The sequence below is a fragment of the Tiliqua scincoides genome, chromosome 3, assembly GCF_035046505.1.
Source record: "Tiliqua scincoides isolate rTilSci1 chromosome 3, rTilSci1.hap2, whole genome shotgun sequence".
NCBI classification, from domain to species: domain Eukaryota; kingdom Metazoa; phylum Chordata; class Lepidosauria; order Squamata; family Scincidae; genus Tiliqua; species Tiliqua scincoides.
The window spans coordinates 160,801,981-160,873,665 of NC_089823.1; the positions used below are offsets into that span (position 1 = coordinate 160,801,981).

A 71,685-nucleotide genomic window follows, 5' to 3' on the forward strand; every position below is an offset into this window, starting at 1 on the left:
CAATTCATGTGTCAGTAGGAAATATTAGGCTACAAGCAAAGCATTTGGGGCTTTTTTCATCCTTAGACTGTCCTTTTATTCAAATGCAAGCTTCTGCAAACCTCTGGAGTTAAGTGAGTACCCAAAAACCTTCATCCTCTTTGTGAGGGTTCCCATTTTGATTAAATTCCTATGCTGCATTATACTCTCTCTCTCTCTCTCTCTCTCTCTCTCTCTCTCTCTCTCTCTCTCTCTCTCTCTCTCTGTGCGCGCGCGTGTAATTTAAAATCAACTGGATATAAAAAAGTGTAAAAACTGGATATATTGGCAGAACATTCCATAGAACAATTGTGTGCATGTTGCTTGCTTAACTGGACAGGAGGCTGGAAGAGAGAGAGAGAGAGACATAGAGCAATAGGGGCACACATGACCACAGATAAACGGATGAAGCCATGCTATGCCACGACAAGAAGAACTTATTGCAAAACAGTTAAGATTAAACAACAAACTGTTAAAATTGCAGGTGTGGGTTTTGACCAAGCCTGAAAAACAGGATATTTCAGACATCTGGATTGTTGGGGCAATATGATCCTTGCCTCCTTGCCCAAATATGGTTCTTGTTTGATAAGTGGGCTGACAATCAAACGCAAATAATCAGATTTGGGTTTTGGGTAGGGAAAAAGCAGTGAGCGGAAAAGTATCCAATGTATTGTAAATGATTCAGAACAACCAGGTAAATAAGAGACAGACTCCATCTGGATGGAGATCAGCAGGACAGCACCAGAGGCAGTGAATCAGCTGCCAAAGCCCTGGCCTCTAAAGACCTGCTACTAATTAAACAGGTCATCTAATTAAGTATACGTGTGTGTGAATGTGAATAAGGAATGACTAATGTACAGTATGACTAATGTAACATCTGTAACTATCCTGTTATTAGCAGATAGAGCACTTCTAACTGAATTCTGTTTTGGTCTCTGCACTTCTCTCCTAAAGAAAACCACTCCAAAACAGTGACTTTATCACGCACTGAGCTAAGCCGCCAAATTTGTGATAATGCTCAGATTTCAGAATATCATAGGTGCATAACTACATCAATACTATACATTTTGTCCTAACACTAGGAACAGGCAATAATTTTTTTTTTATAATTCCATTCATTTATATTATTAAAAATCATCATTGGTTTAGAACCCAATCCTATCCGCCACCACGCTATAACCTGCATCCATACATCCAGATCTCTGCATCCTATGGTTGGGGGGCAATCAGGAAGTCCACCAGAAGTAAGTAAACTCGTTTACTTATCTCTGGGAAGGCTTCTAGCCTCATATTGGCTCCTCTGACCCAAACCAGCTATTTGCTGGCATATGTCCAAGGAGAGGAAGTGGACAGAGCAGACTAGAAAATTTGGGATAAAATCATGTATGTTTGTATGTTTGCACATACATGTATGTTTGCAAATGAGATGCACCCCCTCCAGCCTGTCCCTGCCCCTGCCCTCCTGCCTCTCTGCTGTCTCTGAATGCTCTGAACCTTCCTCTCCCTGCTGCCAACTTACTGATGCAAGCACAGCCTCCAGAACCCACTGGCACATACGCTGTACCTCTGGCCATTTGCGCTAGCAACCCAGAAGCACAAGGCAGCGTCCTGGTTCTCATGCTGTCACAAAGGGTACTGTGCTGTACTACTACAGCACAAATTCCATCAGGACAAGGCCTAGATAAGATTTGGGCTCTGTGTTATTGAATTATTATAATGCCTTAGGGCCCAATCCTATCCCACTTTCCAGCACCAATGCAGCTGCAGTGTAGCCCCGTGGTAAGGGAACAAATGTTCGCTTACCTTGAGGAGGACTCTGTGACTGCCCCCCATGGTAGCATGCAGCGCATACCTCATTGGCACAATTTCATCATTGCTGGAAGTTTGCATTGCTAGAATCATTGATAAGTAAGACAAATGGATAGAGCCGACCAGACCATTGGTTCTCAGTTTTGGACCAAACTAGGCCTTGATGACAGCTATCACAAAGGTCACTGTGATCCTCCAGGAAGCAGAAACCACAGAGAACAAACAGAATCGCGAATCTGGGGCACAGATGGCAGTGTGAAAAGGGGAAGCATAGGACCAAGGAACAGCGTGGGTGTGGAGTAGGTGGACAGTTCCTGAATTTGAGGCACAAATCACTGAGATATAAGAAGGGATTCTGGTTCTGACTCCTTGCTCTTCTCCACCAGTACGCAGCTGCACATTTCTCCTGCATCCTGGTGTTGTACGGAGACTGGTGGAAAGCGAGAGGCCACCTCAAAAGCTAGGCTGGTCCCAGTCCAGAGAAGTACCTTTTGAGAACAATGCTTAGGTAAGGAATGTGTGTTTGATTGTATTTGTTCTAAGACTGTAACTTTTTGCCTTCGTTGAATTGATTTTACTCTTTGTTTGGCACATGTTAAAAAGACATTAAGCATTGTACCTAACTTTGCCTATTGTACACTGTGCTACCTCAATCTGTATTCCACCCAGGCTACTGCAGGGGAGCGGAATTCAAAATGCATCTGAAACTGATCAGGCAGAGAACAGAATTTTCTGTTTTGCTGCGCAATGTTTTGCTATAGAGAAAAAGATGAAAAGGGGAAGGAGAGTTGTGGGGGATGATCTGATGGGAGAGACACACTCATACACTCCAGCTTCAGTGGAAGAGGAAGATATTCTAAATGTGGGAAAGGAGTTTGCTGTTACTAAAAATGGAGAGACCGGAAGTTATCTGGAAAGAGTCAATTTTGGAAGTTAGGGAAGCCTAGCTTTTACTAAAACTGTTAGAGTAGAATTGATAAACAGACATTTCTGCTTCGCTAGAGCAAGAAAGACACTGACAGAGAGATGCAATTTAGCCCCAAGAAAAGAGAAGAAAATAAATAATGCTTTTCAGCCTAATACCCCAATGGAATGGTTGGCTAACGCCCCACTGGAATAGACTAAAAGGGGATGCTTTTTAGGTGGCACCCCAAGTATGAAGTGAAAAAATGGAGTTTGTGACCTCAGACAACTAATAGGAATCTTTCAAATGGAGTGAGGAAGCCAATGAGAACTCACTTTTAACTTCAAAGATCCCCCAAATCTATGTAACTGTTAATTTGCTTAGTCTCAGGAAAGGGAAATAGAGTGCCTGTTCGCTCTTGACAGGATTATTTGCTGCTGTACTTGCAAAATTCAAATTAGTTCCTGAAAGCATTTTGTCTCAAGATGGTAGGAGAGTTCTCTGGTCAGAGGACTCTAGTTAGTGTCCAAGTGGTCACAGAGACAAAGTGGTCACCTTTAGCTAACAGGTGTTCTTTTCTCCTGCTTGTCCTACTGAAAAGTTTACACACAGGTTATATGGGTTTTATAATGGTTTAGAAACCCTTCTAACACACAGTACAAATTTAATGCACAGAATGAGCCACCTCAAGGGCACCAATAGTCACAATACTACGCTGGGCCTTCAATTTCTATAACACTACCTCAGTGGCGTCACTAGGGTTCGCGTCACCCAGTGCAGGATGCCAGCACATCACCCCGCCATGCAATGGGCGGGGCAACACTCCAGGTGGTGTGCATGGTGATGTACCATCACTCCACCCCCACTGGTTTTTTGGCCGTACCTTTTGATGGAACAAAGATAGAACACATTTTGCGTGAAATGACACATTGATTAATGTATAACATGCTGGTATTATTCCTCCAAACTGTGATTTTAGTGATTTTGGTCACTAGTGGTGTTACACCAGCCCCCAGGGTGTCAACTTACTAACACCTTATTGCAGCAGTTCTCAAATGTTTAGCACTGGGACCCACTTTTTAGAATAAAAATCTGTCCAAGACCCACCAGAAGTGATGTCATGGTGGAGATGACATCATCAGGCAAATTAAAATAAATAAGTATAAATAATTAAAGTAAAACAAGTAATTAAATAAGCAGAAGCCAGCCCTGTTCCACCAAGTGAAATTCCTCTGTAGCCTGCCTGCAGTGACACCCTGCCTCCAAAACCAGTAAGGTTTTCAGCCCTACCCAGTGCCCAGTTCAATTTAAGAACTTCTGTTTAAACAAGATCACTGTCAGGATCCACCTGGCTTTGCAAGTCTCAGAAAGGTTCACCTTTTCAATTGAAGCCTCTGTTTTGATCCTTTTTAGTGGGGGGGGGGGCTGCCTTCTGGAGCATTTGCTGAGCTCCAGTTCCATCAGATCAAGACTATTCTGGTGGCTTCCCATTCTCCTTTGGCTGACCTGATCACCTACTCGCAGGTACATGCGCAATACAGCTCAGTTTCACTTTCAATAGGGCTTCATGCATTTTTTGTTCTCTGGTTTTTTGGCCATAACTTTTGATACAAAGGAGATATTTCACTCTGGTTTTTTTCCATTGTGTTCTGCTGGAAATTCCACATCCAACAGTATATAACATGATGGGTTTACTCCTAACCACTGCGATTTTAGCATGTCACCTGCCCAGTGCGCATCACCCAGTGTGGCCCGCACCACCTGCATTCCCTAGCGACGCCACTGCACTACCTTGTGAAAGGCCTCCTACTGCTCCACCAGCCTCTACAGGATGAGAAAAGTTCCAGGAGTTCCATTTGGTGTTTGTGTCCTGCCTGAAGTGATGCTCTAGCACAGTGGTTCCCAAGCTGGGGTATTTGTACCCCCAGGGGTACTTGCAAGGACCTTTGTGGGTACTTGAAAAAGAATTGAATAATGGCAGAACAAATCTTGGGCTAGCATAGCAGGAAGGAAGGCAGCTAGCTGGCTGCAAAAGCCCCACCAACTGCTAGCTTTTGGTCATCAAATTGTGCATTATCAGATATGGATCAGTAATTGAAAATATATAAATTTGAAAGAACAGCAACTATATTAATTACAAACACTTTGCTAATAGGAGGGCTACAATTATTATTATTATTATTATTATTATTATTAACAGTATTTATATACCGCTTTTCAACTAAAAGTTCACAAAGTGGTTTACAGAGAAAAATCAAATAACTAAATGGCTCCCTGTCCCAAAAGGGCTCACAATCTAAAAAGATGCAAAAGAATACCAGCAGACAGCCACTAGAACAGACACTGCTGGGGTGAGGTGGCCAGTTACTCTCCCCCTGCTAAAAAAAGAGGAGCACCCACTTGAAAAAGTGCCTCTTACCCAATTAGCAAGGGTTTAAATTTATGGAAATGAGCTGCCAAGGGGTGCACAAGTGAAAAAAAACAACACTGGGAACCACTGCTCTAGCACACTTACCTCTGCTTGCTTCTACCTCAGAAGACCAACTGGAGCTTCCCTCCAAAGGAAAATAGCAACTGTCAGGTCGGGACGGAGGATTTGGATTGTGCCCACCTTGGGACAAAGGGATAAAGCTCTTCTCCATTCTGTGGGGCCAATCTGGGGGCCAATCTGGGTCCCAATCTGGGTCCCAATCTGGGGGGCCCTCTCCCCCATGGCTGCTATTTAGGTGACAAAGCAACTACATGATTGACAAGCACATGCTTGGCGTGATGTGACATTTGGCTTTGAGCCATTGAGGCTACAATCCTATGCATGCTTACTGGGAGCAAGCCCCATTGAGATTTTCTCCTGAGGAAATATGTATAGAATCACACTATTAGAGGACCTTCATGGTATAACTAAAACAGAGACCACTAAAACAATACATTTCCATATGGCTTATGAGAATGAGTAAATGGCATGTGCAAATGTAAGCAAATGACATTATTATTAATTATCCATATACTTTGTTACTCAGGAACAATTTGTGGCCATTGTTCATTGCAACATGTCTGATCCACGGATTTGCTTATTCAAAAATACTATCAAAACGAGCTACAGATCCAGAAGCATTTATGAATATTGTAAGTTGCCTCTTGGAATTCATTTAGCATTGATGGGATGTATGTCATTGTCACTGTCACAATACTTGAACTCCCCGGTCAAATGTTGCTAATCCATTTTACAGTCAGCCCTCTTCTAAATTCATGACACTTCCTGGGACATCCATACCAAGCACCAGTCTATTTGATGAGGACATGGAGAACCTCTGCAAGGATCTGCATGTGGTAGTAAAGAGGTTTTGAAAGACTGACTGAATAGATATTTCCCTTTCCATTGCCTTCTGCTATCCCTGCTCACTTCCTGAGAACATTATCAAGGATGCTGTGACCAGGATGACCAGATGTCATAACCATGAAAAAGGAAAAGGCACCCTAAATTGTAGGATATTCAAGAAAAATGGGGAGGAGGTCTGGTCTAGAGGGTAGAGCCTCCGTTTGCCTGAAGATAACATCCAAAGGTCGCTAGTTCGAGGCCACAGGCACAGTGAACGGTGAGACCTTGAAGCAGCTGACAAGCCTAGCCGAGTTATGCTGAGTTATTCCACCTGCTCTTTGGCCACTGTCAGCCTGTGTGGGAGGAAAATGGAGGCCAGAATGTGATCATAAAAGATCCATCTGAAATGTTGTGGTTCTTGAAAGACAGAACCTTCTTCAATTGTAAAAACCCCTATTGGGATTTAGTATTGCCTGCCTATGTAAACCATCTTGAATTAAAGTCTGAGGAGAAATCTGATGACCAAGAAAGGCGGTATAGAAATACTTTAAAAAAAATAAAAATAAAAAAATGTAGGACATGACAAAATAAAAGCTAAAAACACTTGTATATTGATTTCATGAGGTTAATTTCAACACTATATTACTTATTAAATTTAAAACTACAGTGCATATAATTTAGTACATATAATTTATTAATTACAAGAAAGCTATGTGCTGGCTGCAGGGTCCTGCTCACAGGAAAACAAGGACATTTAAGTTCTTTTCCAGGACACAAGGCTAAAAAAGACGTGTCTTGGAAAAAGAAGTCATCTGGTCAGTGCTTATCCTGCCCTGCTCCTGGGGCAAAGGTTTGTGATGCCCCACCACAAGATCCCCCCCCCCCCACAAAACCACCTCCAGTGTGACAGAGCCTTGTGCAACTTTCAGACCGGCTGGGGAAGCATTCTGAGGCTTCCCCGCGGTCTTAAACTGTACTTCTGGAAAACTGGAAGTGCAGTTTCTGACCATGTTGGAAGTCTCAGTGAGGCTTCTCTTGTGGTCCTAGCATCACACGGGGTCAGTGCCAAGGCATTTGCCCCATTCACCCAGCGATAGGTCCACTACTGCATCTGGTCACCATGGCTGTGACTTAAACTTAGCCTGCCAAAGGAAGGACTGTTGCCTGTGACCTCCCTTTCCAAATGTGCACGGACTCTCCTCATTCCATCTTGGTTTCTTAGCAGACATGCCAGAAGGTCAGCTACAGCTTCTCCCTAGATGGGGTGAGGCATGGCTCTTTCTAATCATGATGATGCTAAGGGCCATTGATTCAAATGGGAAGGCTGCAGCACTGCAGGGTGTCATCGCTTCCTATGTTCACTGTTCCTCCCTATTCAATTCCTAACATTGTTGCATACGCCTTTTACATCTCTTCTGAAGTCCAGATGAGATGTAGTTGTAGTATCCTGCAAGATAAAACATTTGCTTTTTTCATGCAGAGTGAGCTTATTTCCTCCAAAGGCTACCCCTCTGAGGAATATAAAGTGGTGACTGAAGATGGCTATATTCTTGGCATTAACAGAATCCCACATGGCTTCAAGAGTAATGGGAGCTCAGGTATGATTTATGAATATGATGCAAAGTCAGAAAAAGGCAGATACAATATAAAAAGTGGGAGAGACTAAACAGATGCATTTCATCCAAAGCTTGATTCAGAAATGTCTGTTCAACTGTGAAGATAGGCCCAGGGTGTTCTGAATATGCTTGGAGCCCTTGTTATGTGTTACGTCTAATTGTCCCTTTAACGTCAACATGCAGATTTTGAACTAAAGCTGAAAAACTGAAGCATATTTAAAAATGCCAGTGCAGCAAACTGCTTCTAAAATTACATCTGAACATAGATTAACAACGATTATAATTTAACCAAGATTATAACTTTGACCTTGCTCGTTGTAGTGCTGGGGGAATCATATTCTTGGCTACTGGTGAACTGACCCCTCACTATCTGCACTGGAAAAAATAGTACATAAATCCAAAATTCAGTAACAAACTGAAGAGCACTGATATCAATTTAGCTTTCCAGACAGAAAATCAAATGGCTTAATCCAGCCAATCCAAACTGCACCTTGCTGGTTTAGGGCACAATCCAAACTGCGCCTGAGGTGGCACCAGTCCAAGGAGACCCACTGGGGCTGCAGTGGCTTACCCAGGGATAAGGAGAAGAGTTTTCCCTTACCTCTGGCTGAGCCACTTTGGGCCCCTATCTTGCATTGGATACAGCACAGGCCTCCTGGCCTGCCTGTTCCAGCACAAGATAGGATTGCCCTGCACATCTCCATGAAATTCAGTGCAAGAATTACAAATGTTCAAATCTCTCTCATTGAAATCAACGACACTAATAAATGCTTACCTGAATTGCCCTGAATTTTAGATTTTATTTCAGTTCCATAGGGACTAGCAACTTATCCAAGTAAGGCTGCAATCCTATCCACACTTTCCTGAGAATAAGCTACAGCAAACACAAGGACTTACTATTGATTAGACATGCATAGGATTGTGCCCTAAATAAGATATCTTCAAGAAGAAATATTAGAAAGGTTTCATAATGACATTTGCTACTTCATTTTTAAAAATACGACATCTTGAGACTCAAAGTCATACCCTATCACTGTACTCTGAAAAGTGAGTGAGTGAGAGAGAGAGAGAGAGAGAGAGAGAGAGAGAGAGAGAGACCATGTGCACTTAATAACAAAATAAAATGTTCTGTTCCTTCATCAGTTTTGAAACCTGTAGTGTTTCTCCAGCATGGCTTGCTGGGAGATGGAAGCCATTGGATCTCTAACTTGGCCAACAACAGTTTGGGCTTCATCCTTGCAGATGCTGGTTATGATGTTTGGATTGGAAACAGCAGAGGAAACATCTGGTCCAGAAATCATCAGACTCTGTCTGTACAGCAAGAAGAATTTTGGGCTTTCAGGTCTATTTACTTATTGCAGACTTTGTCATTTTACAAGAGGATTACAGAGATTAATGGGGGCAACACTGAAGACCTTTAAACTTGTCTTTCTATCACACTTTCCAATTGTCTAGTTATTATTGAGCACCCAATTTTTTTTAATAGGCCATTTTTCTCATTTGTTGAAATTCAGTATAGGTTAAAAGTAACAGTATAGCATAGTAATACTTGGTTTCTTTCCCTCTTTTTTTAAGAACTGCTAAATTCACTTAAGGTGGAAGGTGAAGATGTTGCTGAAAGTTATAATTATTCAATATGGAATAAGAATTTGATATGCTTGTAATATGTGCCTGTATTTTGAACTAAGTGCCATTGTATTCGGAGCTGGAGAGGCACTCTTGCTCCTTCCTAATTCAGTTCCCCCTCTCACCTGACTGTTGTGCACCTGCCATGAAGACTTCTGCAAGGGCCGCCGGATAGGAGACAGTTTGTTCTCTTTTTTGCCTCTCTTCTCTATAGCCAGGAATGCTGCTAGAACTATATCCCATGCACCATGTCTATACCATGGACATCAGGCGCCCTGGGAAAATGACATTGCCCAAGATCCCTTTGCCCAATTATGCTTCTGGAGTGTTCCAGGTGGCAGGGAAAGACCTCCATCCCTACCACTATTGCCAGCTTGTTTTCCCTAGCTTGAGTTAGGCTAATTGAGCCTGGGAAACATAATATCACCCATCATTAATGGAAGATCATAGTTTACCATGCATCTTAATGGCAGTTTTACAGCCCAATCTTATCCTCCCCACAGCTGGTGCATGCTGTATCCATTCGAAGGGGCGACGTGGGAAGCTCTGAGGTAGAGTGGGGCTGCTCTCTCCAAGCTTGTGTGGTGAAGCTTTAAGGACTCACTTTCTAGCCCAATCAGGAAACACTGCACAATTAACTGCATCCAAGAAAATACTGCTATTGTATGAGATTTCTATTTAACAAGGTGATTGGAAAATTCAAGGTGATTTTGAAAAAAAAATAATTCAAATTTACAAGCAACCTTTCTAGGCCAGAGACCTAGAAAAAGGTCCACAAAAAAGTTGGACACGAAGACTTGAAATCAGGCCAAATACACATTTATGCAAAGGGATGGACAATGTTGTCTTTTCTTAGCTGACACCGGTATTTATGGTGTCCATTCAATGTGTTGCTCCTTTCCTTCTGTAGTTTTGATGATATGGCCAAGTATGATCTTCCAGCTGTGGTCAACTTCATTCTGCAGGAGACAGGACAACAACAGATATACTATATTGGCCACTCACAGGGTACTGCAATAGGTATGTTTCTTTGAAAATATACTAACATGTAATGAAATCATCTTTGTAACACTGTGCAAATAACTCTTAACAACTATTCAATGTAGATAGTTTCAGCAGTTAAAAACCTGGGTCTTTTGAATATTACTGAGAAAAAATGCCAAATTAACAACCAATCCTATCCCCCACCACACTATAGCATGCAGTCCCGCCAACAGAGCATGTGCTGCATGCTATGGTGGGAGGGCAATCAGATGACCAATGAGAGGTAATTACAACTTTTTAACTTTCTCCTTGGTAGGTCTTCTGGTTACCTATGGGCTTCCTTGGAACCATGCCAGCTATGCATATGTGATGAGCAGAGGGAGGATAGGATGGAAAATGGGGGATTATGACAGAAACCATGGGGGTGATTTATTTATTACTCCTTCACACCGCTGTTTTATCATCTGCTTCAGCTGAAAGCACTCATACAGAATCTTCTGAGTTCTCTCAGCCAAATGCAACCCCATCCCACAAAGCCTACTTTCCCTCAAAGTGGACCAATTTGTGGAGGGATAAAATACCAGGCCTGCTACACCAATCCAGGGAAGATTAGCCTTTCCAGTGCTAATCAGTAGCACTACCAGAAGTTATACCAGAGTAGGAACTTCCCCCAAGGGAGCCGGGGAGTCCTTTCCTTCTCTGCAGACTTCCTGGAGTGTAAGGTGTATCCAGCGACCCTAACACCCACTTTGCCAACAATAATTATTCAGTAGCAGGACCGACAGTCCAAGGATTAAATTGAAGGCATAATCCTAACCTGCACTGGAACAGGCAGGTCAGCTGGCCTGTGCTGTATCCAGTGCATGTTTGGTGTGGCCCAGGGTGCAACTTGGAGTAAGGGGAGTTCAATCGTCCTGCCCTGAGCAACGCCCCAGGCAGCCCCATGAGGCTACTCGGATCTTCACCTGCAATTTTGTGGGCACAAATCTGAGCAGCCTGAATAATACCACTCAGGCTGGAGACAGGAATTGGAATCCAGCATTCACTGCTGCGGTCAGCGCCCCCCCCCCCTCGGGCCCGATCTGCCCCCCTGGCCACTCTGCCCTCGCCCAGAAATAACCCCTCCCTGCCTCCATTCCTCCCTTCCTCTGCCCTCTCCCACCCCTGTGCTGGTCCACTCATGCCAGTACAGACTCAGGCTGTCATGGCACAACTCTGGCTCCACTGGGCAAGCACATGTCCACGCACTGGCCCAGCCTGTTCCTCAGTAGCCACAAATGTGTTTTATGGCATGTTCACAACACTTAGGAGCCAGCACAAGGGACATGAGCTGGCTTGGGGGGGGATGGGATTGTGCTGCCTGTTGAGCACTCTTCTCTCCCATTCAGAGACAAATAACAAGGTCTTCAAATAAACAGAACTTTTTAGAAACAATATGCTTAGAAAGGTGAATTCAGGCAAAAACAAGACTTGCCCATATAGCACATAGAAGGTAACAACATCTATCTAAACAGCCCTCTCTGACACTTACATTCAAACTGCAGCTAAGCTCAAAGACAAAAGTCAGCAGAAGTTCAGTCAGTGGAAAATCTTCTGCAACATTTTCACATGATCCACCTAGATGGAAAATTAAGAAACAAAGGGGACTTAGGCACCTATTTTTATAGAAATGCCAGTCCAATCATGACCCATCTAAATTCTGCAGACAAAGAAAATTAAGAAACAAAGGGGACTTAGGCACCTATTTTTATAGAAATGCCAGTCCAATCATGACCCATCTAAATTCTGCAGACTCGGCCCAATCCTGAACTCAGCGTGTCAGCTCACCACTGGTGCTCACTGTCATAAACTGACAGTGAGTCTTATTGCAAACCTTACTGAGGGCTGAGCACCACAGCTTGCCCAGCGCGAGCCTGTGCTGGGCCAGCTCCGGCACTGGGCCTATGGTCTGTTGCCCAGGATTCCGTCCAAAGCACCAGGCAGCAGAGAGGTACATCGGGGTGGGGGTATGTCGGGGTGGGGGAAGGCATACCAGGGCAGGCAGAGGGTGGGAAAAGGAATGGAGGGGAACAGGGTGGAAGGAGGGTAGGACCAGTGCAGCTCAGCTCAGCTCAGCTAAAGAGCCATTAAGTAGTCCCATTGTGAGGCTACTTCCATTACCTAGGGAAGGGGACACAAGTCTCCTTCCCCCAAGGAACCATTGGCAGCTACCTCAGAATAGCCATTTTTGCACCACCGGAGCCCTGTGCACTGGGCAGTTCAGGACTAGGCTGCCTGGCTAGGAGAACTCTGCTTGTGGCCATGGCCTTTGAACAGTAAACTATTGCACAAGGTCCCCAGCGTGACCCCCCACACACACACACTGAACCTTATCCTGATAATAAATCAGTCCTACCCAGCTACAGAAAGCTCCCTCAAATCAGGAGACTGAAAAAGACAATAAGTCCAAAAGCAATGACTTCGCAGAAATGCTTTGCACTTCTCATTTCCAAATTCCCTTTTTACAATAAAGTACAAATCGTTCCCCAAGATTTTATTCAAACTGCAAATGTTACAACTCTATTCCCCATCCAGCACACTTTACTCCCCCCCCCCAAAAAACCCAATTTGTAAAGAACTGCAATTTAATAGGGGTTATTACTTCATCTGGTCCTTAGATGGAGCACTTGGACCACAAGAACAACAGAATTGTGCAAGAACAGAAAGGATTTACATTGAGTTTGGGGAGGGGGGAGAGGAACATTCACATGACATGGTTAGGAGCCGGTGTGCACTTTTGCCTCTGAGATCCACCCATTCATTCTGATCCTCACCCTCTGCCTCAGCACTCCCCTGAACCACCCATAAGCCCCTTGTTCTCCATTGGCTCTCCTTGGACATGTGCCAGCTCTTTAACTGGTGCAACTCCGAAGAGACAAAGGGGGCATGTCCTCTAAGCTCTGGAGGAGATGGCATCTGGTGCCAGTTGCTCACATCTGGTGGTACTCCCTCCTGCCTCTTGGTGTTTTCTTGTCAGGTAGCAGCTTGCACACCCCCTTTTTCTCCTCAGACTTGTGCTAGTTAAAAAGCTAGCACGGGTCTGAGGAGACCCATTCGCGATCAGGAAACTTATAGAAGGGGAAACCTTCTGATCTGAAGCCTTCTGAACTATCCTCCCACCATAGAATGCAGCACAACTAGTTTTGATGCAGCTAGGCAGGGAAAACCATAGGATTAGACTGTAAGGATTCCATGTGGGGTAAATCTGTCTCAGTCATAATGGGAGGTAAGAAAGCTTTTTCAAAATACCTTGAGAAGCATTGAAAATGTTTCTAGAAGGGTTGAAATGACATAGTTTGTGCAGGGCTCGCATTTTCATTAAGCACTGGAAATTAGAGATGACGTGCTTTGAGCTTTGGAAAAAGCAGTGTATAAATCTTTTAAATAAATATAGGTGGGAGGCTTCTCATATGCAGGGTGAGAAAAGAGCTGATATTCAGTGACAAGGACAGACATTTCAAAGCAAACCTACAGGCATACTTCCCTAACAAACCGCGTATTGAAATGGTTGCTGTGTAAGTTCAAGATGAAGGGAGGCAACACTTGTGATCCATTTTAATGCTGTTTAATCTGGCAGTGATTGTTAACTGGCTCTTTTTAAAATTTTTCTAGCATTTATAGCGTTTTCGACAATGCCAGAGTTGGCTAAGAAGATCAAAATGTTTTTCGCCTTAGCTCCTGTGACTAGAATCAAGTATGCTAAAAGCCCTATCATGAGATTGCTGCATCTTCCAGAAAAAGGGCTCAGGGTAAGTTTTGTGTCTGCTCTTATACTAATCATTCAAATGGGTGGGTAAATAAAACTTGCTGAACCTTCTAAATTTCACTGGCATCTATATAGGTGTGTGTCAGGGTACATATAATGAAGACATTTGCATTTGGTGCCAATGGGAGCTTGTTAGCTGTGTGTGTGTGTGTGTGTGTGTGTGTGTGTGTGTGTGTGTGTGTGTGTGTGTGTGTGTGTGTGTGAGAGAGAGAGAGAGAGAGAGAGAGAGAGAGAGAGATCCTTGAAAAAAAAAAAAGAGCAATAGAGCCAAAGACAAACTTAGCACAATGACTAGTTTAGCCATAAGTGAATTTGCAAGGAGTGGTTTTTGTTTTGTTTTGTTTTTGTCAACTAAAGTTTTTATAATCCTGGAATGGTGTGTAAGAAGATATCGATAACATACATCCCAATCATACCCAAACCCCTCCCCATTGAAGTAGCTGTGCCAATGGAGCATGCTCTGTATCTGCAGGAGGGAAGTCAATTGGAAAGGTCTCCCCAGTATAAGTGAATGCTTGCTCACTTCCCCTGGGGAAAGCCTCCATTGCCACCATAGATCTATGCCTGCTGTTTAGCAGGAGTAAATCCATGGTGTATAATGGTGACAGTAAGGGAGACAAATGGGGCTAAGTGTGGGTCTGAGGAGACCCATTAGAGACCAAGGAGCCTACTGAGAGGTAAGCAAAAATGTTCTTTACTTGCCTCTCCTGCCAGCCCATAGCATGCGGCACACATTCTGCCAGCAGTGCTGCACATTCTGGGCCAACAGAGGGTAGAACTGGGCTGCTAGTGGAGTTTTTTATTATAAACACAGGCCATTATTATTACAAAAAGTATATTCATTGATTTCAAATTTTGATTTCTTTCTTTTTTCCCCTCAGACGTCAAGAATCTGTTAGGCAGTGTCTCAAGTGAATTGATTGATAAATGTTTATATTACTATGCATTTATTGATTTGAACAAGTGTGAATACATTTGAATTTAGACGTCACTTTCTTGAGACAAAAGATCAGTTAGCAGGCAGTGGGACAGATGCTTGAGACCATGGGACTGCTAGTGTTGGACAAGATGGCCCAAGAGCTGGAGTCTGGACTCAGTGCAAAACTTGTAATAAGTATGTTCACTTCTGACCAACCATGCACATCTCTACTCTCATTTGTCATAATTGTTAAGGGAACGAATTGAAACAAATAAAAAAGTGAACAGAATGAAATTCACTTACAGCATCATCCTATGCATGTCTATTCAGAGATAAGTCCCACTGAGTTCATTGGGGCTTACTCTCAAGCAAGTCAGTGTAGGAGTGCAGCCGGGCAGCCTAATCCTGAGCTGCCCGGGTTGCCCAGGCTCGGTGGCACCAAGAAGGACTGCCGCCGGATCCTGTGCGCCCTGGGCTAACGCAGGAGGTGCCTCGGGAGAAGGGGACTTTCGTTCCCTTCTCCCAGGTAAGGTAAGCAGCCCCGCAATGGGGGGTTGACAGGTAGCTGAAAGGTCGGCGGTAAAGAAAAGGTGCTCGTGTAGGGCATGGAGCCCTCCTTGAGCGCCTTGGATCCTGTGGAGTAGAGCTCCGCAGACCCGCCTCCCTCCCTCTCCCTGGCATGCCTCCCTCCATCCCCCGGCACGCCTCCCCCGCCCTCTCTCCGCCCCCTGCTGGCCTCCCCCGTCCCTGAAACACCTCCTCCCCGTCCCCACCTCCGCTTACCATTCCGTGGCTGTGCCAGCCAGCACAGGGCTAGCATGGGTGGGAGCCCAGCGGTGAGGCTCGCAAACTTTTGCAACAGTGCTCAGCGGCAAAGAGCTGTGCCGTCGAGCACAGGATTGGGCTCTTAGTTGACTGCATTCATTTCCAAATAAATGAGAACTCTAAGGAATGGGACTTCTGTTTCTTCTGATTCACAAGTGTATCTACTTTTGCATACCATGGGAATCCTCTGAGCATGCCAACCACTATGTTATCCATGGGCAGTTCTGTTTCTTATATGAACTAAGAAGCACAGAACCACCTGAATTTGCTGTTAGTATGGAGATGAAGATAATAACCCTAGCATACTTTACAGGCCTGTAAGAGTTACTGAGGTAATGTAGGAAAAGTGTCCAGGGGTGTCAAACTCATTTCATACAGAGGGCCGAAGTTAGCATTCATGGTGCCTGCTGAGGGCTGAAAGTGACATCATTAAGCAGAAAGTGACATCATTAAGCAGATGATGACCAGAAAAAAAGCACTTTGTTCTCACACAGAAACTCATTAGCCGCAAAGGGCAGAAGAGAAAATGAGCAAATCTTGTCCATACTTTCAAGATATGAGAGAACCCAATTGTCATATTGGAAGGACCCAATTATAATGTGAACCAGACAAATGGCTTCCAGGTGACACATTTTTGACTCAGGTCTTATGTTTGACACACCTGTGCTACATGCTGAAATTGTGATCAACCTGCTCCATCTAGGGCAAAAGCATAAGTGATTGAAGGAAAGGCACAAATTTGACCAATCCCTTTGCATTTTACAGAAACTGATTGGCGAAAAAGAATTCTTTCCCCAGAATCGAGTACTCAAAAAGATTATTGTTCCATTCTGTGGCTTCAGACTCTTCAATAAGATCTGTGGAAATGCTATCTTCTTTATTGGTGGATATAATGCAAAAAATCTGAATATGGTAAGTGTGGTCTGATGTACAGGTAGAGCCTATTTATCCGTGTTAATTCCGTTCCGTGACGTTTTTCCTTTAATTGAAAGGGCTCTTCTCATAAGAGATAAAACCATGAGTTTTGAGATAAAAGTTTTAAAAGTTGAGTTTTATTGTTGAGATAAAACCATGAGTGAACAATTTGTGGATACAGGTTGAGCCTATTTATCTGCGTTAGTTCCGTTCCGTGACTCAGCACGATTAACAAAAAATATTAATCAGTATTTAATCTAACTCTATAGACTCACCATTGTGCTAAGTCTATAGAGTTAGAGTCCATAGAGCACATAGGCTGCAGCCTGACACTTCCGGTTGGAAGGAAACTAAGGCAGCTGTTCTCAATTCCCTCCCCTCTGCACTCAGCCCTCCTGTTGCCAGCTGTCCTGCTTCTTTCACAGTTGGAATGGTGAGCTTGCTTGGGAAGCCTCTGTGTCCCAGGCAGCCTCCCAACAGCACTGCAGGTTCTTCTCCTCCTCCTCTTTGCTGCTGCTGCTGCTCCTGCAACCCTCCCAACCACCATCATGGAAACCCCTCTGCCCCGGAGCATTCTGGGACTTGTACTCTGGCAATCTGCTCACCTGTCTCTCCAAGGCTTCCCAAGAGCCTGCATCATGGGGGGGGGGGGAATTATACAAACACTCCCTGGGTTTTTTAAAGCAATCCCCTCTCCTCCCCCTTCTGCCTCCCCCTCCTGAGCCCTCCCCATTGCCAGCTGCCCAGTTTCTTTCACAGGTGGGATGCAGATCTTTTAAGAGTCCAGCCCTATGAGTTTCTATTCGGAAGTAAGCCCCATTCCAGTCAATGGGGCTTACTCCTAGGAAACTGTGGAGAGGATTGGGCTGTAAATAGCATGCTTTGCTTGGTGGGAAGGCTTTGTGATAGCCTGCACCATCTGGGGGGGGGAGGGAATTCAGCAAACACTCCCTGGGTTCATTAAAGCAATCCCCTCTTCTCTTTTAAAGCAATCCCCTCCATTGCTAAGTCACCTTCGTGTGTGTGTGTGTGTGTGTGTGTGTGTGTGTGTGTGTGTGTGTGTGTGTGTGTGTGTGTGTGTGTGTGTGTGTGTGTGTGTGTGTGAGAGAGAGAGAGAGAGAGAGAGAGAGCTCCACCTCCACCTCCCTGCACATGTTCTGGCTACAGATGTTCTTGCCCCCTCTTCAGCCTTGGGTGCCTCAGGGGCTCCAAGAGTGTTACTGTTCCTTTGCCAGGGGAACCTCTTCCAGGGCTATTCCCTGCCTGGGGGAGGGGGAGCCTTTTTGCAGTGTTTTGGGCTGCCTGAAAACAGAGTGAGATGACAGTGCAAGGCAAAGGTGTGTGTGACATTCAGTACCCTGCCCCAGTTGAGACAAATCCACATATAAAAAATCCTTGGATAAATAGGCTGTACCTGAATTGGTAACTGGGATTTAAGATGTTCATTTTTTGTATAACAGTATGTAAATGGAACAAGTCAAGCCCTATTGAGCTAAACATACATACACATATGTACACTTACAAAACCAAATATATTTGGAAAAAGTCAGTGTTCATTTGCAATTACAGGTACACCCCCCAGAGAAAGCATGCAAGACAGAGCCTTGGGTTAATTTATTTTATTGAAAACACTGATGGAACCTGCAGCAGGGGACAAACCTGACTATACCACCCCCAGCAGTCTAGCAACTGGTTTTTGGGGGAAGGCACTAGCCATCTACCTCCCCCAACTCTAATGGGCATCATATACTGGCCCAAAGCAACACCCAGTCCTAGTTCAAGGTAGCTTATTCTTGCCAATCCTGAAGGGTGAAGGCAGCTGGCTAGAGAGATAAAACCTTGAGAGATAAAACCAGCTGCCCTGGGTCCCTTTAGGGAGAAGGGCAGGATATAAATAAAGTTTATTATTATTATTTATTATTATTATTTTATTTTTTTTCCCTTACCTTGGGCCTGTGTTGCAGCTGCACCGGAGTTGGAAAGTTGGATTTTTTTGCCTACTCTGGACTGGCATTGTGAATGGGCAATAGGTTTCCCCTTTACTGGGTTTTTGTTTGCTTTATGCAGCTGGCGTGCTGGCCAGGACTGCTGGGTCCTGGCATGCTGGCTGGGTAGCCAGGAATGGGGGATGGCATACATGCGAAGGTAAACAAAGGGATAAGCCATACGAATCGTATATTCCTAGGAATGAGCTGTAATGCTGATGACTGGATGGGCCTTTGGCCTGATCCAGCAAGGCTCTTCTTATGTTAATTACCCCCTACAGATTCAGGTAAAGAATTCAGGTAAAGAATCTCGGTCTTAGACAATTGGGAAAATAAATAGTCAACTGAGACAAATTGGGAAGAGGGAGCTGTTGATTCTCGAATGGTGGGAAGTTAATTCCAGAGAATCAACAACTCCCTCTTGTGTTCAGCTGCCTTTATAACCATCAAGGATTCATTCTAAGACCAAGATTCTTTACCTGAATTATTTACCTGAATCCGTAGGGGGTAATTAACATAAGAAGAGCCTTGCTGGATCAGGCCAAAGGCCCATCCGGTCTAGCTTCCTGTATCTCACAGTGGCCCAACAGAAGTGCTTGAAGGAGGTCCAGAGAATATGTGAGAGGTTCCAGAATTAAGAAGAAAAAAATCACCTTGACACACTTTGTTATGAGATAAGGACAATTTTGAGAAAAAAAAAAAATCATCATCACATTTGCTTTGAATTTGGCCTTCATGGTGTCCATCATAGCCTAAACCCCTCTTGGCAATGCCACACTGATGCCACATCAACACTGGCACAACAAGGGCAAAATGCAAAGTTTGTCCTGGCAAATTAACACTGGCACAGCTCTGCCCAGTAACACCATCTAGAGGGTCCAAATCTATCCAACTTTCCAACTCCGGTGCAGCCACAACGCAGGCCCAAGGTAAGGGAACAAATGTTCCCATACTTCGAGGAGGCCTCTTGACTGCATCCCCAATACAGGAAGCAGTGCATACCCCATAGGCGCAGCAGTACCGGCACTGGAAGATTGGATAGGATTGGGCCCATAGCCTATCTATAGAGTGGCATCCTGATATCAACGCATCATCAGCATGATGTTGGCTCATCATCAGTATATCATAGCTGTGACATCACTGTGGCATTGCCCTGACATCAGCACACTGTGTGTGTGTGTGTGTGTGTGTGTGTGTGTGTGTGTGTGTGTGTGTGTGTGTGTGTGATTAGTGTGATGACTAAGGAGGCAATCTCCACATCCAGTCAGCCCCAACAAAGGCAGCCACTGAAGTGCCTCCTGTTCCCTGCACCATATACATGGCAGCAGAGAACAGGAAACTCCTGTTCAGTAAGGTGTGTTCTTCCCTTCTGAGCCCAAAAGGTCAAGAAGCAAGGAAGTTGCAAACTTTGGGAGCAGAGAGCTTTCCCCCATAGCGTCCTACCCTAAGGTCAGCTTAGGTAATGAACAACTAGGGTAGGAAGAAGGAATTCCTATCTGTTAACAAAGTAACAACAAGTGTCATCCAGCCAAGGTTTTTATTGAACAGTATCAGTGATGGAGCATCATCTGAAAGAGAAACACACAAGTAGTATTGCCAAACATCTCCTCTCAGCAGGGCTGTTGTGCAGTTGCAAGTTATCCAACAGACAGCCAAGTAAGACGTGCCTGTGAGGTCTGGTTTCACCAGCTGGTTCTCTTTCTTCCATGGAGTTTGCAAAGCCACAGAGCCTAGTCCAGAATTCCTTTCCCACCCATACCTGTGTAGGGTTCACTGTACTTACTTCCCGTGTTGGGGTGGTGAAGGAGAGGTTTCAGTTGGGTGTTTGCATGTAGGGTCCTCCGGAGGAAGACCCTGCAATAAGAATTCTGATACGTGTTGACAGAATAACTTGCCTTACACGTTATAAGGGACAAGAGGTTGTCTGTGCAAAGTGCTCCCTATGTGTGTCAAATGTCCATTCACCATGGTTCCCATCACCAGAGTTCCCCTTTGAGAGACCAGAGAGGTATAGCCTCATGCCTCTCATCTGAGCCAAAGTCTCGCTGGTAGCTATGTCATTGGTGTAGGATTTTTCCAATATGGGGGCATGTTTATTATCTGAAGAGGGGTAGGATATGGAGTACATCAGCCCCTCCTTGTCGCTTGCATGTCCTTTCCACATCACACCCCAATCTCCTCATTTTGGCTTCTCCATTAGTGGAGTTGTGCTGGAGTCCAAGCACATTGTTTTTCCAATATTGTTTTTCCAGTACATTATTTTTCCAACATTATGCCAGCTGTGCATTCATCACTATATGTGGAGACACGCTGAGGATAGGATTGTATTGTTAGTTTCTTCTGAACACAACTGTGTTAGCTGCAAATTTGGTGATACTTTACTTGCTTCTCTCAGTGCCTGGGTCTAGAGTGAAGACTTGAATGCTCAGAAGCTGGTTTCTGAGAATCTGAGTTAAACTTAATACTAAATAAATGTGATGCCCCTTCTTCCATTAAGTGATTAATGCCACAATCCTACCCTCTATCATTCTACAAGATACAGCTGTGCTGTTGGATCATACACTGTATCCAATGATTTGGCAGGGGGGGGGGGCAACCAGGCAGCATAGGAGAGGAAAGTAAAAATATTTACTTAGCAGTAATTTTTATTTTACTTACCAGTAGGCCATCTGACCACCAATGGGTCTCCCAGACCTACACGAAGGAGCCTCAAGGGGCTGTTCTGGGCTGGGAAAAGGGTATGGATCCCAGTGTGTGCTGCTGCAACTGAGATCCTCCCCCTCCTGCCCCCAAACTGCCCTTGGTCTGGTCAGCTTCCTGCCCCAATCTTCCCTCAATCTGCCCCCTCTTCCACCTTATTATCTGCTTTGGTGGGGCATCCAGGGGCTGCTGGTGCACACAGAGTCTCCAGCCATTTGCACCTGTGGCTGCATAGCACACAATGATGGCACAGTGTCTGTTGTACCACAGTGGCACAGCAGCAGATTGGGAGAACTGCCACCTGGAGGACTGGGACATATATAAACTAAATTCTTAGATAAGATGCTAACAGGCCAATCCTAACCAGCACTGGTGCAGTGGGGCTGAGCTGCCCATGCTGCATCCAGCACCGGCAAGCAAAGTCTGGAAGTCTCCTCGAGGCAAAGGGAAATTTGTCCCCTTACCCATGTAAAACCCATATATCCATGTATTCAAATCTGTACCTGCCAAATGGCCAGTGCAAGTCTAATAAGCCCCACGTCAGACTTTCAAGGCCAGGAGGGGGAAAAGGATTCACCGTACACTGGCACTGCCAGTCCCACCCCTGTCAACACCCTCCCCTCACCTTGTTACACCCCTCCCACAGCCCCTGCACTATCCAGTGGTGCTTACCTGCTCTATCAGTTGTACCATCTGGATCCAGCACTGGTAGGATGGCTGGATTAGCATTCCGATTATCACTGTTTGCTTACCAAGTGTTGCAGAATGCTTTACAGCGCTTTTGCAACACCCTCAGCATAAACCTAGTTTAGGATTATGCCATAAACCTTTTAAAAACTAAAATAATTGTGGGTTCTGCTGAAACGGAGGTACTAAGTAGTTATTATATACCAATGCATTACCAAATCTTATTATAGGGAAGTCATACTCATCGATCAAGGAAGTTTAATTGGGTATCATCATCTTAGGGCGCAATCCTAACCCACTTTCCAGTGCCAACATAAGGGCAATGTAGTTCCAAGCTAAGGGAACAAGCATTCCATTACTTTGAGGAGGCCTCCCTGAGTGCCCCCCAACTGCAGGATGCAGCACACATCCCATGGGCACAGCTATGCCAGTGCTGGAAAGTGGGTTAGGATTTGGGCCTTAGTATACGATTCACAACTTTGGGCCAATGCAAGTGGAAAAGGTAGGTGTGAGGGAGGCATTTTTGGGCAGGGGGAGGGCAGGCAGGGAGTGGGAGGCGGGCTGGGATCTGGCAGTTATGCCGGATCCCAACTCCCATTCACAGGGAGAATGGAGCAGCTTCAAGCCGCACTGCTCCCCTCAAAAGGTGGTGCAAGTCCAAGGAGACCCATAGGGGCCATCAGCCCTTACCCAGGCATAAGGGAAAATGTTTCCCCTTACCTCTGGCTGAGCTGCCTCTGGCCACTATCCTGCACTGGATACAGCGCAAGCCTCCTGGCTTGCCTGTTCCAGCGCAGATAGGATTGCACCCTTTGTCTCCATGATGTTAACAAGAATACAGTGCCTTCCTACTGAGTCCATGATTGAATCAAGCTTTAATAGTAACTTCCCATTCTCATGTGTACCATTAACCAGTGCTATTTCCGCTCCATACACAACATTAACATTATAGAACTCCACACTGTTTCAGAAGTGTGCACCAAGTAAACATTTTTTGTGTGCCATTGGCAATTCTTCCCCAGTCAGTCACTCCAACATCAACTACTTGTAAATCCAAGAAAAGGCTTATCCTGAGCCAACAGAGATATGATTTTTGTTTCACATCTTACCTGCAATGTTATTTTTCAGCACTGGGCATTCCCAGGTGGAGCAGTTGCCTGAACCGCCTCTCCAGTTCTGCCTTTCCCCCACCCCCCAACTCTGCTACCTAACCACTGCTAGTGGGCTGAGGGTACAGGATTACGTACTGCTTGTGCAGCACCCTGTTCTCTTCTCATGTGCTCCAAGAGCATGCAAAGAGGATGAAGAGAGCTTACTTTGTTCTGTGACACCGAGCTTGAATACTACTGCCACTAGTAGTCACCATTCTCTCCACCTACCACAACAGGAAATAGTGGTGGAACAGGAAGGGAGAAGAAGAGGTAAACTGCCCCCTTGAGATTCACTTACCTTGGAAAATGATGTCCACCTCCAATGCTGCTTCTTTTATTGCTGGCAGAGGGAATGCTGGGAGCTACCATTTTCCTGATTATTTTGGCCAACCACTAGAAATTCAGCAGAGCTAGCTATCATCATTAGAGTAGGGGGCTGGCCACCAGGTGGGCAGCAACCTGGGGATGGTGATAGGTAGGCAAGGGAAACCGGGTGCCTTCTGTCAGCTTGCCACTTGGCCTAGCCTGCCACCTAAGACAATGTTTTGAACTTCATAGCTGGCCTGGCCCTGAGCATTCTTCTTTAGCTGCATAACTCTTCTGAGGACTTATTCAATGGCTCCTGTCTGCTGAGAACCACCCTTTGTTATACAGAAGCCAAGTCTTTACTCATTCTTTTTTTTTTTTTACAGAGCCGAGTAAATGTATATGTTGCTCACACACCAGCTGGAACAGCTGCTCAGAATATAATGCATTGGAGCCAGGTATATTTCCCCTGTAGTATTATTATTATTAATTGCTGAAGGGTTTCAAGTTGGAGTGGTCTTATACAGGTGTCAAGGAGAGTGGAAGTCCTATTTCTAGGATGCTGGGACAATGTGACCTGCTCTTGAAACTTCTTCACTCTTTCCAGTGGCAGTGTACATTCTTTCTTGCACTGCTTAAGAACCAGCTGAGTTAAACAGCAAACATTTTCACCATATCTGGCTAGGTAAACACAAGCACTTGACTGTATTGCTCTTTCTACAAGGAAAAGAATAATTAAGTAAAATGATGCCTCAGAGTAAATTGGGAAAACTCTATTTGAAGCTTTTTCATCAGAAGTGGCAAAGCCACCGATGGGAAAATCTAGGGGGGCTTGATTCGAGTCAAGTAGTTGAGTCACTGCCCCCCCATGTCTTGACTCCAAAAAGAGTCATAACAGGAGCGCTTTCCAAGTCGCCTACTCTAAAGGTCTTGAGTTGAGTCACCCGCACCCCCTTTAAAAAGTCCACCACAGAAAAACAGGGCTGCTGCCGGGGAGCATGTGAGTAAAGAGTTCTCTTTCCTCATTTCCCTGATGTCCCCACCCATGTGTAAACAGGGCAGGAGGGGTGGGAGGAACTGCAAGAGAGCCAGGAGAGAAGCAGCAAGAGGGAGGAGGGTCACACGCAGCAGCTGTGGGGCTTACAAGGGCGACCTGATCCTTGGCAGCCCTACTCAGAAGTAGTCCCGCTGCAGTGGTCATTCAATGAGCTGCTGGAGGCATGCCATGAATTTCTCTGGGATGGCTAGGAACTGCCACCACCCCCACCTTCTCCCCTCATTCATCCAGGGAGGGAGGGAAAAAACCTCCTTCCCCTTCCCTGGGCTCCTGCAGCCAATTGTAAGGCAAGAACACCCTTGGCTCCTCATCCTGCAATCATCTGTTCCTTCCTTTCTATCACAGATGGGCAAAAAACCCACTCCCACCTTCCCACCCAATGCAAAAGCAAAACATTAATCCTTTCCTGCCTCCCAGATGGAACCTCCCTGCTGCTCGCTCATCAGAATGCTGCCCTACAAGGTTTTTCACACCTGATTTTTCACACCTGAAAACAGCAAGCAAGCACACCCAGACATAGGCAGACTTGAGGTAGCACATGTGGGGACAAGTTCCCCTTCAGGGGGACCTGACTCGAGTCTTTCATGCGTGTGACTCATGAGTCACTGAGTCACCCAAAATCACACATTTTCACAACTCAAGTCTGAGTCACTGACTCAAGTTCCCAAACCAGGGCAAAGCAATTCTGAACTCTGATTTGAGGGTTGAAGGAGCCCTTCTACAAACCAACTCTGGCCAACAAATACTGTTATATTTACTTTAAAGAAGGCCCAGCTGCATTTGTGGAGGGAAAATGCTTACTTCAAGGTTTATTCACTCCAGATCAGGGCATGTTTCTTTAATATGCAACATGAACATTCAGCAAAAACATACAAATTCAAATCCTCACATGTACAAGAACAATTTGAGATTCTCCTCTCATTGCTCCCTTATATGACTTTGGGCCCAATCCTTCCCAACGTTCCAGTGCTGATGCAGCCATGCCAATGGGGCATATGCTGCATCCTGTGGTGGTGGTGGGCAATCAGGGAGGCCTCATCAAGGTAAGGGAAGATTGCAGCTGCATCAGTGCTGAAAAGTTGGACAGGACTGGGCCCTTTCTCCCTTGATGCCCCTCACACTTGAAACTGCTTATCAGGATGCCTGGGAGATGCTTCCTGACTCACTTCTTTCAAATCCCTTTTTAAAACTCATCTTTTCCTCAGTAACTCCCCAATAAGCACAAAAGGCATAAACTCGATTTCAGCTGGGCCACATTTATTAACTGAACAATGCAACAGAATGCAAATACTGCAGTACATCCTAATTACTATTACTCTCCACATACCCCACCAACAACAGCAGCAGCAGCATAGGCTATTGGGGGATACAGTACACTCCTTGTCTATTCCCCCTAGGGCAGTGGTTCCCAAACCACTGGTTTGCAACCCATCAGAGGAACTGGAAATGGACCATTTCCCCTTAAGGTAAGTGACCAAGGAATGGGTGCCTCAACGGCACTACTGCAATTGCGGTACCGTAGGGACTCAGGGCCTTTTTCACTTACCTGGGGGATTGTACTGACCTCCAGCAGGGTCTGGGAGGCTCGCAGAGTGGACTATACAGCCTTGCGACTGCATAGAGCTCTGATTGCTTATCTGTACATGTAACCAAAACAATAGCATAGGATTCCCGGTTAATCTCTACCTCCTTCCCCCTTCTCTAACCCCTTCTTTTTATCAATACAAGGCCAGTGATTCATCTTTTTGTCTATGATATCTTCATGCAAATATAGTAACACTATTTACAATAACTATTATAATTATGATATCATAATATTCTATTATACACTCCTAAATCTATCAAAGTAATATTTTGTCTTTTATATTAGATTCGCCATTGTAGCCTTTTTAAAGGTTATGACTGGGGTGACGAGGCCAAGAACAAAGAGAAGCACAATCAAGTAAGGCAATGTATATTGTATTTATTTAAAAGCATCACCCTTAAAATAAAATAGATAGAAGGGGGGGAGAAGTGTGTATAACTGGAGTCTTCTGAAAGGCACTTCTGGTTTAGCGAAAAACTGGATGTGCCTTTTAGAAGACTCCAGTCATCTGAGGTGTGGGGAGGTTGCATGCAGCCTCCCCTTGCCTCAGAAGGCCTCCCTTTCAACAGAATCAAAAGACTCTTTTGGTCATATCCAGAGGGACATCGATGCCTTCCTGACCCATGTTGAGTCAAATTCACAGGTCCTGAATGCGCTGTATTTAGAAAACGCCCCTTCTGGATCCAGCCTACTCAAATAATCCTAAATTCTGCTCCTAACTGACCTCTCAACTGCCAAGGGATATAGCAGCTCAGGAATAATTATAGTAGCTAATTATAATTACTAATAATTATAGTAATAATAATATAGTAGCTCTGGAATAATTCTAAAATAATAACACCTGGGGACTGTCTGTAAATCTCCTGCTCATCAGATAATCCTGAGTACATCCCTTTCAGTTCCCAGGCAGTAGTTTCTCCATCCTGGCATCTGATTTGGCAGTTTTATTTCTCTAGCTGGAAAGACCTCCAACTCTCCCTCCTAACTACTTTCATACTTTATTCCAAACCAGATGCTATAGGAAAAACTTTCACATTTCGAAGCCCCTACATCATGCACAAAGCATTCCCATTTCAGAGCAGCATCCCCTATGCATTCACTCCTTCTTGCATAGGTAATATCAGGAAAGGGGAGAAAGCTTGCCTCCATGATCAAAATGATTAGGTGTTGGCAAGAAGGTGATTCAGAAGAAATGGAGATAGATAAACATAGTTCAAAAGAGGATTTATGAAATAAGTATCCACCCATTTATTTCCAGTGTTTTATACAGGCAATGACTCAGTATTTCTTTTCTCTTTGTATGTTATGCACACCTTTCTAGTTTACCCCTCCTGTCTATAAGGTGGAAGATATGCCTGTGCCAACTGCAGTATGGGCTGGAGGACAAGATCAGCTCTCAGATCCAAGGGACGTTTCTATATTAATCCAACAGATTAAAAATCTTGTTTACTTCAAATCAATTCCCGAATGGGCTCATTTGGATTTCATCTGGGGTCTGGATGCACCTCAGCACATGTATAACAACATAATTCATCTGATGAAGAATTATGCATAAATCAATACAAAAATGTATCAGCATTGAATAGCAGGTTAATGATTTTACTCACAGCTGAAGCATCTTGAAGTTTCCTTCTTTAATGGCCCAATTCTATCCAATGTTGGCCTACAGGATGCAAGGCTGCTGGTGTTACTGTATCTTGTATGCCTGCAGAGGACCAGGCAGGTTGGGAGATGGAAGTAAATTGTACTTACCTCTCTGGCCTCTGCCTACTTAGGTCTATGCCAGCTGTTTTGTTGATGATCTGCCATGTAGTAGGGCGTATGCCAGCTCCGGGACAGGGGTTTTGGATATAACAGTCATCCGGGTCGGCCTTAGGAGCTGCAGGGCCCAATGCACAACATTTTTATGGAGACCCATCACTTCCATGGGCCCCTAACTCATCAGAGCAAGTGATGGTGCCCTGTGTGAGCAGCAGGATGAGCAATGGCGCCCCACACAAAGTGCGGCACCTGGACGTAGTGGTGGTGATATGATGACATCACCAGCAAAAGCTTCTGGGGGCCCCAATTTCTGGTCAGCCTGACCAAAGGGCAAACAGGAAGGCCAGATAGTGGCAACGCTCCACTCGCTGCTCTCTGGTCAGGATGCTTCTGCATGGAAGATTTCAAGCCGGCTGCAGGAGACCCACTCTCTGCCACAGTACCCCTCCCCCCCAAGCACAGGGCCTGATTGGGCCAAATAAGTCCAATTGGGCTAAAGTAGGCCCTGGTGGCCATCAGTGCTGCCACCAAGATCTTCCCACAATCTGCTCTATCCCAGATCCCTGTCCCAATCCTCCCCTATCACCAGCAAAACTGTTCCGATGGTGGTCTGCACTGTGCCGCCGACAGCACAAGGCCTTCTTTGCACCAGTAGCAGTGAACTGGCAGACACCAGTGGCAGACTGGCAGAGCAGTCGCCATGATGGCAAACACCAGCGTACCATGAACACAGGATTTGGCAATTAGACCCTTAACCAGCCAATTCCATTGAATCTGTACAATTGCCCTTTTACTGCAAACCAGTCTGGCTATGTGCCTCCAAGAAGGCATGTCATTGCCCAATCAGCCTAAGCCTTTTCACAATTAAGATTACATTGATATTGGGGTATAATTAAATACTGCACTCATCATAGGACTGCCACAAGTCATTTTGACCAAAGTGACAATGCAATGAGAACTACAAATCTGCCAAGTTTCAAAATTGGATAATTCAAAAGCAGATAAGAAGTAGCTGGTATGCAGCAGATCAGGAATTTCCCCTTGAAGTGTTTTCACCATCTTGCAATCTCTTTTTGTGCACCTGTAACATGCCTCCAATTTTTCCTTTTGCTAATTTCATGGCTGTTGCCTTTCCTAGTTTAATTGAAAATCACAAATTGGTCAGACAACACATTGATGCCAACAGTTCATTTTGTTTTGATCTACATTTATCATCCTGTTATGTTATAAAGAAAACTGTTCTGAACAAAAGGGTGCCAGAATCATTTCTTTTACAAACTCTTCAATATGTACTGTATCAATGGATAGTTTGCCCAGTGGTTGGTCAGGTGGGCCATTGAAGAGGCTGCCAGCCATTGGGGGCTCTGCAGGATGGCCCACGGCGGTTGGAGGTGAGGACCCCCTGACAAGTCCCTTTCCAGTTTCTTTCTCATAAATTTGCCCTTATGGGGCTCTGACAGAAAGAGTGTATCCTCAATCCCCTTCCTCCTCATCCCAAGTGGGGAGTTCAGTGTCCTGGGACTGGAAAAAAAAAATCACAAAAAGTAAGCTGGGAGGCAGTGGGTTGCTTCGGCAATTTGTCATTTAGCAAACCCAGCCAGTTCACAAGGGCAGATTAGCCTAAAATCCTTTCTAGTCTGTCCTCAGTGGGTGTCCCTCTGGGTACCTGGTGGTGAGCTTCCCCCAGGTTCTGCTGCTGTCGGAACTGCTGTGTTGATGAGAGATCAGTCCTTGTGTTATGGCTTCAGATTTCATCAGAATTCTAGGTGGAAGCCCAGCAAGTCTACCCTTGAAGGGTCAACTGGAGGTAGTGGAAAGCCCCTCTGTCAAAGTGCTGCACTTGTGTCCTGGATCTGTACTGCTCTGGAGGCTTCAGAAAAGTGACTGTGGCCATACAAAGAAGCCCCGCTTGTCCTGACCCCAGGGGTTTCACTGACTGACTGACCTCTGGGCAGAATATGCATGGGGGTGGAGGGTCCATGTCAGAGCCCCAGGAGTACTGACAAGTCAGTCCACAGTCCGTCTACTACTGCCCTCGCTCCTAGGACTAGCCTCAAACAGTAAACCTTACAGCATCACAAAAAAATGATGCTGTAAAGTGCATCTGCTGCCAGAAATGGTGAAGCAGATGTTTCCCTGGAGTCCCCAGTTTCAGTAAGACAGTGCCAAGGGCAGGCTGTGGCAGGGAGGAAGAAAACTGGGTGTATTTCAGAGAAAGAAGGGGAGGAACCAGTGGAAATGGGGCTTGCCGGATCTTATCCTCTCTTTTTAAAACCTCCTTGCCCCTTTTCTCTCCTTGGACATAAACCATCAAAAATAGGTGTCATTTGTTCATGAGAGCCATTGGCAACTGGGCAGATAAGGAGATAAGTGCCAAATGTTTTCACTTACCTCTTGTAGGCTGTCCAGTTGGGCCACCATCACCACTGTAGGATGCCGTGTGCACCCTTTTTGGCACAGCTGCATCAGTGCTGGTGGCAGGGAATAGGATTGGGCTGTTACACTTAAGAGGACCATCCTCTTATGATATGAAATCATCTGAATTCCAAACAGATGGAATTCAAAGCAAATAAGACAGAATAAGATAAAAATTCTGTCACTGTTCTTCAGCTATAGGTAGTGGTGTTTGGAAACAGTTATTAATTTACTCAGAAGTAAGCCCATTGTGTTCAGTAAAACTTAAGCTGTAATCCTATCTTACTTAGAGGAAACAAACACCTTTAGCTATAAGATGTGATAAAAATTTATTCAGTAGATTTTCTCTTTCTTTCCAAGAGAAAGAGTTACAGATGCTTTCTTTCAAGATCTGCTAAATACATAATCATTTTTTGTTGTTGTTGTTGCAAAATCTGAGGCGTGGGGTGGTCATGTGCAGTATCTCATTGCCTCCTGGACACTTTGAAGACTCACTTCCAGTTGCTGGTGATCCCCACCCCATTTTTATTATTCACAGAATTCAGTATTGTTGGGCGGGGGGGGGGGGTGCAAATAACAAGGCCCCACTGTACAAGGCCCCACTGTACAATCACAAAATATATGCTCAACTGGTAGTGCCAGTTTGCCTTCCTATGTCCCAACAGAATTATAATTCTGTAAAGACTCATGTTTATCACATGCTCCAACAACACACCTGCCTTGTATATGCTAATACCAATTTCATTTGACTTACTGTTCCTCTTTCTTCTAAGAGAGGTTGAAACCATCCAGATCGACAAAGCTGCAGGCTGACATAAACAATTGCTAACAAGCTAAGAAAGAAGGAAGGAAATTAGGACTCTTGCTTCAGGTGAGTAGTCTTTTGCATACATCGAGATGTTGCTTGCCTTTTTTTAAATAATTGCAGATGCCAGGAAATATAGTTCTAGTGCTAGAAAAGGGAAGGCAGTCTAATCAATAAAAAATAGTTTTAAAACTGGAACACTTGTTCTATGGAAGCATGACTCTGAATGTGACTTATGATCTTTAACTGGCAGAGCAATATTGCCAGGAGAGCAAATAGCCTTGAATGTATATATAATTTTTTTTTTAGCTGCCAGCCATCCCAAGGCGTTGTCAGATGGCTTTGCTTCAGAAGGCCCTGAGGTCATTTGGGGTTTTTGCAAAAGCAGGATGATTCAGTTCAGAGCACAATTCTTTCTGAATCAAAACTATACCTCTTCAGCTGTCTGCTTCACTGTTCTGTCTGATTACAATTCTTCTTTGATTGGCTCTTGTTTCTTTTTCTCAGAGAAATCCATACCTTCTCTCACGATCCATACCTTGTGCTCTGCCAGCACAGTGGCTGCTGCGCTGGCCTAGACTAGAGTGTCCCGAAGGTGCCTCAAAGCATGCTTGAGACAACTCGGGTGCAAGCTGCACAGGCGGGACAGTGATCACACTTCTGGTTTCATGATTGCAAACTAGAAGTGGGTTGTGATTGCTTTTTTTTCAGCTTTTTGGAAGACTGGGGAGTCCTGCAGAGGCTCCCCCACACCCTCACCAGAGACCAGTGCTGGCTTGGGTAAGTCTCAAAACCTCCCTTTTGGCCCCAGCAGTGAAGCAATCGTGGCAATCGCATCGCTGCCTTTGCTCTTTCCCTTAAGGCTGCGGTTGTCAAACTCTCCGGGAGTTTGAAACCTGCAGTAAGTCTTTGCGGGGGGCAGGGGGGAGGCAGCGACGCGATCCCCAGGATCGTATCGCTCAGGGGCTGCAGGGACTGGGATGAACTCACCAGTCCCTGCAGCAGCCGCCTCTGTGCGTGGGGAGCGCTGCGCGAACACCTGCAGGACACCCCAGGTCAGGGAAAGGGAGAGTGGGGCGATCTGCTCTGCCTCCGCAAAAGCGGAGCGCAAGCGCCCCATTCTCCCTTTCCCTGACCTGGGGAGCCCTGCAGGCAGTCACGCAGACAGGCAGAGCATCGGGCTCCCCTCCTGCAATCCTATCCCACTTTCCTGGGAGTAGCCCCACTGACTATAATGGGCTTACTTGCAAGTAAGCAGGCAGAGCATCGGGCTCCCTTCCGAGGCTGCAATCCCATCCCCATTGACTTTAATGGGCTTGCTTCTAAGTAGAAAGGCAGAGGATTGGGCTCCCCTCTGAGGCTGCAGTCCCTTCCCCACTTTCCTGGGAGTAAGCCCCATTGACTAGACTGGGCTTGCTTCCAAGTAGACATGCAGAGGATTGGGTTGGCTGGCTGTGATAGGTTACCTGCACATGTGCAAGAACCTGAAGAGGGTAGCAAGCAAGTTACAGCAACCTGGGAGGCAAGTTGCAGCAGGAGCACTGAGCAGCAGGGGGTTTGGCCTCATCATTTATTCATATAATTCCTCAATTCCACTTCCTAAAGGAAAGTTGCTGGCTCTGATGATTGCTTCCAGTCGTGCCACATTCACAGCTCCTGCAATAATGATGTCCTGATATGGCCGTTTAAAAGAGGTCCAAAGCACTGATGAAATATAGCAGAGGTGTTTACACTTGGCTCACATAGGTGGAAATCAACATTAGTACCATATCAGATATTGCACCATAAAATGAAACAACCATTTCTGTCTGGAATAACCTGTAGAACCTAAACAGGTGCCCATTTATTTATGTGTCAAAGTCAAGGATTATTAGGTTCAACAGCCTATAAGCCATACACCTATAAGTTTGAAATAAAAACACATTAAAATTGGCCCAGCGGCGGACCTCCCCAGCCCAGTGGCTGGGGTAAAGGTCTGCCATGGTGCCCCCCCCCCGTCGCCACCTCTTCATGCAAAAATGCCCCCCATTCACCTGAGGCTCACAGAGCCTCTCATGACCCAGAGCTGCATAGGGGAACCCTCTCTGAGGTTCCCCTATAAACTGTGCTTCTGAAAAACCAGAAGCACAGTTTCTGACCCCTTCGGGAGCCTCTGAGAGGCTTCCGCGGGGTCCTAGAGGTTAACTTCTGGAGCATTTGCCCCATTGGACTTAATGGTAGGTCCACAACTGAATTGGCCACACCCACAATGCTTACTTTACAAAAACTGCTTAAAAGTAATTTCAGTCTGGGAGGATCTGGGAGCACTGAACATTCTTGCAACCACTTATTCAAGTATCTATCCCTAGCTGTTGTGTATTTGGGGCAGTAAAAGAAAACATGGGATGGTGTGTCTAATTCAGTCAAAGGACAGTCACAGAAGCATTGTTCTAATGGTATCTTTTTACTTATGAGTACATCGACCCCTGATGACTGAGTACAAAAATTTGTCACCTGAGCCTCTCCAACCCATTATTTGCACATGCTCGTTTTGTCGTCTTCCACCATATGTGTTTTCTGCAAGAAAGCAATATCAGTCTGTAGTTGTTGCAACTTGAAATAAACTTTTTGAAGTTTAATAGGATCTCTGATACCTCTTACATTCCATGAAGTTAAATTAAGCATTAGTTTATAGTTTATATAGGCAAACAGTGACATTTTTAAAAAAGAGAGGGAAGGGAAATGAAAAAAGAAAAAAAAGGGGGAGAGGGAAATAAAGGGAAAAGAAGTCTTCTAAAAAACAAAAATCCTGCAACCTGAATAAAGTGGAAACTAATGAGATGTACAAATAAATCTTATGAGTCTAAGGTGATGGACCAGCTTGTTGTTGTAAACCAGTCAGGAAAGATTCCTCAGTAGTTGGAGAAAAGAAAAATGTCAGCTCTCTACCCTCAAGTACACAGAATACAGCAGGGACCCGTATAAAGTATTTTAGACCCATCTCTTTTGCAAGTTGATGAGATTTATTAAACTGGGCCCTCTGAATCATTATTTCACAAGGATAGTCTGGGAAAATTAAAATGCAGGTGTTCTCAGACCCCCAATGAAGCTCCTTCTTTTGTCATGCCAAATGTAGAAGATAATTTCTGACTCTGGTGATAAATACCTTTTCACTGAGGCCAAAGACAAATCAATCTCTGAAACTGTGAGACTTCTACTTTGTGCTCCCCAAATGTAACTGTGGGTTATAATCAGTACAAGTCCCCCAAGAAATAAGAGGAATTTATGAAAAGTGAAGCAATATGACTGAATATGGATGAATTAGTCTCCTGTTCAAATCAGAGTATGTTTCATATCAGATCACAGGTATTTTATTGTATCTGAGGGGCTGCAAACCTAGTGGATTCCAAGTTCTAGTCCCTTACCATAAAAAGTGTGCCAGGGTTTCATTTTTAATTACAGTGGGGGGAGGGGGGGTGCAATAGTTCCAAACAGAAAACTGAGGCATGTGCAAATAGTTCCAGTTACTCAGTTTCCTTAAAATGCTGACCTTCACTCTCCTGGTACATAAAAGTGGATGACTTTAAAACTCTGCACAAAAAAATTGCTCAAAAATACCTTCTCCACTTCACACAGAAAAACAATTCAGAAGAATTGGTGGGGACAGTTTTTTTGGGAAACCCTTATCGCCACTGCAGGAACGCAACTCTGGTAAAAAGTTAAGGAAGAGTTAAGTGTGGAGGAGAGGAGAAGCAAATATCTGATGCTCTAATGCAGGGGTGCCCAAACCCCAGTCCAGGGGCCACATGCGGCCCTCGAGGGCTCCCAGTCAGGCCCACAGGGAGCCCCCAGTCTCCAATGAGCCTCTGGCCCTCCGGAGACTTGCTGGAGCCCGTGCCAGCCCAACAGAACTGCTCTCAGTGTGAGGATGACTGTTCGACCTTTCACCTGAGCTGTGGGATGAGAGCTTCCTCCACTACTTGCTGTTTCACATCTGTGATGCAGCAGTGGCAGCAAAGGAAAAGTTGGCCTTGCTTTGTGCAAGGCCTTTTATAGACCTTGAGCTACTGCAAGACCGTCATTCATTCATATAAGTTCCATCCCTAATAAAGTCATTTATGTAAATTTACTCAAATTTTAAATGTAAATTAATTCTTTTTTCCCCTGGCCCCTGACACAGTGTCAGAGAGATGATGTGGCCCTCCTGCCAAAATGTTTGGACACCCCTGCTCTAATGGTTAGCCCATCACACTCCTCTCCTCCACACTTACTCTTCCACTCTGTCCCATGTCTCCAATCCAGGGAAGAAGAGAAGCAGCAGTGGAGGTGAGTAGGAAGAGAGCAATGATCCTTCTCCACCACTCTCCTGCCTGAGGTGACCCCCACAGTCAGCCTCATGGATGGGCTGGCCTTGAAAACCACAGCATTCTTATCAATAAAAAAACTGTACATTTCATTTCATACAGGTAGAAGATGTGGGGCTTTTTAATAGCAGCATGTTTGTCTCAAGGAATTTTTGGTCTAGAAGAATTCAGAACATCAGAAGAACCTGTGACTGAACATACAGTGAATCCTGAGGTCTATATGAATGTTGTAAGTTAGACACACTTTTAACAACTGTGCTTTTAGTAGTCAGTCCCATAGAGGTAAGAAAGATGAAAAGAATCAGTTTCCACTCTAGGGATGGTTCAGACATTGTCACTTTCACATCCTGAAAAGCCTTTAACCCATGGTGGCATTTAATGCATTTAATATTAATTAAAACATTTAATATTATTTAAATGTGTGTGAAACTTAATCACAGTACACCACTGGGCCAGTAGGACTCTTAAAATATTTGCAGTGGCATGTATGTCTTGCACACACATAGGTGACAGAATAAAGAACTCAGCCTCCGTAGCAGGGCTGTGTCAGGGTTTGGCATCATTGGGAAACTGCCAAGGGCCCAACGTTGATTCTTGAAATGATGCCTGAGCCTAAAGTCTCCATATAGTAATCACAAAGTGACTCTTTCATCACCCACACGTATAAGAGGATAGTTTACTGAGAGACACACAATAAACAAAACTATATATTTTAGAGGTTTTTGTTTCTGGTAAGATAGGATTACAGCCCAAGTCTTACTTAACACAGTGGGCTTACTTCTGAGTAAAATAAATAACACTGTTTTCAAACACCTCTCTTTATTTTAAAATTAAAACCCAACACTAAGGATCAGCTGAACCAGCCACTGAATCAGTTGAAGGCAAGCAAAGTTGCCAAAGTTTTGTAACTTTAGATTGTTCAGCAGAGGTAAAGTCTTATTTTTTCAGGCAAGGAACTGAAACAGCAAAAAAGTTCCATCCATCTCTTGGCTGCTAGTGTTGGGCAGCCCAATCCTGAGCTGCCTAGGGCACCCAGCCTCGGCGGCACCAAGAACGGCTGCCGCCGGATCCTGCGCACCCCGGGCTACGGCGGGAGGCACCTTCTCCTGGGTAAGGTGAGCACCCCTACAATGGGGCTACTCACTTTACCGCCAACCAGAAGGTCGTCGGTAAAGTAAAGGTGTTCATGTAGGGCACCAAGCCCTCCACAAACACCTTGGATCCTGTGGAGCAGAGGTCCACTGACCCACCTCCCTCCCTCCCCGGCATGCCTCCCACCCGTCCCCTCCCCGCATCATGCCTCCCCCGTCCTCTCTCCGCCCCCTGCTGGCCTCCCCCCTCCCCGGAACGCCTTCTCCCCAACCCCTCCCTTGATATGCTTACTGTGTTACGGCTCCGCGGTCCATGAGACCACCAAGCCACAGAGGATGGGTGACCGCCCCGCGCTAGCCCAGCACCAGCCAGCGCTGGGCTAGCAGAGGCAGGTGCTTGGCGGTGAGGCTCGCAGACGTGCCTTACGGCATGCTTGCAATAGTTCGCAGCGGCACGGAGCCCAGGATTGGCCTCTCAGTCACTATAGCATGTCACGTTTTGTTAGGCATGACGCTATTCTCATTAAAAATTTAAATTTGAGAATACATCTTTGAAAAAAATCCTCATTAAAAAAAAAATCTTATTGTCAGAGTCCAAGTCACTTTCCCCATTCTACCTGTCCATCTAATCTGCCATCCAAATTGCTCAGGAAATGAAGAAAATTCCAAAGTTCTTTGACTATTTTGCTACCCCCTTAATTGGGGTGTTGCAATGGATAGGCATTCCATACAAAAAATGTTTCAGACAAGTAAGATTCTCACTTCCAAAGAGAAGAATTTACAGGTTGAGTCTCATTATTCTCAAGGGTTCCAAGAACTCAGGTGGATGGCAAAAAACAAACTATAGCAAATCAATTTAAAAAACAAGATGTCTCTTTCCTCCGTGTTTTAAAAACAGCCTTGATGACCTTTGTAATGCACACAGAGGCCATCAGTCTCTCTCCAGAGGCTTAGGCTTCATTAGGAGGCAGCAATCCCTCCCTTCACCAAGAGCCCCAGCAAGGGGGAAGAATGGAGGTGATAATTGCTGCCATTTAGCCTTCTTTCAAGTGCTCAGGGGGAAGGGAGGAGTGAAGCCTGCAGAGAGAATGATTGATGGATTGTCAGCTGGCTGCCCTCTCTGGCATTATTAAATGATGGTGTTTCTTTAATTTAAAGGGCCCTTCTCATCAGCTTTGATATAAAAAAATCTGTGGACACTTAGGTTACCTGTAATCACTTGTATGACTGTCTCTCTGCAACAGTAAAAAGCAGTTTTTTAAACTGTGATTTTAAAGGGGTGCATTTTCCCCCTTCTCCAGGGATCAGCACATTCCTTCTCATTTGCAGTAGCCATTCGTGTTGAGTCAAATACGTGTATAAAAAATCAGTGTATAACAAGGCTGGACCTGTACTCCTTTTTTTCCCTTCCTTCAAGAAAGATATGTCAGTCAAGTGAATGTAAGTTATTAATGTAAGCCAGTTTGCCAATAATAACACATCAGTCTTTCCTTCAACTAACATTCAGTGTAAAAAAATGTTCCTGGGAGTAAGCCCCATTGAACACAATAGGACTTACTTCTGAGTAGAAAATGACTAGGATTGCACTGTTAGATTCTAGAAATGATAATGTTTTCAAAATTTAGATGTTTCTGAGCCAGACACCACAAAAATGGTTCACGGTCTCCTTAGCTCCTCCTTAATTCTTTCTTCAGTCATCAACCAGCTCCCCCAACAGATGTTTAATTAGGTACAGAGAAGTCAACTTCTCACAAGCCTGCTGTCTATGCTTTTTTTTCCTTGTAGAGTGAAATTATCACTTATCATGGGTACCCAAGTGAGGAATATCATGTTGAGACCAAAGACAACTATATCCTTGCAATCTTCAGAATACCGCATGGAAGATATAATGGTGCAAACAAAGGTAGGACTTATCATGTGATGAGAAAGGTAATATGAGGCACAATGGCAGTCCTTCCACTAACAGTGATTGGCAGCTTTTGTGCACATCTGTCACTAGTAATGGTTTGCCTAGGATTTGCATTGCCCTGACTATTGTCCATCAATGTTCCAGATCAACATTTATTCTTAGTTTTTCAAAATATGACTGGAATAAAATATATATAAAATTTTTTTAAAAAAATAATCAAAGCGTTTTGGACAGCTGCAGTGGATACTCTCATGCCCCTCACTGGCCTGTAATATGTAAACAGCATATCTGGAGGGGCCAGTGGGGACAAGTGCCCCCAGGTCTCCAACTTGGAGAGATGCTCAACTTTCTTTCTTTCTTTCACTTATGAAATTTCACCAGGGAAAAATTTGAGAAACCTTGGTTGCAGCTGTAATTGCTGTTACTATTTCTAGTATCTGGTACAACTGCAAAAGAAAAGTATTTGCCGTTTCTGTTTGTGAGCACTGGACCAGTCAGAGAAAGCATTTCATCTTTCCTATTCAGTCATACAACATAAGGAGAGAGACCTGCATGTGATCAGGTTAGGAAATGTGCCATACTTGCATTGGCCAGTGAAGTAGGTAGTGGGGACAGGGGGGATAGTCCGCCCAGGGTGCCAGCCTCAAGGGGGTGATATCACTAGTGACCAAAATCGCTAAAATCGCAGTTGTTAGGAATAATGCTATCATGTTATATACCATTTGATGCAGAATTTACAGCAGAATGCAGTGAAGAAAAATATCTCCATTATATCAAAAGTTATGGCCCCAAAACCAGAAAACCAAAATGCAATTATCTTATGTAACAAAAAGTAGGATTTCCTTAACTCAAAACAGACCAATGAGACTGATTTTCCAAAGAGCCAATGAGATGTTATTATGACACAACATGAAATCAATAAGGTGTTAATAAGGTGACACCAGGGGTGGATCCATTGTTTGTGTTCAGTGGGGGGTGAGCAGTACCTTAACTCCAGAGCCCAGAACAACCAGGCTGGTAGACCTGGGCTCCTGTTTGAACTTTGGCCTCTGTGGTGAAGGTTTGCTGGCAGGTAGATGTGAGCTCTTGTCTGGACTTGAAAGCCAGACCTACTTGCTGGTTAGATCTGGGCTCCCTTACCAACTGCCCTCTGGAGCCACCTCTTCTAGGCAGGTAGACCTGGACTCCCATCTGGATTTGGAGCCAGATCTACCTGCTGGGTAGACCTGGCCTCCCATTGCAACTGGCGCCAATTTCGCTCCCCATCCTGGCAGGCTCCCTTACTGGCACCCAATTTCCACTCCCCATCCTGGTAGGTGACCTTACCCATTGACAAATTAATTTTGTCATATGGGGGGGGTGACAAAAATTTATGGGCCCTGGGTGTCAAATAACCTAGCTATGTCACTGGCGTTGGAGGCAATATTGTAATAATACTTTTAGATATTCACATTCCAAACTTAATCATTTCACATTCCAAACTTAATTACTTCTAATCACATTCCAAACTTTCACATTCCAAACAATTTTGGAAGCACGTTACAAACTTAATTTACTTCACTTCAAAGGAAGTTATAAATGAGGCTGGTGTAAGGTAAGCATTGAATTGCAATGTAAGGTAAGCATTGGTGTAAGGTAAGCATTGAATTGCACTCTAAATGTCTTTGACAGAACAGCACATGTGAACAGTGCTAATTAGGCACATTTCCATTAACAGTTAAGAAGAAACCATATTACCCTGTCCTCACTATCACCAGGAGGCCTCTGCCATTTCCAGCTTATGGGCAGAACAGAAATGAGGAATGGAAATCATGAGTATGAATATAGCTAACAACTTATTGTATTGTAATCGAGGAAGATATGGCGAGGAGGTAGATGTGGTGTCAGCAGTGGCCCCTTTAAGGGTAAGGCCTGGGCATCCAGCAGAGTGTGCTGCACAGCTGCAGCCACTTGAAGGCAATAGGGCCCTCAGGGATATAAGGAGCACCTGAGGCAGGAAGGGTTTGTAGAAGGAGTGCAGGTTGGAGAGGAGGCTGACTGATTGGGCTTATTGACTTTGGAATCTGACCATGGACTGTGACTTGACTTATTGAGCTTGAACTTTGCCCTGGATACTCTGACTGACTTTGTGACTAAGGGACTGCTGGAACAGACTGCTGGAGATACTGGAGTTTGGTGTGTGGTTGCTGTGCCCAAGACCTGCTGAGGACCAAGGGTCTGCTGTAGTGGCGGGAGGCTGCTGGCAGGAGAGAGGACCTCTGCAGGTTAAACAGGCGAGCTACCCTGGAGGTGGGTTCTAGCAGGACTGCAGGGCAGAACCAGGGTCATTTGTTGGGGGAAAGAAGGGGAGCTAATTTGCTTAAAGTGGGCATAATTCTCTAGGCAGGGCTTGGCCTGGGAATCTGGCAGAACACTTATTGAGCAGCAATTAAGCACCCCCTTCTGTTTTGCAGGTCCCCGGCCTGTGGTGTTTTTGCAACATGCTATACTTGGTGATGCTTCCCACTGGATTTCCAACCTGCCCAACAACAGTTTGGGCTTCATATTAGCAGACGCTGGTTATGATGTTTGGCTAGGAAACAGCAGAGGGAACACCTGGTCTGTAATGCACAAGACGCTGAAACCAAGTGAGCAGGAATTCTGGGAATTTAGGTAAGAAACTGGAGACATTGTCATAGAGGTAGGGAACTTGTAACTCGTCTCTGCCATCACACCTATGAAAGTGACTCATTTATGAGCCTGAGGGCACAATCCTGATTTGCAACAGAACAGGCAGGCCAGGGGGCCTATGCTGCATCCAGCACAAGTTTGGGGTCAGAATCAGTGCAACCTGAGGCAGGGAAAAATTGCCCTTTACCCCGTGTCGCACTGCACTGTCCCCAATGGGTCTACTTAGATCTGAGTCACCTCAGTGGCACAGTTTTGCTTTCCATAGTGCCCAATATATTTGTCAGCTTGGATGGTTCATCGAATCTGGACCATTCTGGTGGCATTGCATTCCTCTCTGGATGGATAGACTGATTGCACAGTGCAGCTCAGTTTCACTTTGCATAGGATTCCATGCATTTTCCTTGGCAAGTTCTGAGCATGCTAAGGAAACTCTGTGTCCAATCCTAACTAGCGCCTTTACTTTACATAAAGTGAGTAGCCCCATTGTGGGGCTGCTTACCTTATGCAGTAGAAGGGGACAAAAGTCCCCTTCTCCCGAGGCACCTCCCACGGTAGCCCAGGGCACGCAGGTTCCGGCAGCAGCCATTCTTGGTGCTGCCGAGCCTGGGTGCCCCGGGCAGTTCAGGATTGGGCTGTCAGTGGTTTCGTCAAACCCAGAAGTGTGGAATTTCTTGTTTTGTACAAAGGAACAGCATGCACCGTTTCTGTAAATAAATCCAGAAGTCCACATTTCTGACTTTAAGAAAAATGCACAGGGAGCAAGGTAAAGGGACCAATGATCCACTTCTTACTTGGATGAGCAGAAAGTCCATCACTGTAGCTCGTGTTCAGTGGTGGGCTGGAGGGAGACAGTGGCAGAGTGAAGTGCACCCCAAGTCTGCCAGCACCTCGCAGTCTGCCACTGGTACAGTCTGCTTCACCTCACCTCATGGTTGGACTGGCAGTGCTTGCAGTGCACTCTAATGTTGTGTCAATGTAATATAACCCATTGTGAAACTACCCAAGTGAGACTATGAGTAATATGCAACTTTAATTCTCAGTATTAGTTTCTGATGGCAAGTAAGAAGTTGCAACCCTGTTATTAGGACAGGGTTGCAAATATACAGGGATGGGCCATGACTCATATGACCTGGACTCAAGTAACAAAGTGTTTTTCACGAGTTGTACAGGCTCGAGTCACGCATGTCAAAACTTGGCCAATGACTCAGGACTCTTACCCTAAAAAAGAATAGACTCAAATAGACTAAAGTCAAGACTTGCTTTTGTCTGACTCTGTTTTGTGTGTGTGCTTGCTTACATTTCTTTCTCCACTTCTGTGACTCAACTTGTTTCTCAAAAAGACTCAGACTTGAGTCAGAATGACTCAAAAAACAGCTCTGGATGAGTCACAATTATGATTCATTATGACTTATGATGGGTGACTCAAGTCAAGAGGGGCAGAGATCAGGACTTGACTCGAGTCTTGGAGCTATGACCCCAGCACATCCCTGCTAATATACATGTGAAACATATAGAACATTTCATTATGAGCACATAATGCTTCTATACCTCTTCTGAGGTTTTTGCAGGATACAGGCCCACCCTCCAGTCCATACACATTCCATATGTCATAACCTTCCTTTGGATACTTTATCATAGCAGTGACATAAAGTGGAGGAGCTGGTAGAAAATGTTCCTGACATCATACAGGTACAAGTGTGCCAAATGTAAGCACAGAAAATTCCAAAGTCTAGGGCAAACATTTAAAAATTAGCTACACTGTCATAGGAATTTGGGGAAAAAAGTAAACTGGACACAACTGAATGTTGCAGTCTTTTTGGACCTCTTTGACCCATGGTTGTGCAATTATTCTAAAAAATAGATAGAACTGAAATTCAGACAACTTCCCATCCCAAGCTGTTGGGATAAGGGATACTCAATGTGTATTTCCTCTTCAGCAAGAAAGGATGAAGGTAAACAGAAGGTTTGAGAACCTTCTCAATCTTGCTTGAAAGAGTAGAATTAAAGCTGCATAATTCTTTTTTCCCCCCATCTACAGCAGGGGGAAGGGGAATGGATGCGAAGCTCCCAGCAAATGTAGTTGCTTGGAGTAAAAAATATCAGATTTTTTTATTGCTAACCATTTCAAGTTTTCCATGTATATATTTGTCTGCAGTTTGTGCTACCAGTGCTTACATATGTTATTGTTGTGGTTGTGTGCTTTTCTCTCTGTAGTTTTCACGAAATGGGATACTATGACATTCCAGCAGTACTGTACTTTATCCTGAACAAAACTGGGCAGCCGCAGCTGTATTATGTAGGCCACTCTCAAGGCACAGCCATTGGTATGTTACAAGCCATTCATAAGAGTATCTCACTGTATTGAGAATGTGTTGTTGTAACCAAAATTCAGGTTTAGAAAAAGCAAAACCCTGGAAAATAAAAACCATTGCATCCCAGCACTGCATATCACCCCCCCTCCCCATCACTACTGCATTATTGCATCTGTTCAGACGCTAAACGATGGTTCATCCTTACAAAAATGAGGACTTGAAGAGAAACCTGCTCATGCACATCCTTGTCTCCTCGTGCACTCTGGTTTGTAACCCTGGTTGGAACAAACACAAGTAGTCATTTGGTGTTCTGGAGAAAACAGCCAACTGTCCTTTGCCACTAACTAAGATCAAGAATCATGATGCACAATGGGAGAAGACAGGGCAAGGAAGAAGCACATGGGCTTAAGGTTCATTGGGACAGCTCAGATAATACCGCTTGCTAACCCAGCACCATCTGATGAGAGGTGCCATTACAGTCTACATTACTGTATGGGGACAGATTGTTGGAGTCATCCCATTCATGCAATTTAAATTCCACTTTAAAGTACTGTTCAGACCATGCTTTGGTAGTCTGTCCTGACACAATTCTGTGACATGCCAAGAAAGAACTGCATTGGCAAACACCTGCTCCTCATTACCTGGGTGGAGCCGGCTGATGGTATCATCTGAACCAGCCCATCCCTATAACATCAAACTAGGGATTATTGAAAATGATTATTTCCTTTGTTAAAGTATTTGTGAGCCTCAATAATACCCCACTCTGTTAACACCATACCAGCTGGAATTGAAAATTGTTGAAGAGCCAGCTCTTTTGCATTGCCTTCGTGACTAGCAGACTGAACTGCAGTCATCAGGGCCAGCTTTAAGTCAGTTGAACCAATTGCTCCCAACTGGGCCCTGTACCCTAGACCATGCTAGGGCAATCTAGTCTTGTATGCAATTTTTATATTAAAATGTGCTTAGATTCATTTGGTCCATTAAATCACATGCACTTTTGAAGTGCATTCTTAAGCATTTAATTTTGATTGCTTTCCACTGAAGCAATTTTGATTGCTTTAGAGCAGAGGTTCTCAAACTGGGGCATTGCAACACCCCAGTCTGAGTCCCTCTGTCTTTGCCCCTTTATGGGGCAGGAAGGGGGGGGGGATGCAGCGATGCAATCCCCAGGACCACACCTCTGTCAGGGGGGCCAGTGGCTTACTTTTATTCACAGGCAGGAGCAGCAGCATTCTGGGGGTGCGGGGAGCCCCACAAATGCCTCTACAGGGCTACCTGATGCGCGGAGAATGAAAAAAACACTGATCGTGACCCACTTCCACTTTTCATTCTTCAAAACAAAACAGCTAATGTTATAATGCCATTGTACAAATCTATGGTAAGGCCACACCTGGAGTATTGTGTCCGTTCTGGTCGCCACATCTCAAAAAGGACATAGTGGAAATGGAAAAGGTGCCAAAGAGAGCAACTAAGATGATTACTGGGCTGGGGCACCTTCCTTATGAGAAAAGGCTACAGCGTTTGGGCCTCTTCAGCCTAGAAAAGAGGCGCCTGAGGGGGGACATGATTGAGACATACAAAATTATGCAGGGGATGGACAGAGTGGATAGGGAGATGCTCTTTACACTCTCACATAACACCAGAAGCAGGGGACATCCACTCAAATTGAGTGTTGGGAGAACTAGAACAGACAAAAGAAAATATTTCTTTACTCAGCGTGTGGTCATTCTGTGGAACTGCTTGCCACAGGATGTGGTGACGGCATCTGGCCTGGTTGCCTTTAAAAGGGGATTGGACAAGTTTCTGGAGGAAAAATCCATTACGGGTTACAAGCCATGATGTGCATGTGCAACCTCCTGATTTTAGAAATGGGCTATGTCAGAATGCCAGATGCAAGGGAAGGCACCAGGATGTAGGTCTTGTTATCTGGTGTGCTCCCTGGGGCATTTGATGGGCCGCTGTGAGATACAGGAAGCTGGACTAGTTGGGCCTATGGCCTGATGCAGTGTGGGCTGTTCTTATGCATCAGAGAGCCCTGCGGAGGCATCTGTGCACCCCGGGACACCGCTGCTCTGCCTGTGACTAAAAGTAAGTCCCCGCCCCGGCCCAACAGTGGCATGATCCTGGGGATCGTGTCACTGGATTCTCCCTCCCCTGCAAGGACTTATCTCAAATTTGCCAATTTAAGAACCCCTGCTTTAGATATACAAAGTCTATAATAAATTTTATTTATCTCTCTAAGATTCTACAGACCTTTGCTGTGAACCTGGGACCCTGCAAAAAATGTTTACAATTGGGCCCTGCCCTCCTAAGGGCAGCCCTGGCAGTCATATGGCTCAGAAGGGGCAAAAAGTAAACATGACTGGAATTCTAATTCAAGATGAGCATAAGCCCTTTGAATCATTTGGAACACCAAAAATCAGTGCATGAGAATATTCATGCAAAACTGCTTTCTATCAAACTCATATCAATTAACATTAATTATAATTATTGCTCACAAGCTATCATTTGGCATTAAGCAGTCAGGCCAAGAGGTGAACCATACAAGCTTCCACTTAGTTACTTTGCTGATTTGAAATGTCCCTTCTTCTTACAGGTTTTATAGCGTTTTCTAGTTGGCCAAAACTGGCCAAGAAGATCAAAGTATTCTTTTGCTTGGGACCTACAACCACACTTAATTACGCTACAACCCCACTGCTAAAATTTTTGCCATATATGCCTAAAATACTGCTTCAGGTAAGTCTTTCTTGGGTCTATTCATACAAATCAAAGAACAACAACAAAAAAAAAAAGGTGGTGGATTGTTGAATAAAAGTATATTTTAAATCCTGCCACATTTTGACTGAAAAAGATCTTTCTCAAAGGAAATCATTTCCTTATATAAGCAAATAGCATCCTGTAACTTCAGGAAGGTTTTCGCGTTCTGGGGTACAATTGTTGGTGTATAAGTTTCTTGGGTCACAACCCTATGCAGACTTACCTGGAAGTAAGTCCCATAGAACTCAATGGGACTCACTTCTGAGTAGACATACTTAGGATTGTATTGTTGGGGTATTTACTAACAGCCGAATCCTATTGGGCTTTTTGACTGGTGAATCTCACAATCCGTTGCCGTACATCCTAGTGAGGCATTGCAAAAGGTGCACTGCTATCATGCACTGCAGGACAGCTGGTGCAAACAGCCGGAGGCCTTGCATGTGCTCCAATGGCTCACTCAGGTTGTACCAGAGTACATAAAGTGGAGGTGAAGTGCAACATGGGCCATTTGGGGGAGGATCAGGGCAGTGTGAGCAGGGGAGGTTTAAGGACAAGAGAGGTGGACCTCAGTGGCAGTCACACACACTGGGATCCTATCTCCATTTTCCTGGCCCAACACACCCTCTGAGGTTCCTTGGACTCCTGACTGAGGAGACCCATTGAAGACCAGGCAGTTTATGGGGAGGTAAGTGAAAAAAAATTTTCATTTACATCTCTGGCCTGTATGATCACACCCCCACCATAGCATGTATCACACACGCCATTGTCATGTGTAAACTGGCAGGGGATAGAATTAGTGCATTACTCGTTTAATAATGTGGGTTTCCATCTCATTATGCATTTAAAAAGACTGAAGCTTTTTAAATGCGTGTTTTAGTTTTAATTATTATTTGATTTGTCAGCATTTGCACCTTTTCCCAGGGGTAAGCCTCTCTTAGCCAATGGATTGTCTCAGATCTGTGCTAGTTACTTTGCTAGCACAGCTCTGAGGCGAGTAAAAGGGAGGGAACAGGAAGAAATGGCATGAGGATATCAGTGCAAGTTGCTGCTGCCAATATCTGCCCATTCCCCCCCCATTCCACCACTTCCCTCCTAGACTCTTCCCTGTTCCTTACTCTCCCCATTCCATTCCACCCACACCTGTCGCCACCGCTAACTTACCAGCTCCAGCAGGCTGTGGCAGTGAGGCTATGGCACTGCCGCCTCTTATGTTGGTGCTTGCAAAATAATCACCTTCAGTAATAATCACCTGCCCAGTAACTGAGCAATGTGCATGTGCCCCACCGTGACTAACCAGCGCATGCTCACCAATCATGCCAGGGAGCAAGTGATATCATAGCCTTTCCTCCAGACCTGCCTACAGAACTGCAAAGCCATCTGCCAAAACCTGGCATCAGCTGTACCCCCATGAAAGCAAGAGTACAGACACAGACTGGCAAAGCCAGTCAACGTGCACCATGACCCTGACAAATTTAGGAACCACTGATCTAAAGGCTGGCAGCCTAGAACCTTTTATTTCTAGGATGAGCTCCAGATTACTTACTCAAGTAGTGTAGAACACTTAAGGCACACATTCAGACATGCAGATAAAATAGTAATAAGAAACATTTTAAGAGTAACTAAATTTGGGTTTAGCTGCAGAGTTAGAGCCCAATCCTATGCATGTCTACTCAGAAGTAAGTTCCATTATAGTCAAAGGGACTTGCTCCCAGGAAAGTGTGGATAGGATTGTAGCCTTAAAGTGTTAAGCAAAGTGAAACTTTTTGCACGAAGTTTCTAAGAAAGTTCCCATTAGATTTATGGTGGCCTGGACAGAGTAGGACAGTTATATCAGGGTATAGAAGAGAGTTGACTAATGAGTTGATTTATGGTAACTATTTACAAATATATTTCAGGTTATACTACTTGGCAACAAACAAGTGTTACAAAGCCCTGCATACCTAAAAACGGTGTTTGCTACGTTCTGCTTGTATCTACCTAAATTGTGTGCCAATGTAATGTTTTATATAACTGGAAGTAATACTCCCAATGTAAATATGGTAAGTAGGAATCGTATTTATTTATTTATTTATTGGATTTGTATTCCGCCTTTCTCCTCGAAGGGCACCCAAGGCGGCTACAAATCTTACTTTTGTGTAACTTAAGAGATATTGTGGCTGTAGGTTTGGAATGAGAGTGGAAGGGAGGTAATGACTTTTTTGGGAATGGGACCTCCCAGAAATTTCAAGTACTACAACGAAGTTAAACATTTTCTAGTCTTTGAAATCTACCAGATTTCTAGAAGAATAATCTCTGATATCTCTGTATGTGAAAGGATAGTTGAATTCTTGGGACAGCCAATAAAAACAAATGTGAAATGTGTGTGTAAGGGCAGGAGGTCTGGTCTAGAGGGTAGAGCCTCCATTTGCCTGAAGATAACATCCGCAGGTCGCCAGTTTGAGGCCACCAGCACTGTGCAACCTTGAAGCAGCTGACAAGCTGAGCCGAGTTATTCCATCTGCTCTGAGCATGGGAGGACGGAGGCCAGAATGTTGCGACCAGATCAGAAAAAAACATCTGAATGTTGTGGTTTCTTGAAAGATAGAACCTTCTTTCAAATTGTAAAAATCCCTACGGGGATTTAATTAGCTTGCCTATGTAAACCGCCTTGAATAAAGTCTGAGGAGAAATCTGAGGACCAAGAAAGGCGGTATAGAAATACCTTTATTATTATTATTATTAAGTGTGTGTGTGTGTTCTCAGATGATGCTTTGAAAACAAAACACCTCTGGTTTAAAAAATGAGTTCAGCCCACATATTGCTATGCATGATGACAAAGCGCTCCTCCATATGCTTGGAAAGTAACTAATATCTCTTTGCTTGCAACCATGATACAACATCATTAAGGCAGTGGTTCTCACACATTTAGCACCGGGACCCACTTTTTAGAATGAGAAACTGTCAGGACCCACCAGAAGTGATGTCATGACGGTCATGATGTCACCGGAAGTGACATCATCAAGCAGGAAAATTCTTAATACTAGGCTGCAATCCCACCCAGGATTAAGTCCCATTTACTGTCATGGTTAAAAGAATATACATAGTAGGTTGTTTAAAGTACAAGTCTGTAACATTTCCCCATACACAGTCGCATTCCATGGGAGCATCAAGTCTAATACATTAAAAATAAAATATTGAAGTAAATGGGGACCCACCTGAAATTGGCTCGCAACCCACCTAGGGAGTCCCAACCCACAGTTTGAGAAACACTGCATTAAGGCACTCTGGAGAGTCTCTTGTACATATATTTGCAGAGGGGAGGCATAAAGAACCCCAGGGCAGGAAGGGGAAGTGGCAACCTTCTAGCATTACTGGATAATTATTTTATGGAAAGATACTTGGGCTTGACTGCAAGAGTTCCATTGCCTTATAGCTTGAATTGGGCTTGCATTTGAGGAGGAAGCACCTCCAGGAACAGCTAGGAAAGTATGTCTGTCTATCAACAATGTGAGGTTGAATCAATAAGTTTTAAAGAAGCAAAGTTTCTTCATACTACTGCGAATTTGTAGGTAGAAAAGTATTTTTAAAAAATTTACTAAGTATGTTGATTGGCTCTAGTACAAGATATAGGAAGCCAGTGCACATGTGCAACAAGCCCTAATGTAGGGGGGACGTACCCCCACCTTCCAGTAAGACCCTGGTGATGGACAGCTTTATGATAAAAACCACAAGTCTTTTCAACAAGTAGGTCAGGACCTAGAATTAGGCAACAGCCCAAGCTACCAACGGCATTTTGTTTTGAAAATAGCCAGTGCTGAGGTCCTAGATGAAGTTAATCTTTATAGATTAGCTGGGACTCATCTGGGACTCAACCATAATGGGCAACTTGGGACTTGCACGCCAAAGACAAGAGGGTGAGAGGGGTTGGCAAAGGAGCACCTGCAACTCTGCCTCTTTTCCGGTCTAGAGGTGGCCAACCAGTATCATTGGCTACTGTGTCATCTGTCCCTTCCTTCCTCTTGATAGATCAGATTTTGGCAGAAGAGGGTTCGCTTCAAGCAAGCCATCCAGTCTCCAGTTTGCCTCCTTGGTCTCCCACTCATATGCCTGCTCTCCCCTACAGCAGCTCTTCTTTTGTTCACAGCCTCACCTCCCCCTATCTCTGCCTTTCAGAAGCTTACACAGTTGCCATGCCTTTCTCTGCTTTGCCCTTCTAGCTGGTCTGGAAGGAAGGAAGGGGCAGAATGACACAGAAGCCACTGATACTGGTTGGCCACTACTGGACAGGAAAAGAGGTGGAGTTTCCTTTGCCCATCCCTCTCACTCTCTGGTCTCTGGCAGGCAAGTCCCAAGTTGCACATTAGGGTTTGAGAGGAGTTCCAGCTCTTGACAAATTGAAGCAAGTGATAGAAGCTATTTATCAAGATTCACAGATATTCATTGTGATTGACAACCATTTCATTTCAGAGTCGATTGGATATATATGGAACACATTCTCCTGCTGGAACATCTATACAAAATTTACTTCATTGGATCCAGGTACATGGAATTTTCAATTTTGCTTTATTTATCTATTTGGCTGACTAAAACATTTATCCCTGCTCTTTCCATCCCTATGGGATTCTCAAGGTGGTTAACAACCATCTTTCAGGAATCCTTACTACAGCAGAGCAATCCCTGAACATTTTGTGTAGTCTGGGCAAAAAACACCAAGCACCAGAAAACAGGGTGAAGTTCATGCGAAAGTAAAGGAAATCTTATAACAAAGGGTGCATTTTTGACGTTGCTTGTAAAGTGAGTTCCTTTTGTTCAGTCTGAAATTCTGCACAAATGGTGTTGTAAGGGAGCAGTACAAACCCTAAAACCTTCCTGCAGTTTGCTTGAAAAATGCCAAAATTATAAGCATAAGATGGTTGGTTTTCGCCATTAAAATCAGTGTAAAACAGATGAATATGGAAGAATTCCCATTTGTGGTCAACTCCACTTTTCATAGCAGAATGAATGGGGACACATTTCTTTCCCGTTTGTGTTGAAAACACATGCTCATGCCTAACTTTACCAATGCATCTGCAATACAGGAATATTGATACTGGTATATTTACAGAGTAACTGTAAAGAATGAAGAAACTATGTAACTTTGAATACTGGAACTGTGCAGCATCCATGCCAGCTAACAATATTGAATTAATCATGATCATTTTTTACTGCTACAACAATATACTATGTAATTGTAGGTATTAAAATCAAAGCAGTTTCAAGCATATGACCATGGCTCCCCTGAAAAGAATATGGAAAAGTACAATCAGGTAAGAGTCTAACAGCCTGATCCTAACATATGAATTGCAATAGAAGAGCAAAGTTTGTTCTGTTCTTCAGTAGAAGAACAAAGTTCGTTCTTATGACCGAATGGTTGTAAATGGCCATTCAGCAGCCATTTTAGAGCCACCACTGCAAATGGTAGCAATTTCACAGGCCCACTGCCACTACTGGCTACCTGCAGGAGCATGAGGGACAGGCAGTAGGAGGAATGGGGCAAGGAGGGGGAGGATCAGGGACGTTTCTGGGTGGGGAGGGGTGAGGTGGAATGGGGGGCGAATCTGATGGCAGCAACTTGCACTGGGATTCTATCCCTACTCCTTCTCCCCTTCCCTCTCTTACTCTCCTCAGATATATGCCAGCAAAATAGCTGGTGTAGATCCAAAGGCCCATTGGAAAAGCCGAGTCTTACCCTGAGGTAAGGGAACAAAAGTTTCCTTACCTTGAGGAGGCTTCTGTGACAGCCCCCCACTGCAGGCTGCAATGCACTCCCCATTGGTGCAACTGAATCAACCCTGAGGGAATTAGTTAGGGCTCAAAAATACAGTAATTAAGTGCTCTGTACTTGTTGCTTTGAAAGTAACATGAAATTGGTACGATCAGGGGCGGCTTGACCTGGAACACTTCCTGATGCCAGCTCGGGTCCACTGCTGCTGCCTCTGCACCACCCCTTCCCCCCAAATGCGCCTTACCCCCAAATGCTCCTTACCCTTCGCTCTCTTCAAATGAAAAAGTGCAGCATCTCCTGTTTTATTTAAAGGGACAGTGTGGATGAAAGTGTCCCGTCAATCGTGCAGTCCTTGTAAATAAAACCAGAAGCCCCGCACTTCCACATTTGAAGAAATCATGCAAGGGTTACAGAAATGAGGTGGATGATCTGCTTCCCTCTTGCTTTTAGCAGGTAGAAAGTGGATGTGGTTCTCATCTGCAGCAGGGGGAGGGAACATGGCACAGTAGATTCAGGGTGAAGAGCAACCTGAAGCTGTCACCCTCTTCCCCCCCCCCCAGCAATCAACATAACCTTGCCTCCTGGGTACGCTGCCCCTCAGTATTATCAAATGTGAAAGCCTTTCTGGGTGCCCTGTTCCAAATCATACAGATTGGGTGGGCATAATGCTGGAATAAATGCTTTTCTAAGGGAGATAAGGACAGCAATTTCTTCCTGTATATTTATTGCTGTCAGTTAAAGTCTATTGTATTATTTCAGGCATTTGCTGGGTTCAGTTACAGGCTCTCTTTGGTAATGGTTGACTGCTGTTTTTAGTATAGCTAGTAAACCTGTTGTCATTTAAAATAGTTTTATTCTCTTGGTTTATGCTGTTGTACGTTACTGTGAAGAAATTGTCAGCCCAATCCTATTCACACTTTCCTGAGAGTAAGCCCCATTGACTCCAATCTGCAACTTCTGTGAAGACACTTACTTCTGAGTAGACATGCATAGGATTGGGCTGTGTGACATTACAGGAATCCCAAATAATACTGTTACAAATGATAAGATTTTGATTTTTAATCTAGTAATATCCAGTGGACCTTGCCTTGTGTGTGTCTGTCATATGTGAAATATTCCTGTATTGATTTACCAAACTTTTTTTTAAATTGCCAGACAACTCCTCCTGCATACAAGATAGAGGACATAAAAATACCAATTGAATTCTGGTCTGGTGGACAAGATAACATTGCCTCTCCAACAGATACTGAGATATTAGGCTCTCGGATTAGTAATCTCATTTACAAAAAACAAATTCATGAATGGCAACATCTAGACTTCATCTGGGGGCTTGATGCTACTGAGCGTATGTACATGAAAATGATGGAGACAATGAAGAAGTATTCACACTGCCAGCCAGTGAAGCATAGAGGCTTGGATAAAGGAGTAGATAGACACTGTAATCACAGCTTTTATGAAGAAGTCATAACACCACTCAGAACTTCTTTGAAGTGTTATTGTGACTGAATACTAGTGCATATTAATAATCGAAATGATAAAGATATGACTCTTGAGATTATATCCTTACTCCCAGTGAATGCTGCTTTAAAAACTTGGCACAACTTAACATCAGTCTGGTCAGTGGTGCTTTCTTGATGCAACCAGGTGCATGTGCATGGACTTTAGGGAGATGATGAAGATGTGTCTCTATGGTTCCATTAAATGGTATTTCCGGATGAAGAGACAAATCTCTCCCATGAAGTATGTTTGCTTTATGCTTTGCAATAGGACTGCCCTTGTAACCTCACCAATACCAAAGTCCCCCCCTGTACCCACGGATATGTTCCTAGACCTACTACAGATGCCCAAAACCATGGATAGTAGCAAACCCTATATGGATGCACAAGTCCCTTATGCATAGGTAATGGCATAGGTAATTGATCCTGTTTATGGGCTTGTCAGTCTTGAAAATCATATATCTATGTCAGGGGTGCTCAAAGTTTTTGGCAAGAGGGCCACAACATCTCTCTGACACTGTGTCGGGGGCCGGAAAAAAAAATTAATTTACATTTCAAATTTGAATAAATTTACATAAATGAATATATTAGAGACAGAAAATGAATGAATGAATTCAATCCAGTTTATGATTCCATTCACCCGAATAAGGGGGGGGGGGGGATCTTCAAGTCAGTTCATGATCCCATTCACCCTAATAAGGGGGGGGGGGAGATCTTCATGCCAGTTTATGATCCCATTCACCCTAATAAGGGGGGAGGGAGATCTTCATGCCAGTTTATGATCCCATTCACCCTAATAAGGGGGGGGGAGATCTTCAAGTCAGTTCATGATCCCATCACCCTAATAAGGGGGTGGGGAGATCTTCATGCCAATTTATGATCCCATTCACCCTAATAAGGGGGGGGGAGATCTTCATGCCAGTTTATGATCCCATTCACCCTAATAAGGGGAGGGGGAGATCTTCATGCCAGTTTATGATCCCATTCACCCTAATAAGGGGAGGGGGAGATCATCAACCAATCATGAGCTGACCTCCTTTGGTAGCTTTGCCCCCTCAGCCATTCATTCACTGTTCACATGCTGCCAGCTGGCTGGCTGGCTGGCTGCTCCTTACTTCCTGGGTCAGCAGAGTTTTGGGGGGGGAAACCAACTAGAGGATAGTTGAAAAGAAAAACATCCTGTTGTAAGTACTACTTGGCTCATTTATAATAGGGAGGAGGAGAATTGAATTATTCAGCTTTTTCAAAAAAAATTAATATATACAGGTATAACCTAATTCTCCATGGATTTTTCACCTGTGAAGGGCCCTTTAAATTAAATGAAAAAAGTTGTTTAACAATAGCCTTGTTAATGTGAGAGAGGGCATCTGGCTGACAATCCATCAATCATTCTCTCTCCAAGGCAAGTAACCCCTCCCTTCCCCTGAGCATGTGAAAGAACGCTAAATGGCAGTGATTATCACCTCCTCCATTCTTTCCCCCCTCACTGCAACTCCTGGTGAAGGGAGGGATTGCTGTATAAGAGTGAAGCCTTTTGAAATGCCTGGAAAGAGACAGATTGTCTGCCTGACACATTACAAAGATCAGCAAAGCTGTTTTTAAATTACTTAGCAAAGGGACATTGTTTTTTAAATGGATTTGCTTGAATGTGATTTTTGCCATCCATGAGTTCTGGGAATGGAATCCTTGCCCGAGACTCAACCGTTTGAAAGTTTTCTTGTTTGAAAGTAAGTAGTAGGGCCAAAAGTCTTGCAGCCAGCACCTACTGGCCAGTAATAGAGACCACTAAGCTTTCATAATGTGGGGAGGATGGGTGGAGAATTGGATTTATTTTTTTAAAAAAATTATTTTCTTGTTTGAGAAGTGTGCAGAGCCAAGGTCTTGCAGCCAACCCCGCCTAGCCAAAAAAAGAAGCCACTAAATATTCATAATTTGCAAGAAGGAGGAGAATTGGGTGTCTATTATTAGACGGTTAGTGTGCCACTATTAATAATAATTTATATATATGTAGTAAAAAAAGACATGAACTTAATGAGTACTGCTGCTGATGCAGTGTTCTAATGCTCTAATTCTAATGCTCCTTGCCATTGTTTACATAAACAAATCATGTAATTGCTTGCTGTCCTGGCCTTCACTGTTGTTTAATCCAATTCTCCACCCATCCTCCCCACATTATGAATGCTCAGTGGTGTTGTTCAAAGTGTTGTTCACTTAGGCAGCTATCTGTGGGAAACAGATAAAGAAAGTGGGACTAAATTGGCCTTGCCTTGGGATAATTCACACACGTCTGTTTTGCTGGCTTTGTGGTTTTCACCATGCCCAGAGAAGCATGGGTTTATCAGATGTGAGATATCTAATGCTGCTGTATTGTGCTGCTTCTCCAGTGTAGTGGTGTCCACCTTAGACTGCTTTCTGTGAGAAACAGAGATGCAGAAAGCTGTCCTATCTTGGCCTTGACTTGGCCTGATTTAGTATGGCTCATTCCTGTTTTCTTGTGAACCACTCCCCCCACTCAATTCCCGAAGTGGGGTTTCTTTGAAACTGCACCAAACGTTACTTTATGTATGAGACTCTTCCTGACTGTCTGTGTGTCCATTGCATCCTGTGAAAGAAACTTCTCAAAGCTGAAACTAAGAAAAAATGATCTGTGATCCACTATGAGAGATTGTCAGGTTTGGCTATACTGTCCTTTGAAAGGGAGTATGTGAAGAACATGAGTTTGGAGGAAGTCATTGACAACTTCGCTGAAGCTAAGACAAGAAGAAAGAAGCTGTAATGTCATTATTAGTGCAGCAGCAGACCTTCAAATACAGATATGCCAAAGCTAAGAAGTTAACCAAAGCTCAGTAAACCACAGAAACAAGCTAACAGTATTCATTTAGTTTTTGGTTCTTATTAATGCACTTTTAAATGTTTTTTCCAAATATTAACCTTATTACAAGTATTCATGATATAATCTACCAGTATTCATTTAGTTTTTAGTGTACTTCTAGTTTTTATTCATTTTTTAAATAATGCAATTACTCATAATAATTCTTATTATGTACTCAACAGTATATATGTATTCATGATACTCAATGAAAGGATAAATAAAGGCCAATGCTCTTCCTTTTATTCATTTAAAATAAAATTTAACATCATATGTATTGTTTTTTAAATCACTTTTTAAAATCATGTAGCTTTGCAAATAATAAATTTAATTAATTTGGAGGCACCAAAATTTTTGTTTGGCCCAGGTTATAGATTGCCAAGATTCGTATTTCTCAAACTGTGGGTCGGGACCCTCTAGGTGGGTTGCGAGCCAATTTCAGGTGGGTTCCCATTTACTTCAATATTTTATTTTTAATATTAGACTTGAGGCTCCCATGGAATGCGACTGTGTATGAGGAAATGTTACGGACTTGTACTTTAAACAACCTACTATGTATATTCTTTTAACCATGACAGTAAATGGGACTTAATCCTGGGTGGGATTGCAGCCTAGGATTGTTAAGAATTTTCCTGCTTGATGATGTCACTTCTGGTGACATCATGACCGTCATGACATCACTTCTGGTGGGTCCTGACAGTTTCTCATTCTAAAAAGTGGGTCCCGGTGCTAAATGCGTGAGAACCATTGGCTTAGATATAATGCTGCACTAGTATATAGTATTAAAATAGGAGATGGAAACTTCCATTGAAACAGCATGAAAATTCAAATACAAAAAGCAATCATGTCTTTTAAAAGAAATCCCAAATAAATATTACACTCAAGACTAACTCCTGACCTTGAGATACACTGGCATACCTCCATGCACACTAAAACAACAGCCACACTGGTATAGAAGTCCATTCATGTAAACATCACAGACACTGGTGCAACATCAGAAAAATGCCAAGCTTCATGATGCAGACTTAGCCAGGATGCCAGCGCTACTCCGCCAGTGGAGAGGCCAAAAATGAGGAGGAAATTGGGAGGGTCAATGAGGAGTCATGGTCCCCATATCCCAATTCCCCCCACCCCAGACAACAAACAGGCTCCCAACACTGGAAAAAATCACTGTGCCAATGACAGAGCTGAGACAAGTAGGAGCAACCCCATAAGGAAGAATGGAGAAGGGGAAAAACAACAGAAAATTACACCTCCTGCCTCACCCACTCCCCCATAATGGAGCATAGGGTACAGATTACATTTGGCAGCCAATCACAGCCCTCCAACTCTACTACTGAAGCCCCAGAAAGACAACAACTGAAATGCTCAGACACGTGGCATGGCGCTATACCTCTCTGATCTCTCAAAGGGGAGTGTTCAGGATGGGAACCGCAATGAAAGAGCACTTGATGCACAAGGGGAGTACTCTGTGCAAGCAGCTGCTGTCCCTCGCAATGTGTATGGCAAGATATTGCGTTCACTCTTGTCTTCCGAGAATTCCTATTGCAGGACTTCTGCCCCAGGAGGACTCTGTACAAAAGCACCCAACTGGAACCTCTGCCTCACCCTCCCAACTGGGGAAAGACAATGCACCCTACATAGGTAAGCAAAGGGGGGAGGGAACCTCATGCTACAATGTACCAATGCTTCATCACCTGTCTCTACACACACCCCTTTCTGCATTTCAGATGTGTCTCTGCCATTAACTGTGTTGCCTAACCATTCCTTCCTTTTGCAATAGCTACTGTAAGAGTTGGGAGTGCCTGCTTCCTTTTGGCTGAATGAAAAAGAATCCAACCGTTGCTACTGCTGGCCAAATAGCTGTCTCAACCTGTTTTGTTTTTCAGGACTGTGTAATTACCACAAGGAGCTAAGCATTGCTGAATTCCAATGCAGCAGCTGCCACCCCAGAATATGGGAGGGTAATGTTCCAAGCCACCATGCCCCCATTCCCAAAAGGCCACCATTGCACGTATCCTCTGATGGCACCACCCTCCCTCAGAAATACTTACTATACATCAGAGAGCAAGTGTGACTGAGGGTTCGATCCAGATCCCATGTACACCGGCTTCCCACCACGCAAACTGTTGGAAATGTGCTGTAAGGGTTTGCAGACCCTCCCTCTCTTAACTCCCTAGGTTCAGGTGGGCTGGGGAAGCCCCTTATTACTGCCTGTTCTCTGCTGCCATGATTGATGCAGTGAACCCATTTTCCACAAACATCCAGTCTCTCCTAACTCCATATTGGTTTCTAGCTGACATTATTAGGAGACTGTCAGGACTTTGCCCTGGAGGGGTGAGGCAGTCATGCTAATCAAGGGTCAAACCCATTTAGTCTCCTGGTTGGTTGGCAACCTTCAGTCTCCAAAAGACTATGGTATAAGCCTACAGCAGCCAGTATTCCCAGGTGGTCTCCCATCCAAGTACTAACCAGGCCTGACCCTGCTTAGCTTCCAAGATCATCGGGCATCTGCAGGGTAATATGATTTTACAGTATGTACTGTTAGTCAGGGATTTTAACCCCCCTCCCCCAAGTAGTTGAGATTGGGCCCAATCCTATCCAATGTTCCAGCCGCAGTGCAGCCCCAAGGTAAAGGAACACATGGTCCCATACCTTAAGGAGGCCTCAGTGACCACCCTTGTACCTCAGGATGCAGCACATGCTCCATTGGTACAGCTGCACTAGTAATGGAAAATTGGATAAGATTGGACCCATTGTTACTGTTAACAATTGGAAGTTGTACCTTTTTAGAAGTACAGTTTTTAGGACGGGCATTCCATGCCATCATATTATGAAAGGGGCCAGTTTGTGTTTTGGGGGACCTCTGCCATGGTTGTTTGGCTGAATCATTGCATGCTTCCAAAGTGAAATAAAAGCAGGAACTTTGGCATCTGTTTTCAAACCACAGGCTACCCTTGTTGAGTTAAGTGGATTTGAAATATCTCACAGCCCAATCCTAACCTGCCCTGGTGCAACCCTGCATCCATAGCAGGTTTGGGGCCAGGTCTCAGCCTGGGGCAAGGGGAAATTCAATGGAGCTACTCAGATTTGCGCCATCTCAAGAGGTGGTGCAGATCTGAGCAACCTGGAGCTGCTCCGGGCTGCCCAGGATCAGGGATAGGATCAGGCACAAGTGCTGGATCCTGGTTCCTCCCCCTCCCCACTCACCTGTGGCTCGCCCACTGCCCACTGTCTCCCCGCCCCAAAACGCCTGCTCCCCAGCCTTCCCACACACACCCCTGAGACCCCTGCACTGGCCTAAGTCAGCCAGCACAGTCTTACCTTTACACCAGCCCTGCAGGGCTTAGGCCAGCATCCAGAGGCCAGCACTTTTGCGATACCATTAAGCAACTTGCACCACCCATATTGTGGTAAGGATTGCACCCTCAATGACAAAGACAAATCTCTACTTACCTGTAGATTGTGATAAGGCAAAAAGTCATCACCAGTCGTCCTGTCCCTCAGAATTTTCCAAGTGTTCTCCATGGCAAATAGGAGTTCACAGAATCCTCCTTCATATGGGCAATTCAAATATTTATGGGGACATAGGTGTCAGTTTAAAGCCATTGATCTTATTTTATTAAGGATGTTGATAATGATCTATTTGGCTTGTATCTTACAGATAACTATCTATACCAGTGGTTCTCAAACTGGTGGGTCGTGACCCACCAGTTAGTGTAAAGGTTCCCCTGTCCCTTTAAGGGGCGGGGGAAGGGGAGAGGTAGGGAAGCGATCCCCAGGATTGCGTCCATTTGGGGGGGCAAAGGGGGGTGCTTGTCACTTTTAGAAAGCAGGGCTGCAGCAGGCTGCAGGAGGTGCTGGGAGCCCTGCACAGCCCTGCACAGCACTCCCCGAGTCTTGGAACGTTCCCTGAAAGTGGGTGCAAAGCACTTCTGTTTTGCAGGAGGCGCTTTGCTCCCCGCACCTCCTGCAGCCCTGCCTTCTAAAAGTCACAAGCACCCGCCTCGCCCCCCTTTAGCAGCTTGATCCTGGGGATCGCCTTGCTGCCCGAGCCCCTCCCCCACAAAGACTTACTGAGGGAGTAAAGCTCCCTCAAAGTTTGAGTATCACTGATCTATACAGTAGTCCCAGCTTGCAATTTGTTTTCCTTTTGTGTTTGATCTGTTGAAGGCAACTTCGCAGCTTATTAATTTGGGGCTATAGCACTGCAGGTCATCTGGGTGTGTCTAATTTCATTTAGCATCTTGCAAATTTGGATGCTCCCTCTTGATACAGTTTCACTGCAAGCACAAGTCCTACTGCAAAACAAATAGCTTTGACAGATTGGAAAGATCTACAAAACCAGAACTATATTGATGGATCTGTTTTGAATCCCAACTTTGACAGATTGGAAAGATCTACAAATAGATCTTGGAAAGATCCCAACAAATAGCTTTGACAGATTGGAAAGATCTACAAAACCAGAACTATATTGATGGATCTGTTTTGAATCCCAACTTTTTCAGACAATAAATGTCATATAAATACAAACTAATATAAAATACTCTTACAAACGTTGTACTTTATTCACACTCTTACAAACATAGAAACAAACAATATCAAAAGTACAATTCTTAAAAGTTCACAAAATTGACCATGCCCTTTTGGTAAAGTCTCTATAGTTATGTTGCAGAGGTTTCACTTTGGCTATTAAACATCAGGTCACTTTAAAATGTTATCTAATGCTCCTACCTGACTTCTCCCACCCTCCCCCACCCAAAAAGCTCCCCTGCTACTTGGCAGGGATACTTACCACCAGGAGCTCTTCACCAGTGTCTTTCCGGCGCTGAGGCTCAGCACCAACTGGTAGTGGTCTCTCCAGGGTGCAGCATCTTCCCCACCACTGTCAGAGTGCCTTACAGCACTTTTGCAATCCCCAGCGCCAGCACTGCAAGCACAGCACTGGCAAGCTCAGGATTAGGCTTTCAGTTTTTTATTCAACAACATTGACAGCATCCAGTTTAAGATTCTTTTTTTAGTATGTGTTCTATGTTGACAAACTTTAATCTTCTTGCTATATCCAGTGAAGTTTCTCCTTCCTGAAAAAGTGATGAAATAAACAAAACTAAATAGAGAAAGTAATTCTCATATATTATCCATAGAGAACTACCCTTTGCATACTATGGTTAAAAGGGGTGTTAAGTCCTTTCCACAGGACTTGTACAAAATATGTGTCCATCGTGATTAATGTTGGGTTCAAAGCACATGATTGTTAAATATAAATATATTGGAGCAGGCACTTCCCTGTTGAAATTAGTGGGGTTTCTCTTGGCAACCTGTCTTGTATTGGCAATTGCTTTCTCTCTTGTATTGCTTGAAACTGATTTCTGTTCTCACATCAATACAATTAAGGGCACATTTTATCAAATCTCAGTGACTCCAATGTAAACAAATATTCTTTATGCAAAGGAGTAATAAGACTTTTCCTTTTATAATACATGATTTATGAGTATCCGCCTTCCACAGGAAAAGAAAAAACCAGAATCATTTTCTTCCACAAAAGTATAATTTGATGTGCTGAACCTCAGAACATGGCAAAGCATTCTTGGAGTCCTCCATTCTGCTATTAAATACTGCAAATGGCTTGATGATGCACTGTCAAGATACCAAAAGGTTACCTAACAGGAGGATTTTGTATGTATTTATTAAAGCATTAATGCAGTGGGGCAAATGGGGCAAATGCCCTGGGCGCAGAGCCTCGCACACATTTAGCTTCTCTGAGGCTCCCGACAGGGTCAGAAACTGCTTCCGGTTTGCTGGAACCACAATTTAAAGCATTGGGAAACCTTCAGGAGACTTCTCTGACGCGTCCTAGAGTTGCGCAAGGCACTCTGAGCTCCAGGTAAGAGAGGGCAGATTTGTGCATGGGGGGGGGTAGCGGTATCCCACGGGGTGCCATCGCGGACCTATACTCCAGGGTGCGGGGCTGGGAAGATCCACTACTACATTAATGGGGGATCCAGTGAGGTATGTTAAACAAATTACCCATTCAAAACAAAATGCGTGATCCAACATGATAATCACATGATTGGGATGATGCAAAAGACAGGATGACCAAAGAGTCTAGCAGAAAACAGTCACAACCTGAGCCATGTTAAGCGTGCTAACTTCCTTACCTTATCCTTAATGGAAGAGTCACCGCCTGCTTCAACTAGTAAAGGAATGATGGCCTCATTCTTCATTTCACAGGCATAATGTAAGGCTGTCCTTCCTAACTGAAAACAAAATATGCTCTCTTCAACATCGCTATTATAGTGATAGCTAAGAGCTATAGTTTGTGTTTGCCACCAAGTTATACTCTCATCAGCCTGCTCCCAGCCTTCTTCAGATCCACCCAGAAACTCCCACTCCCTGTCCCAAAATGCCTCCCTGCCAACTTTCCTGCCCTGGTGCAGTCTATAATCTGCACCAGACAGTTCTGATGGTGCTCCTGGTTTCCAGCGGCTCTCTGTACACCATCTCAGAACCTTTTACAACAGTGGGACTGACCCCACTCTCATAAATTTGAGGATAGGATTGGGCCATAAGTTAATCAAATGTTCCTGTGAGCCCAAGTTTCAGCTCACATTGGAGGTTATCTGTTATGTCCAACAAAAATTGTTCTACTCTTGGTAATCCTGATATGTCCCTGGATGAATCGCCCAATCAGGCACTCCTGATGCAGAAGCATAGCAGGCCTGTATGATCTCAGAGGAAATGAGGTGTCCAGGGTTTCCCAGAGGTGGGTTCCCAGAAGTCAAGCTCCAAATCTGCTCAAGCAATCTCTCTTCCTACCTACCACAAGTCTACTAAACTCAGCTCTGGACTTCAAGAGTGCCATTTTAGGTGCAATAGCAACCAGCCGACCCTCAAGGACCAATCTGGACACACCAGACCCGTAGAGTCCTGGCCTTAGAGCTAGCTCCTTGGTTTAAACAATTCATCAGATGGAATAACTGCTCTAGAGATTTCAGATCTACCACCTTCCCTCAGCCTCCCTTCCCTGACCACTGCCTCCTCCAAGGACTACAACTTCACATCTGCTTCTGATCCTTCTATTCATGTACTGCTGCTGCAGATATCAATTCTTACCCGACTTTCACTATTCCTCATTCTGACCTCTGGTCACTTGAACCTCTGTCTGGAATTTGACCTTCTGCCTGGATATGTAACTGTAGCACCTCGAGGGAGGTCCTATCCGCCCTGGAGTCGCTGGGCTTGAGGGAGCCCAGAAGGGGGCAGACCCAGCTGCTCGGCCTCAGTTGGGATGCAGGGGGAAAGGGTTGCATCAACCTGCCCTGTGCTCCTTGGAAGCTCACGAGCTAGCTGGCCTTCATGCAAGCCAGTCACACTCCCAGCACTGGTCCTTATCATTGGCCAGGCTGGATCCTAAATAAGAGAGGCCAACCCCTGCTGGCCCTTCCACCTGGGCAGTGCCACTAGTCCCTGCCCAGAGCTCTGCCCCCGCTTCTCCAGCCCAAGGCATTGACCTGCCCTGCCTCTGTTGTCAGCTGCTCCAGCAACTTTTCTGTCCTGCAGCAGCCATGCTACTAGGAAGTCAGGCGGGCACCCATCTGCAGCAGTCACTGCAGCTCTGGCACAGTGACCAAGAGGAAAGGGGTGGCCCTCTTGGCACTTGGCTGATGTGGCCCAGGCAGAAGCACTGCAGGCTTTGCCCCATCCGGCTCTGGGAGAGTGCCACTACAGCATCCCGCTGCACCATCCACTGTGCCAACTTGGGGCATGGGCTGCAGGAGCACTGGAAGTTCTTCGCTGCAGCTGATGGTTGGGGGGGGGTCCCACACCCCACCCAACAGAACTGACAAGGCAAGGCACAGGCCCGAAGCCCAACAGTACCTTCCCCTGGCTCCTTGGACCCTGGTCTCCCTGCTCCAGGATTCGACTTTGCCCATTTTGCATCCTGCCTCTGTCTCTAACCTCAGATCTGACCCTGCTGAGGTCTGACACCACCTTATTGCATTTCTACATGTACCATTACTCTAAGATTGCAGATTGCCAATCAGGAGATATACACACAGAGATCAATGTGTCACCCAAACACAGAGGTTAAGGGTGTCTGAAGCACAAAGTTCACACTCTAAAAGTAAGTGTACTGGTTGCCAAAATGAGGTATGCTTCCAAATTCACAACAAAGGTTGCAAAACACTGCTGTAGATGATCACTAAACTTTTCTAATATCTAAGTAACAGAACAAACAAAATACTAGGACATTCTGTTCATGTATTGGTCAACTTACATTGTCAGCAGCATTGACATCTGCACCAGCACGAAGCAACATCTTAATGAGGTTTTCATTCTGTTTACTTCTGGATAGCTATTGAATAGAGTGTAGGCAAATGGAATACTATTGGAAAGACAACTCATGTTATATTCACAGTGTGCTAACTCTAACACTTGCAAACGCAATCAAATGAATTACAATTTCTCTTATAAAATCAGTGTCACAATAATGATGTGACACTATTTCTGCATTTCATGAAAAATACACCAGGATCTTTGTATATGGAAGCTTTCCAGAGTTTAGCCATTGTGAGAACCAGGTGCTTCCATAATGAATCTAATCTGCAGTCCATCAAATTCACTGTCCCACATAGCTTATTATTGTGCAGATTCCCAAAATGATTAACGGCCAAGTCCTATATGTGAGTTACGACAGTGGGATGCTCATCCTGCCATCGTAAAAGGCGCTGCAATGTTGCATGAAGCACATTGCCACAGGGCCAATCTGTGCTGCTGCCAAAACAGCATCAGAGCTGCTTTAGCATGGACAATGGACTGCACCAGGGCAGGGAAGACAAGGAGCAGGGAGTAAGTTGGAGGGGGTGGACCTCAATGGCAAATGCACATGTCAGATCCTATTCCCATTTTTCAGCCCACTCCACCCCTTTCTGTCCTTGGACTTTTGCCAGCTATATAGGTGTAGGTCCAAGGAGACCCAAAGGCCACCAGGGGCCTATGCAGAGGTTAGACAAAAATATCTTCCCTTACCTTGGGCAGGCTGCTGATTGTCATTCCCCCCCCACTTCGCTGCATGAAGCATGGCCCTCCAAGGTGTGGCTGCATGCTTTAGCGTGGAGGGGGGCAGGATTGGGCAACAAATGTGTTTACTTAGAAATGCATTCCAGTGGAATTACAACAGAATATACAAACAGTTGAAAGTATAAGGGATATAATTATAGAAAACATGCAAAGAAAGTAGCGATGGAGGGTGTGGTCCACAAGGCTTCCATAGCCATCCTTGGGTTTCATAGAACGCACCATGAGGAGGTATCCAATAAGCATGACAGGCATCAGGATGATAATGAGCAGGTAATCAATGAAGCCAAACCGTTTTCTGACAGCATAATGCAAACATGTTCGCTCTTTCTGGAGAGAAATAGAAGAACTATTATTATCATGAATGTTTGTTATTAGATGAGAATGTTATAGAACAGGGGTGTCCAAACTTTTTGGCAGGAGCGCCACATCATCTCTCCAACACTGTGTCGGGGGGCCGGGAAAAAAGGGATTTACATTTCAGATTTGAATACATTTACATAAATGACTATATTAGAGATAGAACTTATATGAATGAATGAAGGTCTTGCAATAGCTCAAGGCCTATAAAAGGCCTTGCACAAAGCAAGTCCAGCCTTTCCTTTGCTGCTGCTAGAGCATCACAGACATGAAACAGCAAGCAGTGGAGGGAGCCCTCATCCCACAGCTCACGCGAGAGGTCAAACAGTTGCCCTCATGCTGAGAGCAATTGTGTTGGGCCAGCATAGGCTCCACCAAGTCTCTGAAGGGCCAGAGGCTCATTGAGACTGGGGGCTCCCTGCAGGCCGGTTAGGGAGTCCCTGAGGGCCGCAAATGGCCCCCGGGCTGGGGTTTGGGCACCCCTGTTATAGAACGTGTATGAGTCTGAAACAAGGTAGTTTGTTTCAAGAAGAGAGAGCATTACTTCATGATATGGCATGCTCCATATCTCAACTTCTATAGCAATGTGGTGACCCAATCCTATCCCCCCCCCCCCCGTGCCTATGGAGTGCATGCTCCTCCAGCACAGACTGTTGCAAACGTGCCACAACACATATTGCGACAGTGCAGAAATTAGTGGCACCAGCAGAAAGGCCTGCACTGGCCTGCCAGCACCAGTTCCAGATGGTGCATGCACTGAAGGAGGTTAGAGCTGCTCTGAGCAGCATAGGGCTGGGGGAAAGGCAAGGAGGGGCCAGAGAAAGCCTGGGAGGGGCCAAGGGCAACAGCAGCAGCACACAACATATCCTATCTCCCTCCTCAGGCCAGATACACCAACACAAGGCAGCACAAACTTGAGCCAGTTATTTAGCAGGCACAGATTTGAGTTACCCCAAGCCAAGGGGATGAATGTCCCCTCAAGGAGTCCGGCAGAGTTGCAACTTTCCCCATAGGATGCAGCAGAGCCTGTGCTGGCACTGCTGCATTGGTGTGGGGGGGTTGGTTAGGACCAGCCTGTGGGTCTAGCAATTTTAAGCAAATCATATAATAAGAGAACTTCCCTTCTTAACTCAGATCATTCCCGGACTCCTCACCTATATTCTTACCACTACTCACCTTGTTCTTGGCGTTCACATCGGCATTCCATTTCAGAAGATAGCTGACTATTCTGTTGTGCCCCTTTTTGCAGGCACAGATTAGGGGTGTGTCTCCACCAAAACTGTCCTGGACGTTCAGATTATTTTCATCTTCCGCCAACAGCAGCTGAACTTCATTGAGGTCATTATTATAAGCCGCTTGGCAAATGGGCTGGAGAAGGAGAGGGAAGAGATGAAGGATTCCATGGTTTTAACAAAGGATTCCATGGTTTTCAGAGATTCCATGGGTTTAACAAATTTTTACAATAGCTCTTGTACCATGGGGTTAGCTGTGGAGCTTCACTACGCATCTAGATCCCATGTGTATTTCAGGAAGATTCAGTAGGAATTCAGGTGGGCAGCAGTCAGATGATTGGTTCACTGCCAGGTGAAAGCTGCTATTGCTAAACTGTCCCTTGTGTCAGAGAGGAATCCTTAAAGAGTACATACCCTCAGTGTCATCACTATGGTTTGTGTCACTTGGAGGCCAGTGCATCACCCCCATGATGGACCTCCTCCCATGCAGTGGTTGGGCAATACCCCAGATGGTAAGTGTGGGGATGCACCATTACCCCACCCTCACTGGTTTCCCCCCCCCCCATAACATTTGATAGAATAGAGATATCTTAACGTGATTTATTTCATTGCATTCTGCATGAACTTACACATCAAATGATATATAACATGATGGCATTATTTGAAACTACCAAGATTTTAAATATTTTGGCCAGTAGTGGTGTCACCCTGTGCGCATCACCCAGTGGAGCCCATACCACCCAGCGACGCCACTGCATACCCCTTCTAAATATTCAGCTAATTGGGGGCGACAAACCCTACAATTTAAAATCAGTAAATGCTAAGATGCTTAGTTTCCCGTCATGCTCCAAAAAGCATGGCAATTTGAAATGAAAGTGACCACCATAACTTCTGCACCATGTAAACGTGTTGTGTGGGCTCATATGCTGTGCAGGTGTTCTATCCTTATTTCTGCGGTCCCTTTCCAGTTTGTTTCTCACAAGTTTTCCCTAAAGGACCCTGGTAGTAAGGGAGAGGGAAGGAGGGGGAAAAGCAAGGGAGAGGTGGAATGGAGGGAAGAAGGAAGTACTGTCTATGGCATGCATAAATCTGTTGGTGTTTAAGACTTTCCTTCTGTGCCTTTTTTACCAGGAACAAGTTACAAAGGCTGCTTCGCATGGCTCTGTGCACCCACACTTTGCCTTGGTCTTTCAGCAGAACATTGAGCTGGGACAGGATGTATCCAGGCAGAAACTCAACAGGCGAAGCTTCCCCACACTCGGTAGAGATCCTCCTGATGAATGCCTGTCTAATGCAATGCTTCTCAACGTTTGTCCTCTGCTGTACCACTTCACATGGTCCACCTGTTCCAAGTACCACCAGAAGTAACTGGCAATTACATCATTGCCAGTTACTTTTGGGTTGGGAGGCCAGATACTACATGACAGACACCAGTAAGGGGCTCAGGGTGGAAGGCTTTTTCTAGCACAGCAAAGCATGCTTTGGAGCCTCCTACCACTGCTTGACATGTTGCGTTTCTGGTCTTGCTAACTGGCGACAGGTGTACAGGGGTCCAGCAAGTATCACCAGATGCCACCTCAAGTACCACAGGTGATATGTGTACCACTAGTTGAGAAACACTGGCCTAGTGCATCTCTACAAGTCCTCCTGTCTTTGTACTGTCTTCTTATGCATAGTCAGTATCACTAACAATACTTTTCAAAGGTGTGATGTATTGAATGGAGTTTGCTCAATACTACCTAATAAAGAGAAGAAAACAATCCTGCAACTTAAGGGAAGCTGGAAGATACAGTACATGATCCCCTCTTCTCAGCAGCTCACCGTAGTATTAATACAAACCAGGAAAATAAATAAAACTAAAATACAACAGAGTAGCAAGTGAGATGATATGTAAAATGATACTATGTGAAAATGAATGCCAGAGAACCAGCTCCAACCCCCAAGGCCTCAAGGACCCTGAGTCTGCCTTCTGTTTTAGGGGTACAAGAGAAGCAGCATTAAGGCTGCAGTTACAGGTTAAATCCAGGAGGTGGTGCTAGCAGATTAGTCAGCCCTTAAAATCCAAAATGAAAGAGAAGCCGCACTAGTTGCAGTTTTGGAGGCTGCAGATATGTGGCGCTCACTTGCCTTTGAATCTGAGCAAACAGTCAATCTGATTAAGGGTGCAGGTATCATTGAGACACAAGATCAATGTGCTCTGTGTTCAGTTCAAATGCAAGAATTCTGTCATAGGTGAGGCATCTCAAACAGATGTCACATGTCTACGTCTAGCAGCTGAAAGATGATTATTGTTGCATCCTACAACCAAACTAATTGATCATGAGCTTTCATGAGAAAAAAGGGCCAACTTCATCATCTGCCAGCCTGTAAAAGAGCTGAGAGGGCAAATGCATTCAAAGACAAATTGTTGTCAACTTCAGGCACAATGTCATATTGCTTTCATAACTACCTTGGAAAGGTTTATGAAAAAGCACTGTGGACATTTCTGAAAATCATGTAACAAAGTAGGTCAGGAACCCTGTGCAAGGACAGCTGCGTAGCAATTTTGAAAGGAAGAGTTCTCCTAGTAGAGAAAGAGTTAAGAACTTTGTATTTTCCTCCTCCACTAAAAAATGGGCAGCACAATCCTACTGGGGGGCTTATGGCCATGGATCAAGACTGCAAAAGTCCCAGTCCAGCAGCACCAATGGCTGGAAGCCTCATGAAGTCACCAATAGCTCAACCAGGCTACACCAGAGCAGATAAGATGGCAGCAGGTCATGTGTGGTTTAGGAAAGAGCAGGTGGGGAACGGGGTGGTTTGAGGGCAGGAGTAGCGGCAGCAGCAGCAGCACACTCCAGGGTCCTATTCCCCTCTCCCAGCCCAGATCTGCCCCCCCCCCAAGTCTCCTCAGACTTATGCCAATTAACTAGCTGGTGAAGGTCTGAGGAGGCCCATTGATGCCCAGGTAGTTTACAAAGAGGTGAGTAAAAAATATTTAACTAAATAAAAATACAGAGCATCTTCCTTTTACCCTTTGTGTTGTAATATATTTTGCCTCCCAAATCCAGATGTGGGAATAGAAAGCAATACAAATCCCCCACCGCCTCACAGGGTTAACAACAGTCTTCAGTGGTGAGGCTTTTCTATCCTTAATCTAAAGCACTAAGAAGGGAATTTATGCTATGAGTGTCTGTGTTTTTTAACAAGAACCACTGCTTTAAATCTGTCAGTTAAAATTTCCAATTAAATAGCATCCAGCAGAGCTTTACCAGAGCTGCCCAATGCAAAAGATAGATGTGTAAATCATTGTGGTCCATGTTCTTGAGGGGAAGGGTGAACTCATTTCCTGATTAATGACTAAATAGTGGGTCTGGTCCAGGGGACAAATCCAGGCGCCATATCAATGCTTGTGCAATGGATTTACCATGGACTGTGCAGGTGGGAACCTCCTCTATTCGGTAACAGGCAGGCTGCTATTATCAACCTGAACTGTAAACTTTTTTGCATTGCTATCACATTGTCAAACTGGGTTCTGCTTCCTTTTATTGGTGCCTAGATCCAGCAGCCAGTACATGTGTCTGTGTTCCCTACCTCCACCTTGCCTGCAGCATGGCAGTATCAGGCAGCAAAGCAAAATATACAATCCATGCAGGTAGCCACTGGGTCCCACCTTGAGTTACACTAAAACAAAAATTGGAACAGGCTTGAACAAGAAGGGATTTGCTAATTAAAAATCCAGTTCATATTCTCCTGTTCAGTAATATCAGCATCTCTTTGCTTCAGCTTATTAGCAAACTTAGAAACCGAGGCAGAACTTAAAATATCTTCAGATGTTAACTGTGTATTTCTTTCCTGGTGCAAACCAAAGTATTACACTGTGTAAGATGTATACTGTATGACAAAACTGTACATGTACAGTGTAACCCTAGGTATGATTACTCAAAAGTTTGTCCCACAAAGGCTTGCTTCTAGCAAAGTGTGCACACAATTGCAGCTTCTGTCAAATGAGGGCTGTTTGTCAGCTTGGATTTTAGCGTTCTGGCCAGCTGCCAAAACAGACAGAAAAAATTTTTGTGTCAGAACATGTAGGTTCAATAGTGAAGTACTGGGGTAGGGGGAGGGAGTGGCAGTTTCACTTTTAGTGCTGCATACAATCATGTGCAAGGAATGTGAATCACATGGCACCACCACATATAATAGGTCTCCCTTTTTATCTGAAAGATAGTTCAGTATGTTATTCTCATTCAGGTCAATATTGCCAGGCAGGGCCAGCCTAAGAAGCTATGGGACCCAATTGGAAACTTTTTTTAATGGGGCCCCAGCTTCACAGCCAAGGTCGGTAGAATCTTAGAAATATAAATAAAAATTTATTATAGACTTTATATCTCTGTGGTTGAATTGAAACCAATCAAAGTGGGTGCTTAAAAAGCACATGTGAGACCAAATGGATCTAAGCGCATTTCAATATAAAATTGCATACATGTAAGCCTACAACAAAATGTGCAGATTATCTTTGAAAAACAAATAGTTACAAAACCACTTGTTTTAGTGACTGTGAAATGTTTTAGTAAAAATATTAATTTTATTTTTACCCTACTACAGGGTCCCAGTCAGGAGCAGGGCCCAATCAGGAGCAATTGGTCCAATTGACTTA

General features: G+C 44.7%; 3 protein-coding genes across 3 annotated transcripts in view; 2 read left to right on the top strand and 1 right to left on the bottom strand.

Moving 5' to 3' along the window:
• Window positions 1-2,300: 2,300 nt before the first annotated feature.
• Window positions 2,301-28,114, top strand: LOC136644025 (lipase member M-like). Its single transcript, XM_066619492.1, has 10 exons — window positions 2,301-2,335; window positions 5,749-5,854; window positions 7,528-7,645; window positions 8,807-9,005; window positions 10,200-10,309; window positions 13,925-14,061; window positions 16,588-16,734; window positions 23,953-24,024; window positions 26,494-26,565; window positions 27,530-28,114. Exons 1-10 carry the CDS (start codon window positions 2,328-2,330, stop codon window positions 27,761-27,763), a joined length of 1,203 nt encoding a protein of 400 aa, XP_066475589.1. The 5' UTR covers window positions 2,301-2,327; the 3' UTR covers window positions 27,764-28,114.
• A 7,623-nt stretch (window positions 28,115-35,737) lies between these two features.
• Window positions 35,738-53,520, top strand: LOC136645179 (lysosomal acid lipase/cholesteryl ester hydrolase-like). Its single transcript, XM_066621416.1, has 9 exons — window positions 35,738-35,761; window positions 38,409-38,526; window positions 40,986-41,184; window positions 43,417-43,526; window positions 46,111-46,265; window positions 48,167-48,310; window positions 50,718-50,789; window positions 51,485-51,556; window positions 53,170-53,520. The coding sequence occupies exons 1-9, from the start codon at window positions 35,753-35,755 to the stop codon at window positions 53,518-53,520; spliced, it is 1,230 nt and encodes a 409-aa protein (XP_066477513.1). The 5' UTR covers window positions 35,738-35,752.
• A 7,862-nt stretch (window positions 53,521-61,382) lies between these two features.
• The window catches only part of ANKRD22 (ankyrin repeat domain 22), a 13,401-nt gene continuing 3,098 nt past the window's right edge, over window positions 61,383-71,685 (bottom strand). Inside the window, exons 2-6 of the mRNA XM_066622457.1 lie at window positions 66,994-67,185; window positions 65,680-65,787; window positions 64,658-64,735; window positions 62,538-62,636; window positions 61,383-61,460 (exon numbers count right to left, since the gene is read on the bottom strand). Of these exons, the coding sequence (XP_066478554.1) occupies window positions 61,383-61,460; window positions 62,538-62,636; window positions 64,658-64,735; window positions 65,680-65,787; window positions 66,994-67,185 (555 nt within the window). The remainder of the gene's footprint in view (window positions 61,461-62,537; window positions 62,637-64,657; window positions 64,736-65,679; window positions 65,788-66,993; window positions 67,186-71,685) is intronic.

Coding starts and splice junctions, on each gene's coding strand:
- LOC136645179 (XM_066621416.1), top strand. Junction 46,266..48,166: donor TTCAGGTAAGTCTTTCTTGG/GTCTATTCATAC, acceptor AATATATTTCAG/GTTATACTACTTGGCAACAA. Junction 50,790..51,484: donor ATTTACTTCATTGGATCCAG/GTACATGGAATT, acceptor ATGTAATTGTAG/GTATTAAAATCAAAGCAGTT.
- LOC136644025 (XM_066619492.1), top strand. Junction 5,855..7,527: donor CAGAAGCATTTATGAATATT/GTAAGTTGCCTC, acceptor TTTTTCATGCAG/AGTGAGCTTATTTCCTCCAA. Junction 7,646..8,806: donor CAAGAGTAATGGGAGCTCAG/GTATGATTTATG, acceptor TTCCTTCATCAG/TTTTGAAACCTGTAGTGTTT.